The sequence below is a fragment of the Catharus ustulatus genome, chromosome 8 (assembly GCF_009819885.2).
Source record: "Catharus ustulatus isolate bCatUst1 chromosome 8, bCatUst1.pri.v2, whole genome shotgun sequence".
Classification (NCBI taxonomy): Eukaryota; Metazoa; Chordata; class Aves; order Passeriformes; family Turdidae; genus Catharus; species Catharus ustulatus.
Window position 1 is genome coordinate 24,579,241 of NC_046228.1, and position 69,868 is coordinate 24,649,108.

General features: G+C 43.8%; 4 protein-coding genes across 4 annotated transcripts in view; 3 read left to right on the plus strand and 1 right to left on the minus strand.

Moving 5' to 3' along the window:
• Positions 1–4,357, plus strand: part of LOC116999560 (L-threonine ammonia-lyase-like) — a 23,934-nt gene extending 19,577 nt beyond the window's left edge. Inside the window, exon 10 of the mRNA XM_033066382.1 lies at positions 3,128–4,357. Coding sequence (XP_032922273.1) covers positions 3,128–3,226 — 99 coding nt within the window. The 3' untranslated portion in view covers positions 3,227–4,357. The remainder of the gene's footprint in view (positions 1–3,127) is intronic.
• A 6,705-nt stretch (positions 4,358–11,062) lies between these two features.
• Positions 11,063–17,837, minus strand: TMEM254 (transmembrane protein 254). Its single transcript, XM_033066707.1, has 4 exons — positions 17,688–17,837; positions 15,905–16,008; positions 14,659–14,718; positions 11,063–12,610 (listed from the first exon to the last, which is right to left on the minus strand). The coding sequence occupies exons 1-4, from the start codon at positions 17,787–17,789 to the stop codon at positions 12,490–12,492; spliced, it is 387 nt and encodes a 128-aa protein (XP_032922598.1). The 5' UTR covers positions 17,790–17,837; the 3' UTR covers positions 11,063–12,489.
• A 12,921-nt stretch (positions 17,838–30,758) lies between these two features.
• Positions 30,759–33,511, plus strand: LOC116999410. Its single transcript, XM_033066109.1, has 3 exons — positions 30,759–31,102; positions 31,147–31,423; positions 31,512–33,511. The coding sequence occupies exons 1-3, from the start codon at positions 30,759–30,761 to the stop codon at positions 32,445–32,447; spliced, it is 1,557 nt and encodes a 518-aa protein (XP_032922000.1). The 3' UTR covers positions 32,448–33,511.
• Positions 33,512–35,017: 1,506 nt separating this feature from the next.
• BMS1 (BMS1 ribosome biogenesis factor) lies at positions 35,018–57,148 on the plus strand. Its single transcript, XM_033066479.1, has 23 exons — positions 35,018–35,094; positions 35,379–35,621; positions 36,004–36,194; positions 36,536–36,615; positions 38,043–38,231; positions 38,701–38,843; positions 40,057–40,178; positions 40,952–41,148; positions 41,843–41,979; positions 42,458–43,281; positions 44,087–44,188; positions 45,129–45,286; positions 45,799–45,880; positions 46,741–46,817; positions 47,862–48,047; positions 49,447–49,635; positions 50,202–50,382; positions 50,850–50,908; positions 52,961–53,083; positions 54,078–54,225; positions 55,082–55,257; positions 55,759–55,920; positions 56,632–57,148. The coding sequence occupies exons 2-23, from the start codon at positions 35,446–35,448 to the stop codon at positions 56,866–56,868; spliced, it is 3,939 nt and encodes a 1,312-aa protein (XP_032922370.1). The 5' UTR covers positions 35,018–35,094; positions 35,379–35,445; the 3' UTR covers positions 56,869–57,148.
• The last annotated feature ends 12,720 nt before the right edge of the window (positions 57,149–69,868 follow it).

Here is a 69,868-nt window from a genome sequence, read left to right on the forward strand (position 1 = left end):
ATCTAAAAGGCAAAGTGCCTTCATAATGAGAACTTGCAGTTAAAAAAGAGTAGAGGTGCTCATCCTGTTCAGCACATAACTTTGCAAATTTCTTCTTTTTGTGAAGTTATGGAATTTCCTCTCTTTGAAATCAGTGTAATTCCTAAGAGTATTTGGATTTATGCATCTGGATTTTGGTGTTGCACAGCAATAACTTGTAATTAATTTTTTTTTTAGCCTTTGTTCTGCTTCCTCAATTATTTCCAGTCATTAAATAAAACCCACAAGCCATCAATATTCAGTGAAATCTCTTCTGTCTTTAATTACTTGAAGGCCTGCTCTGAAAAAAATTTACTGACTAAACCCTTTGGTTGAAATGTATTTTTAGATTACCTGTCACGGGGAATGGAAGTTTAAATGCAGTAAAAGATCCATCTGACTGGTTATTTTAATGGTCTTTCTGGACCAGACAGCTATTTATTTATTTATTTATGTAATCCAGCAAAGATATGATATGTAGGAGAAAAATTAATACAAAGCACTTCTGTTGTTGATGGGTTTGTGGGTTTTTGATAGACAGAAAAGAAAGATGTGCTGTGCACAGCTGGCCCTGCAGACAATAAAATCTCTGCAAGTTCAAAAACCCCATGTGTAATTCTGAGGGCTTATCAGTATGAAATGTTTAAAGTAACTTTTTCTCTAGTCATCATAAGCTACCTTGTCTGGTGTACAAGAAAGATCAAGCAATAGGTTCTGTCATTTATTCTTAAATAAGACCATTTTGGGGCACTTACTCTTAGTTCATTGATAGCTGCAGCCTGCTGTAGTGAGTGGTACTGGGTGCTTCTGCATCCCAAACAAAATATAACCTCATAAACCTCCCCATGAATGTGAGGGCTACTTGTTGTAAATTATGTGTCCCAGGTGGATCAAGCAAGAGAGCCGTTTGTGAAAGCAAAACTGCAATGTAAATTGGCTTAATCTAAGCAAGAAAGCGAATTCTTGCCTTCCTTGGTGCTATCTGTAGCTGCCCTGAGGTGCTGTGTGATTCTCTCTTCACTCCTGCTGACCAAATGTTCTCTATTCCTCTCTTTGACAACTGTGAAAAATCAGGTGAATTTCTGGAGTTGTTTGTTATCACTGCTCTTGCTGCTACTGCTTTTATGATACATTGCAGCATATTATCTTCCATATCAGCTGCTGGCTGTGGTGCATGCTTAGAACAAAATGACAGTGTTTATCCAAACTGTTCACAAGCTCTCTCCAGTCTAGTGAGCTCTGCCTGGTTTCCATCATGAGCAGAAAGGAAAGGGCAGAGAGGATAAGTAGCCATAAATCAAAATGCCTCCCCATGCTTGCTCCCAGGGCAGAGCAGCAGCTTGCTGCCAGACATTCAGGGCTGAATCTGCCTCATCCAGACTGGTTCCAGGAGCAGCAAGTGATTTACTCAGGACAGAACAGGCAGGATTACTGTGGAAGAGGGAAAATCCTGCTTTTTTTAATTACAGACTCCATGTGAGACGTGTGTGTCCGCTTGAAGATACGACTGCAAAGCTGTAGGGATTTTATATGAACCAGGGAATGGATAATGTGTGTTTTGTACATTGGTACTCTCAGATACTTTTCCCAATCATTGTGTTCTCTCCCCTTTCCTCATTATTTCTTGTCCTCTATGAGTGTCCTTCTCTTGAGATTAAATCCCACTTTTTTGAAGAAGAAAGAAATTACCATCTAATTTGCATTCCAAAGAACTAAACAAATAGAACTATGTGCAGCACAAAAGGCAAAGAATTACAAGACCAGATCAGAACTGTGATTTATTTCATGATGGATATTTGAGAAGCTGTAGCCAGTTTTCTAATTAAGTGAGCTATGGCTACTTAGATTAACTTGGAGTGTTAGTGTTTTATATTTTCATTCAACAGTTTTGCTAAAGGGTTGTTGTTATTTTAGGTCAGTTCCAGAAAACATGAATTCAGAGTTCTTATGTAGAAATGTCCTTGTAAACAAATTAGAGCATTTTTTGCCTTGTTGCTTTCCAGAAGGGATGCAGCTCTGATAGGAGCATTTTGACAGGGCATGTCTGGAGCAGCCCACTATGGCTCGTGGTTTCTCTGCTCTCTGTAGATTTGCCTGTAACAATGAACTCTGTAGTTGCACTGTGACTCATGTTGGGTCCTTTCCTTGCTCAGTTCCCATGTTTCTGTGAGGTCTTTTTTCCATGTGGCACTTTCAAGACCACTGATTATTCCAGAGGGACTGGATCAGCAGTGATGGAAGTTAGGACTCTCAAATGGTGAAGTATAATTTTCCTTCTGTACCTTTACATTGGTGCCTCATCTTTGCTAGTGCCCAGGCTTTCAAGTGATGGGGCAGAGATGTGAATATGCCAAAAAGAGAGATTATTGAAAAAAATTTTAAATGCCATTGAAGTTATTATCTTTAATGACTACACGTCAGGATTTCAATGTACCTGTGGAGGCAAGTGAAGAATTCAAAAAAACTATCAGGATTAGTTTCACCCAAGCTGTTTTATTTAGCAGCAGAACAACCATAAAAGAAAACTAGAAGTGATGCAATAAGCAAACAAAAGCCAGAATGAAGCAAGAAGGTGTGTGAGAAGTGAAACCAGCGAATATACTGCAGAAATGATAAAGAACTGGGGGATAACTCCATGATAGACAAGAGAAGGAGAATATAAAAAGCTTGAAGGATGGAGGTACTGGAACAAACAGTTGCTAGGAATACAGAAATGCAGTGAGGTAAGAGTCAGAGGTGGGTGAGGTGGCAGCAATGCCACGTACATACCCCAGGGAACGGAAAAGAGAAGCTGCTAATATGTCTTCAGGGAGGCCAAGAGCAGAGAAGTTCCTTGCCCAGGAGCCAGCAGAGGATCAGCCTGACTTATTTAAACTTTGAAGGCAATAAAGCAGGGTTTTTGGAAGGTTTTATGGTCGTGCAGATGGGCTGGAAGAGCCCCAGATATCTGCAATGTCAGTTTTCTTACCTGCATAAAATGCAGATGTGAGGGCCAGAGTTTTTATTTTGAACTGATTGTTTTTATGAGTGTATTTTAGGTTTAAGCTGGAAATTACTTTGTCTGAGATTGCTGCCGTGCCATCAGGAATGGTCCTAATTTTTTTCCCAGGTCATCTGCACTGTGGAGACCAGAGACAAGATCCACACAGCCCAGCTGAGGAACGCGCTCCTGGAGCGCTACCCCACGACTGCGTGGACGGAGCGGTGACGGGCACAGAGCCTCTGACAAGGATTCTGCAGAGCCCCAGCCCCGAGGCTTTCACAACAAATGCTATCTTTCAAAGCTGAACAGCTAGCAAATAGTTTCAGGATATTTGTTTCCTGCTCAAAATGTAGCAAATGTCTTTGGGGGAAAAAAAGTTAAACTCAAAACTTTAGTTTAGCTAAGGGAAGCGCTTAGTCTCTGCTGTTATTGGAATTCCTCGATTCATTATCAGCTGGCTGCCTGGATTTTGGCTAGTTTGTAGAATCCAAACAGGGAGAAGGCATTTCTCTTTACAGCTGAATACAGAGCTCTCAAAGGTCTTTCGATTTTGATGCCCCTTGTTAAAGTAATGCAGCTCCTTCTGCTGGACTAAGCCACACTACAAGTACAGAAATTTTCTATTTCCAAGCCAGCAGCAGTTTTCTGTTTGCTAAATCTGCTTCAGGAGGTGTATACATGTGTGTAGGGTTGAACACACTTCTGTTCTGATCACGTGAGGAAAAATTATGCTAATAGAAGTGATTTAAACAGAAAAACCCTTGGAAGATAAAAGCCATTATAATATTAATTTTTTTCCCAAGGAAAAATTATCCTATTTGCAGAATAAAATTCCAAGATATTTTGCAGAAAAAAAGTATTAAGTATAATCAGAGCTCATGAACAGAAAACAAATGTATTTCTTCCCTCTGCTTTTGGAGACTCAGTACAAAAAGTAGCAACAGGCTTGTGTTTCTATACAAAAAGGGATCTTGGTACCCAGGTGAATTTTGTAATTAGCATTACACTGATTATCTTAGTCTGTCTAAAACAAACTCTATCCATCTCACCTGACAGATTCAGTACACTGTTAATAGTGACATATATTTAAAGACCACATGTTAAAAGGCAAAGGGAGTGCTGGGAGAAGAGGAAGCCTAAGTCTTAGGCACATGGCTAATGCAATTAACAAAGAACACATTGACCTAAATACCATTTTTAGCATACAGGCAGAGACCAACTAATAATATAGCAGAGTGGGATGGCAAGAAATGTAGGAGAAGTTCAGGCCCTCTTCTGAATGTGCACACAACACAGCTGTGCCTTTTCATTTGGGCAGAATTTAATTTAAGCTCTGGGAAGACCTTACAGCACCTTCCAGTACCTGAAGGGGGCCTACAGGAAAGCTGCGTGGGGCATGGGACAGTGGCTCTAAAAGTGAAAGAGGGCAGATTTATATTAGATATTTGGACGAAATGCTTTACTGTGAGGGTGGTTGAGGCACTGGCACAGGCTGCCCAGAAAAGTTATAGATGCCCCATCCCTGGAAGGATTCAAGGCCATGTTGGTTGGGGCTTTGGGCAGCGTGCTCTAGTGAACAGAGCTCCACGACAGGGAGGTTGGAACTAAATGGTCTTTGAGGTCCCTTCCAACCCAAACCATTCTGTGGTTCCATGATCCATCTCTCTCTGTAGCTTATACAGGCAGGATGGGAAGGGCAACATTGTGGCTGTCTTTGCAGTATTATTATTCTGGGAAATAATCTGTTTGCTCCTTCTTGTTGTGGTTCACAAAGGAGCAGGAGTACAGAGTCTGTCAAATGTTGGACAAAAAATAGAAGTTTACAGATTTGGTCTGTTTTTGAAGGACCATATTGGTTTGCACATGGAAATAAAAATTACTGATGCCCCAATGGTTAGTTTTGTTCCCTTCTTGCCATGCAGAATGATGGGTATAGGCCTTGGTCCTGTAAACCACAGCTGTGTCCTGTCAGACTCAACTCCTTTGTCCACTCTCAGGTAAGTTTAAGAAATCTGTATGGAAATAGATGCCAGAGTCCATATTACATACTTGCTACTTCCATTGGAACAAGAAATGAACCACACCACCAAAGAGCAGATTTGGGGATGAAAACCCACCATCAATAAGGGTATAATTACCCTCACAGGAAATTTTGAGGATGTGTCGGGTACCTACATGAGAAGAAAATGGAGCTTTATAACCAAAGCTCTCAGTAGTGGCCAACAAGGTATGGTTTAAAATTTTTTATTATCCTGGACTTTATTGTTTTAGAAGCTCAGAGTATTACCAACTTATTTCCTAATCAGTGGGAACTGCATTTAGCAAGTCTTCACAAACCTGGGGCAAGAAGATATAGCAGATAGAGCAACCAAGAACCTATGCACTTGAAATCACTGATTTTGGAAAGGTGTATGGGGTGTGGGGAAGGAAGGCAATGTCCAGAAGGTGCTTAAAATGTCAGCATCATACTTGCAGTTTGGTTTTATTTTTACTGTTTTAAGTATAAACAATCTTTAAAGTGTTAATCACTCATCAATAATAAACACTTTACATGTGAATATATTAATACCAGAGGTGTTTTTCATTCTATATTGCCTTTATTGAAGTCTCATTGGCTTAAAAAATAAAATGAAGAACTTCCAAGGGAAAAAAAACCCTCAAAATTAGACATTTGAATGAATGTATGCTTGGAAAGAATAATGAAATACCAGTGCTGTTAATTTTTTCCTTTTTGAATTATGAAATATAATAAGATCTGTGGCTTTCAAAGAACTAAAAATGTGGTTTTGAATGTTTTATTTAAAGAAGTATTTTTATACAGAGTGTTCTTATGTACCTTGAAAATAACTTTAATGATTATGTATAAATGCAAGTCTTCTCCTGTGCTGTTCATGTCTGAAAGCTCCTCTAAATGCAGGTACTCTGATTTACTTCTGATTTACTTGCCTGGTGTGAGGGGGTGCAGGGCAGATTGCAACTATGAAAATCCCTATCCTTCACACTTGAAATTTTGGAGAAGGATGTGGTTTTCCTTTTGATAAGAGGCCTAGAGGGTCTTTAGGAGGACATTTTAAATTGTGTAAACTGGTCACCCTGTAAATTCCCACAAGGGGTACCTAAGTGGCATTCCTTTGTGGAAACGGTCTCAAAGAATGTTGATAAATGATACAATAACGTTCCTTACACCTCTCTTTCCTCCTCTCCCCTCCTTCTTCCCCTCATGCACGTGCTGCAGGTATGTTTGGAGTTGCAGGGGCCAGGTAAGGTCTAGTACAGTACATGGATTGTGCCATGCTCTTACTGCTCTTCTGACAGCAGGAGTAAAGGAAATACTGAGGGATTTTGTTCCTTGTGCTTTCTACAAGCTATGGTAATTTCTTGAGCTGTTCATGTCGCTCTTGCATACAGAGACTGTACCAGAATGCCTCTGGGTCTTGCCCATAGTGGTGAAATTCACTGCAGACTCCATGGCAGTGACCATTCCCCCAGCTCCACCAGGGCTCTATTGCTCTGCAGGGAACCAGCTTCCCAGCCCCAGTGCAATTTAAATGTCCTTAATTAACCAACACTTGGGAATTTCCAAAGTCTGGCTCAGTTGATTCCTGTTGTGTTTAGAAAAATCTAGGTCAGCATAAAAAAGAGGCAAAGCAAGACAACATATTGAGATTCTGAGAAAAGTTTTTCATCACTCCCTCACAAAAATGTGCTACAGCCCTGAAGGCTTTAGAAGCAGTTCTTGAAAATGGGTGGGAGACCTCTCACTGCTTCTGTTCAGGCTCAGCAGTGTTTCTGAGCTGATGCTGTATGTCCTGATCTACACATCCAGATCTCCCCAACAGAGCTTGATTTGAGCAGTGATTTGCCAAGCATGCTGATCTGGATAACTTGCCTTTAAGGAGTAAATTGTACACTCATTTCCATATATTATGATTTAAGGGTGAAAATGGATCTGGGTGGTTTCTTTGTTTCCTTCCACAACAAAGCTACCAAGCAATCACAGCATAAAAGCACTGTTTTAAGTGATGTGATTGTGACTTGTATGAAATACAGTAATTTCACGACCATAAGGCGCACCGGACTATAAGGCGCACCCCCCGGGAGCCGGCACATTTTGCAACTTTGTAGATCAGATAAGGCGCACCGGTCTATAAGGCGCACCGGGTTTTTTTTTGCAGCGAGGCTCCGCCCCCAGCTCCTCCCGCACGCTTGCTGGCCGAGGCCCCGCCTCAATCCGGCAGCCATTGGCTCCCGGGCCTGACTGTACCCGGCAGGGCCGGGCTATGCCCACCGCCACTCCGTGCAGCATCCCCAGGGCCTCGCTGTTCTGGGAGTTCCCTGGCGCTCCGGGTGACCTAATGCCGGCAGGCTTGCCCCGTGCCACCGCTGCCCCGATTCCAGCTGCTTGCCCCCTCCCCGCGTGGCAGCCACTCCGATTCTGGCGGTTTTCCCCCTCTCCGCATGGCGGCCGCCGTGCTTCTGGGGGTTTTCGCCCCCCCCGCGCGGCGCCCGACGTGATTCCGGGGGCTTTCTCCCCCCCCGCGCGGCGGCCGCCGTGTTTCCGGGGGCTTTCGCCCCCCCCCGCGCAGCGGCCGCCGTGATTCCGGGGGCTTTCGCCCCGCCCGCGCGGCGACCGCCGTGATTCCGGGGGCTTTCGCCCCGCCCGCGCAGCGGCCGCCGTGATTCCGGGGGCTTTCGCCCCGCCCGCGCAGCGGCCGCCGTGATTCCGGGGGCTTTCGCCCCGCCCGCGCGGCGACCGCCGTGATTCCGGGGGCTTTCGCCCCCCCCGCGCGGCTGCCGCCGTGTTTCCGGGGGCTTTCGCCCCGCCCGCGCGGCGGCCGCCGTGATTCCGGGGGCTTTCGCCCCCCCCGCGCGGCGGCCGCCGTGTTTCCGGGGGCTTTCGCCCCACCCGTGCGGCGGCCGCCGTGTTTCTGGGGGCTTTCGCCCCCCCCGCGCAGCGGCCGCCGTGATTCCGGGGGCTTTCGCCCCGCCCGCGCGGCGACCGCCGTGATTCCGGGGGCTTTCGCCCCGCCCGCGCAGCGGCCGCCGTGATTCCGGGGGCTTTCTCCCCCCCCGCGCGGCGGCCGCCGTGCTTCTGGGGGTTTTCGCCCCACCCGTGCGGCGGCCGCCGTGTTTCCGGGGGCTTTCGCCCCGCCCGCGCGGCGGCCGCCGTGATTCCGGGGGCTTTCGCCCCCCCCGCGCGGCGGCCGCCGTGATTCCGGGGGCTTTCGCCCCGCCCGCGCAGCGGCCGATCCGATCCCTGCGGCTTTCGCCCCCCCCGCGCAGCAGCCGATCCGATTCCTGCGGCTTTCGCCCCCCGCAAGGGAGCCGTCCCAATGTCGGCGGGCCGGCCCCGCGCGGGGGCGGCCCCGATGCCGGCGGGGGCGGCCCCGATGCCGGCGGGTCCGCCCCGCGCGGGGGCGGCCCCGAAGCCGGCGGGGAGGCCCCGATACCGGCGGGTCCGCCCCGCGCGGGGGCGGCCCCGAAGCCGGCGGGGAGGCCCCGATACCGGCGGGTCCGCCCCGCGCGGGGGCGGCCCCGAAGCCGGCGGGGAGGCCCCGATACCGGCGGGTCTGCCCCGCGCGGGGGCGGCCCCGATGCCGGCGGGGGCGGCCCCGATACCGGCGGGTCCGCCCCGCGCGGGGGCGGCCCCGATGCCGGCGGGGGCGGCCCCGATACCGGCGGGTCCGCCCCGCGCGGGGGCGGCCCCGATGCCGGCGGGACGGCCCGCGCGGGGGCGGCCCCGAAGCCGGCGCGTCCGCCCCGCGCGGGGGCGGCCCCGAAGCCGGCGGGGAGGCCCCGATACCGGCGGGTCCGCCCCGCGCGGGGGCGGCCCCGATGCCGGCGGGGGCGGCCCCGATACCGGCGGGTCCGCCCCGCGCGGGGGCGGCCCCGATGCCGGCGGGACGGCCCGCGCGGGGGCGGCCCCGAAGCCGGCGCGTCCGCCCCGCGCGGGGGCGGCCCCGAAGCCGGCGGGGAGGCCCCGATACCGGCGGGTCCGCCCCGCGCGGGGGCGGCCCCGATGCCGGCGGGGGCGGCCCCGATACCGGCGGGTCCGCCCCGCGCGGGGGCGGCCCCGATGCCGGCGGGACGGCCCGCGCGGGGGCGGCCCCGAAGCCGGCGCGTCCGCCCCGCGCGGGGGCGGCCCCGAAGCCGGCGGGGAGGCCCCGATACCGGCGGGTCCGCCCCGCGCGGGGGCGGCCCCGATGCCGGCGGGGAGGCCCCGAAGCCGGCGGGTCCGCCCCACGCGGGGGCGGCCCCGAAGCCGGCGGACCCGCCCCTCACGGGGGAGGCCCCGATGCCGACGGGCTCTCACTTCCGGGGTGGCAAATGTTGCAACTTTGTAGATCAGATAAGGCGCACCGGACTATAAGGCGCACTTCCGGTTTTGGGGGGAGATTTTAGTCAAAAGGGTGCGCCTTATAGTCGTGAAATTACTGTAATTTCTTTTGATCACCAATGCAAGTCAAATAAATAATGAATGTCAGTGGCTTTCTAATATGTCTAGAAAAAACAGGCACAGTTGCTTTAAATTTTCTTGGCATCTTTGTTAATATAATGCATACCCTCATCTTGCACTTAGCTTTCATAGCAAGGTTGGGTTTTTTTCTTCCTTTCAATTTGAAATGAAAGTCTAAACAGCTTTTATTTTTCACTGCTGTCACCAGCCTAGTTGGCAGAAATATCCATCCTGAAAAACCTTTATTAAAGTCATCTTAGCTTTCTTGGTGATTCATCTTCCTATTTAGTGGTCTTTTTCAAAAGTCAAAGCACTTCTGAATGTTTCACTGGGGTTTCCTTTCAATGGGAAGTGATATTTTGAAATATTTTGTTATAATGAATTACTTTCAAGTATTTTCCTTTGGCAAGCAGGGTGGGTTGGGTGTTGATGGGGATGCTTTGACACCCAGCCCAGCCTCTGGGAACACAGGGTGCACTTCTGTTGCTGTGCCCTTCTGTTGTGGAAAGGGCATTTTGATTGCAGTGGAAAGAGTTGCTCTAAGTAATTAAGAGTAATCCTTTGTTGTAGATGATGAACTAGCCTAGAGAAATGCTTATGCCTGGTGTAACCAGCAGCGTTTCCAGAGAGCTTGTTGAAGTCAGAAATGTATGTCTTTGTGAACTGAGTGAGGTGCCAACTTGGATTTGTGCTCCTGCTGGCTTTTAAAAAAAAATTTTGTAGCATATTAAGGGTATGGTCACCTCACCATGATGTTAAGGACACTATAAACACTATAAACACTTATTCAGAAATGGTATCTCTGTCATGTTGAGGGTTTGTTCCTTTTCCTCAAGGCCAATCAGTATCGGTTAGCCCATGCTCCTCAGGTTTGCAGTCGGGAGCTCATTGTGAAGCCTCCAAAACTTTAGCAAACAGGGATTGTGCTGTTTACAGCTCTGGGACAGAGGCTGACAGCAAACACTGGCAGTCTTTTGTTCAGGTTTTTTATTTTTGTGGGCTCTTTGTGCTCTTTTTTAAACAAGTGTTAAAACTGAATTGTGATGCAAAGGTTGGGGAGAGAAAGTGGGTGAAGGTAGATAATAGCAGGGAGTTGCATTTCTTAAATCTTTGAGAAGCAATGCCCAGCAACCTCCATGGAGAAAGCTGCTGAAATCTGTCATGCTAAACAAAAATCCCAGAGGCTTCAGAAAATGGTGATGCTAGTGCCTGCCTAAAACTTGTTTTAACTTGATCATTTTTTTAAACTAAGGCTGGACATATTTTTTTTTACTCTAGTTTTCTATTGCAGCTTCCATGGGCTGCACTGCTGCCTAAAAGGAAGCCCATGTAATTAGGGGGAGTCTAACAGGATGTGGTTAACTTCTCAGAGCTGTGATTCACCTGCAGCCACTCCAGAGCCCAGTGGAAGGACTGAGGGTGAGCCTGACCAGTGCTTGGAGTGCAGCCTGGCCACAGGAGGGGAAGGCAGCACAGTATCAGTGATGGGACTTTGGAAAGCTGATCCTGCATGTTCCAAGTGTGATCACTGATACTGATGTCAAGAAGGGGTCTATGAATTTTGTATGGGCATTTTATTTCTAGGATGTATTAAAAACAATTTCTTCACTTTCAAAAAAAATCTTTATTCCAGGATCACAGACTAAGACAAAAGGTTACACAGTGAAACGTAGCTCAGGCTCTTGACATTCCCATTGGATTTCTAGCCATTAAATGAGTTTCTGCTTCTCTATAAAATGCTTAAGTTAACAATTTGCCATTAAACAACAAAACCCAAACCACAAACCACCATATCAAATCCTTCAGCTCTCCATGCTTTCAGTACCCACTGAAAGCAAAAACTTTATGTACCTGTGCTTGAGTAAGGCTTCCCACATCAAAGTGTTGCAGTCTGCAGGTACTGCACAAGGCACAAAGTCACCTGTTACAGCCTTGTGGAGCTCTTAGAGGTTGGAGAAAGAACAACCTTTTCTTACCCTTTCTTCCAGAACAGGATCATGCCAAGTGGCATGGTAAAACTTCTCCCCACACCAGAGTTAGTACTTTAAATAGTTATTCCTTTTAAAAGTGCTAAAACTACACAGGTTAAATTCTTGTTCAAATATTCAGAAGTTAAAGACAATCTGATGGAAGACTCACTACACATACAGGAAATACTCTTGAGGGGTGCTTATGATGGTCTCTCAACCTTAGGTTTCAGAAGACCTGGGAAACAGTGCTATATGTTTATTCACTACATCTAATTTCATTCCCAAATGTCAACTTTTCAGCTAGATTTTTGAATGATAATTTTTTTTTTCTTTGGATCATAAACTACTTCTTAAAAAAGCTGTCCTCAAAGCTACTTTATACTATAATAACTCATAACTTAAAATCTTCATTAAAAAGGTGAGGTCATGCTGCATGACTTTTAAGGCACTTGTATTGAACCAAGTTAAAGTGCTTTATGTATCCAAGCTCACTGCGTCTCAGCCTGAGCTGAGACCTGGTCTTTTCAATGTGCCTGCAGCAGTACAGTGGTCTGTCCTTTGTGGAATAAAATAAGCAGACAAAACAAAGTAAAAAGAGCAGGGTTTAACAACAACGTTAGTCCTGTAGAGAAAAGATAGGTAAATTTAAAGCCTGTTACAAAACAGGTGCAAGCTGCCTTCTGGCTCTCAATAACACTCCCTGTTGGAGAAGAAAAATTGTTCTCATGGAAAGGTAATTTATTAGCCACTGCTACCAGCTGTCAGTGACACAGTATACATGTCAAAATCTGCAGAGGATCAACTTTTGGCTTCTTGCATAATAAATAGGATTAAACTTTGGCAGTGCCAAGACTGAAGGGCTGATTTTCTACTGAACTATCCACAGGGCCCTGTGAATTTTAATTGTGTTGCTTAGTAAGAGGAGAGTTGCTTGGGTAGAAGGGCACTGCATCATGCAGCAGGAATGTAATTTAGTTAATTATAGCACCTAGACATGTATGTGGGGGTCTTTTCAGAAAAAAGAGATGAAGTAGGTGAGAAGTGACTTCTTTCATTGTCTTCTAGTACTGCTTCTTGGCTGCAGGCTTGTAAGACACCAGGAGACCAAAGGAAGCATATCCAAATAAAAGGGTCTGAACAAACCACTGGAACTGAACAGCCGGGTCAGTGATTCCTTTAGCTCTGTAACATTAACAAAAACACAAATGTGTCAAAAAACTGGTAAGTAAGGTCAGCTATCTCTACCCAACCGTGAGATGCAGACTGGATTAGAACAATTCAGCTCAGCACATTAGTTTCCATCTCCTGAGACATTTACTGTGCTAACTAAACATACCAGTTCTTGTGGCTTTAGGATTGTAAGCTATTGATTGAACAAAAGTTGTTTCAGACAATCTATGCATACAATTTCCTCAACAATATATAAATTTCAATCTCCATCTGTCCTATTTGAAATGACTTATCCCAGAAGTCTGTGTGCAAAGAACCAAGAAACTAGACTAGCTTAATACTGATCTTAATACACAAGTCTGAATATAATTTCTTGTTGACTGTGTTAGTCAGGGGAAACTTCATGCTGGCAGGGCAGATTCCTGGCAATGACTGTGTGATGAGGGATGGAGAAAACTGGTACATGAATTTGTGGCTAAGACAGGTAACAGGGCTGAAGGCACTTCACTTGATTAATGAAGAAGAGACCTCCCTATGTTAGTTAGTTTTAATGTAACATATGTGACTTTTTCTGTATGTTACAGAAAAAGTAATTTTCTCCTCCACTGTTCTTGAGAAGTACTCCTACTGAAAGGAACAAGTATAAACACAACAGCAAACCCAAGGGATTTCACATTTCCAGTAAACAATTCTATCAGGCATAGCTGTGTTTTTTCGTTTATAATCCCGCCTGCCATCTTTTCAAATTAGTGCAGAACCTGGAGAGCAAGGGCTTAAGAAATTTACCTGTTGGTACAAAGCAAACTTAATGAATAGAGCACATACAGCAATACAGGCCAAGAGCCAAGGACAATGCTACTGCTGATTAACAAATTTGTGCCTGAGTCCTCACAGTTTTCCCTTGTGCCTCCTTTGTGATGTTGCCAAATAGACATAACTTTTACATAAGTAAAAATAAATGGTGTTTGGCTCTCACAGAAGTACAGCTGTTAGGTAATCTAAACAGATGATGAAGAGCAGGCCATCTTTGCTATTTTTTGGTGGGTTTCAATACTACTCTGTAAAACTTCATTAGTAAAATTAAATACAATATACTCTCCTGGTATGTTCACCGGTAGTCAAGTTTCCTCATTCTTAAAAGAACCACCTTCGGCCCGGACACCCATTTATTTGCACACTCAGACTTAAAGTTTTAACTTTAAAGCTACATAACTTAAAATGAGAGCCTGATAAACACAAAATTTTTAGTAACTCTCATTCTGAAGGCAGAAATTATTCATCCATATTCTACTGTCTTAAAAAAAACTCCCTTATGCAGTGTTCTGTGAAACAAAATCCTGTTGCTTCCAAGAGCTGTTACCTGAGAAGCTTGGGACAGACAGCAGTGAATGAAGTGGAAACCTATCATTTGTATCATGGCAAACAGACTGGCCACCTACTCTGCAGAGCATGAGAACCTAATGAGTATCTACATTCTTCTGAATTACTGCAACCACAAGTCAAATGAGCAGAAGGACGATGTGTTTGGACAGTGCTCCTTTCCAGGTAAGTTGTTATCCTAATCCAAGACTTAGATGGCCTTGCTTGTACAGTCCAGCTCAAGTATTTTATCCCACTGACCTGCAGATCCCCAGATGAAAGTGTCCAGTTGTATTCTCACAGTACAGACCCAACTGTTTAAGTGTGTAATTAGCAGTATCACAATCCTGATGAGGAAAGATCTGATAAAATTGTAACACCTGAAGTTATCAGATTATTTCTACACTATCTGTGGCTCCCTCTGCCTCCTGAGCAGCAGTGTTACCCAGTGAACAGGGAGTTCAGAGGCTGCCAGACAAGCCCTGGCAAACATTGCTGCTGCCAGTTCTGCAAGTTGCCAGCCCTTGGTTTTGCTGCCCGACTGTGGAGGACAGCAAACTATCACTGCAGCAAGAATTTTACCAGCACCCTCTGAATTCACTGCTGCTGAGAGCCACCACAGTCACTCTTAGCTTGTGTTACTTGATTCAGAAATCCTTTGCAGAGAGCCTGTGTTGGAGTGAGAGGAGGGAATAACTTACTGGCACATCTTGATACCATAGAGAGCTTCCACTATGTGAATCAACCAGGATACCCAGAACCTGATGGAAAGAAAACATAGTTTATTGTGTTGAAAACTAGGGAAGAGACTGTTGTATCCAAGATGCACTATGGAGAGAATATAAATGTGGAAGCACTGAAGCGACAACTTATTTTAACCTAGCAAGGAAGGAGTGTTTTTCATCTTGAAAAAACCCCACAAGTGTATACTTAAAAGAAACTGAAGCCCATGAGAAAATCAGAGCAACTGTAACTTGTGCAATAAGCCTTGACCTGCTATTTGAAGGATCCACTAGGCTTCCAAAACTTTCAGCACTTAGATTAAGCCAAAAAGCCAAACGCTTAGTGAAAGCAGTACAAGCTAATCTTAGCTAAGCGTACAAAATCTAGCCTTTTACTTACACAAGTATTTTTAGTGGTCCTAAGGAGCTACTTAAGTTTTTACAGATTTAGTTCTACAAAAACAACTGTGTGCATAGATTCAGAATATATGATGTGACTTGATAAGCCACACTTGGCCAATTTTCACACAGAAGCTTCTGTAGAAAGAAAAAAAAAGGATATTCAGTTAGGATCAATTCAATACCTTGCTAAAGCACAAGATGCTCTGAGAAAAGACGGAGGTTCTATATGATGCATGTAAAATAAACATGAAAGCCCTACTGACTTCTGTCTTTACAGGAAGTCAGCAACTCAAAGAAGTATTTTCCAGCTCTTTTGTTAATTAAAGCAACAAAAACTAAATTTTGTAAGCCACTAAAACTTAGCACTATGCAGTTTGTTCAGCAGGTTTTTTCTCATGTAGATCAGGATAAGTTGAGTACCAGGGTAGAAAATGTTCTTTAATTGAAGCTGGATCAAAAAGACTCCATAAGAAAGAACTGGACTGCTCAAGTAACAGCCAGAGAAAACAAAGACTTTCTGTAGGTAGCACAAGTATAACTTTGGACTAATAACTGTCATCAAAAGTAGTATCTTAATATTTTTCCTTTTTGTTAAGCCATCAGTGATGCCAAATTCGAAGTTGAATTTTTAAACTATCAAACTGGTCTTATAGCCTGTCTAGTCCTCTACATACTTATTACCCCACACCCTTAATTATAATGAGCTTGAAAGGAGAGCTCTTTAAATCTAATTAACAACTGGGTTACAGGAAAGCTTGTTAACACAGACTAAGTCCAAGAGTCAGAAAGAGGCAAAATAATTACACAGTCAAATATAACTTACATGTAGCAAACCCACTTGTGGTGGTGTTCCACTAAATAATTAAGGAAGGTACCAAATATTCCCAAGTAACTATAAGGTATAGTTGAAGGCCAAAGCGTTACCCACTAAAACAAAAACAAAAAAAAAATTAGTTGTCTTATTTCAAGGTAGAAATAGTATCAATTTAACCTTATTTTTGAGCCCCATGAGTTTAGGGCCCATTTATTCATCATACTTAAATTCTTTCATTGCATTAACCTTGTCCAAGGACCATATTCTTCCAGCAGCCCTTGAAAGATTCCAACTAGGAAATGTCTATTCCTTGACATACCAGATGCCAAGGGGATAAGTTTAAGGTTGCTGTCTGGGTACCAAGAGTGCATCTGCACACTAAGTGCATTTAAGTTATAAGCTCATTACTGATTAGACATGGAAGCTGCAAAACCTACATGGTTTATGTCCTGAAGGAGCAAATCTGAGCCAAGTGACCTGAAGAAGCCAAACAATGAACACACTGTTTAGCAAAAATAACTATTTATCTATAACTAGGGGGGCAGTCCTTCTTTTGTCCCCTAAAAAAGGAAAAGGTCAGATTTCTATTTTTTAACAGGGCACAGAAACAGAGCGCAAATCCCAAGACCAGAGACGCAGTGTTTCTTTCCAGGACTCTTTCCTGTCTGCAGTGTTTACCACTGTGCACCCTGACTCTCACAAGCCGGGGAGGAGAAGCGGGCAGGGAGTGATGAGCTGTGCACTTCAGAGTCCATTGGGGACAGAAGGTGAGCGCCAGGCCAGGCCAAAGTTCACACTGCCTTATCTTGCTTCTGGCATCAATGCTGCAGCTTCTCACTGGATGTAAACTTAGCTATGCCAAAGATGTGGGGAGGTGATGGGTTTGAACAGGGAATCTGCTTAAAGCTCATCCTGTTCCTTGAAACAGTCCAAAAACTGCTTTGTGAGTGGCTTGACGTGCCTTGACCATCATTTTTACAGTGGTGGCTCTAAAGTTTAGAAAATCTGTGCAAACAGAAATCGTAACATGCAGAAGTCAAGGCACGACTTTGATAAACTCGTCAGACACATCACAACAGTCATTAATATCCCTGCTCCAGTAATCCAACCTAACTTAGCTTAAGTCTGTTTTTGGAAGTTAAGACAACGTAAGTGACTGAACTCGTGTTTTCTACCACCACCAGTTCGTACAGCCTGTGCCTACAGCCCTCATCTGTAAAATCGCCTTGCGGACGGACAAGCCCCACTGACCCCCGCTGTCCCGGAGCGAGCCGTGCTGATGCTCAGCGCCTCAGCCCGCAGTTCTGGGAATGCTGCAGCCCCTCCAGGGCACTGCCCCGCGCCCATGGGAATGCTGCAGCCCCTCCAGGGCACTGCCCCCTGCCCCTGGGAATGCTGCAGCCCCTCCAGGGCACTGCCCCCCGCCCATGGGAATGCTGCAGCCCCTCCAGGGCACTGCCCCGCGCCCATGGGAATGCTGCAGCCCCTCCAGGGCACTGCCCCCCGCCCATGGGAATGCCGCAGCCCCTCCAGGGCACTGTCCCCGGGATGCTCTGGCCGGGCCCGGGATGCGCCTCCAGCGCCACGGCCTCGCTTCCCTTCGCAGCCAAGTGGTTTCTGCCTCACTCTGACCCTCCCGCATGGCTCTGCCCAGCACCTCTAGTTTCCTTTTTCTCCCCGTTTATTCAAGGGAGGGGCGTTTCCGCGGAAACGGGGACAGCGCAGGGAACGTGTTCCACGCAAGGTTCTGAATGATCTCCCTCCCTCCCTCTCTCCCCACGCCGCTCCTTACACCAAGGACGACCATGCCGAAGATGATGGCGATCATAAAGATGAGCCGGGAACGCTGGAAGTGGCAGCTGCCATCGCGGCTCCGCTCCGCTGCCGCCGCCATCCCGCCGGGCCGCGCTGTGAGGGAGCGCCGCGCCGCCGCTAAGGCCGGGCTCGGGGGGGCGGGGCCGGGCTGGGGGGGGCGGGGCCGGGCTCGGGGGGGCGGGGCCGGGCTCGGGGTGGGCGGGGCCGGGCTCGGGGTGGGCGGGGCCGGGCTCGGAGGGGCGGGACCGGGCTCGGGGGGCGGGGCCGGGCTTGGGGGCCGGGGCCGGGCTCAGGATGGGCGGGGCCGAGGCGGGGGCGGGGCCGAGCTCGCGGGGCGGGGCCTGACTCAGGGTTGGGGGCCGGGCGGTGCCACTGCTCCCGGCGGGCGGGGGGAGGCGGCCTCGCGCGCCCCTGGGCGGGCAGCGCTGCCCGCGGCTGGAAGGAGCCCGGGGTTACCGAGGGCCGGCTCCTGCGCCGCGCCCCTACAAGCCCAGGCCGGGAGCAGAGTGGCTGGCAAGTGGCCCAGCGGAGAAAGACCGGGGGTGCTGTTCGACACTGGCTGAACGTGAGCCAGCAGTGTGCCCGCTTGCCCACTGCCCAGTGGCGTCCTGGCCTGGATCAGCAGTAGTGTGGCCAGCAGGGCCAGACCGGGGATCATCCCCCTGTGCCTGGCACTGGTGAGGCCACACCTCGAGTGCTGTGTCCAGTTCGGGGCCCCTCAGTTTGGGAAGGATGTTGGGCTGCTGGGATGTGTCCAGAGGAGGGCAGCAAGGCTGGTGAAGGGTCTAGACTAACACAAGCACTGTGAGGAGCAGCTGAGGGAGCTGGGGTTGTTTAACCTAGAGACGAGGAGATTCAGAGAAAACCTTTATCAGTCTCCACACTGACCTGAAAGGAGGTTGCAGCCGCTGGGAATTGGTCCCTTCTCCCAGGCAACCGTGGCAGGACAAGAGGACACAGTCCGCAACCACACTAGGGGAAGTTTGGGATGACTACACATCGAAACGGGCTGCCCGGGGAGTGGTGGAGTCACCGTCCCTGGAGGTGTTTAGGAAAGGACTGAATGTGGCACTCAGAGCCGTGGTCTGGTTGACAAGGTGGTGTTCGGTCATAGATTGGACTCGATGGTCTCGGAGGTCTTTTCCAGCCTGATCGATTCCGCGGTTCTGTACCGAACGCAGCGTGGAACAGCACAGAAGCTGGAGGGAGTTTCCAATGGGACCCCTTGTTACCGTGCCGCGGCGGTGTGCTCAGGGCGGATACAATGCAGGAACGGGCAGGGGCCGCAGGTGTGGCTGAGGGCAGCCCCGGCTCCGCCCTGCCCAGCCGGTGCCGGTGCCGGTACCGGAGCGCCCTCCCGTGGCGCCGAGCGGAGGCGGCTCCCGGCCTGTCCCCGGGGCTGTCCCGGCACACCCGGGGGCACGGGCCGCAGGGCCGCGGGGTAAAACAAACTGCTGCTCACCTTCCTGCCACTGAGCAGCCGGTGTCTAGAACGGTACAGAGTACCTTCCCTCCTCGAAACTAGCCTTCCAACCGTATGAAATCCAGCATTTCCTATTCGGTGCCCTTTGGGGAATGTGATTAATGTGATGTCCCAGGGCCTTGGGACAGATGCTCAGGGGCAACATGTTGGGGCATGCTTATGCTTTCCTTTGAGCTTTGCTGCCTATTTGTTTGGCATGACTGGCAGTGTAGACACACTGTAAAGAGTTCAATGTGCTCTTTCTCCTTGCCTGAAGTATTCTGTTAATCACTTGTTAAGAGCCTGTGCTCTTCACCCCCACACCCCTTTTTCTTTTTTTCATCCTTTTCTCTGGGGTGCTCTTTGGAGATTACAGGAGAGTTTGGTAAAAAAATTCCTGCTGTGGTAAAATTGTTGCTGGGAATCCCATGTACAAAACCCAGTGAGGTTGGCTATGTGGAATTACATCCGATTATTAAATTTCCCTGTGTCGCTTTGCTGATGCAGGAGAGGAGTGTGTGGCTTCGCTTACATCTTAGTAATATGGGAGAAATTTCCAAAATTAAACTGTTCGTGATTTTTTTCCCCCTCGGGTTTGTTTGCTTTGCTTTAGTTTGGCTTTTTGTAGCACATTAGCTAATTCCTTCCTCTTTAGAATATTCTACACAATTGCTTCTGCCTGTCATGCCATGCCCAAAGGTGGTGCTGAGATCCTGAGATGGGCTGAGCTTTGTGGTAGGAGAGCCTGGGATGGAAGGGCTGAAGGGATGGACAGGCTGAGGACAGGCTGAGGGGATGGAAGGGCTGAAGGGATGGACAGGCTGAGGACAGGCTGAGGGGATGGAAGGGCTGAAGGGATGGACAGGCTGAGGACAGGCTGAGGGGATGGAAGGGCTGAAGGGATGGACAGGCTGAGGACAGGCTGAAGGGATGGAAGGGCTGAAGGGATGGACAGGCTGAGGACAGGCTGAGGGGATGGAAGGGCTGAAGGGATGGACAGGCTGAGGACAGGCTGAGGGGATGGAAGGGCTGAAGGGATGGACAGGCTGAGGACAGGCTGAAGGGATGGCCGGGCTGCTGCACGGCGGAGGCTGCAGAGGGCAGTGGATGCACAGCAGAGCCGCGGGCTGGCAGCACCGGGAGCTGCTGCTGCATTTGCCTTGTTACACTGGCCTTGGTGGCCAGGAGTGGCCAGCTGGGGTCAGAGACGGTGCCGTGTCACCCGCAGCCCGCACTGTGACATCGTGGGCAGAGGACAGGGACCTGCTTACTTTTCTTTCTCTGTTGCCAAAAATAATTGATGCATCTTTTTATTAAGTGATATTCTTCAGCTTGGTGTGTGGCAGCAGCCCCCACTCGCTGCCAGCCCTGTTGACTGTCATAGGTGGCTCTACCAGCCCTGGGCATCTCAACAGCCTTGGACTTGAATGTGGAATAGTTAATGAAAACAAATTTCTGCTCAGACGTTTTCGTGGGGCTGGACATTCAGTTTCCATTTCTAATCCAGGACAGCATATTTGGCCTGACTTTTTAAAACAGGCTATTTCTTTTGAAAAAGATAGGAGTCTTTAGAGTATTTAAGAAGCTGGATATAGTTCCAGTTTTAATAATTTAAAGCCAGAAGACATGTAGGATCATCCAGTCTGGCCAGCACATGCTATTAAATATCACCTTGTTTCTCTGAATAGAGATCAGTGACTTGCACTTGTTTACAGGATACTTTTCATGGAGTATTTTATGTTACTTTGAAGGTATCATAAAACAGAAGGTCCACAGCTTTCAGTGATTAATCTTTCTTGTGTTTCTAAGGTGTTGTTGGAGGCACCTGATGACTAATTTTGAGGCAGTCACTTCCCAGGGTAGCTGAAAAGCTTGCTCTATCATATTTTGCGAAGGTTTGCAATTCTGCCCTCATATTTTTGACAGATTAATTATCTTTGTGGCTTCAGCACTGGAAATGTTATTTGTCAGTAATTGCATTTATTGACAAGTATCATCTAAACAAGAAATCTCAAACACTGTTACGTGAATTATCAAAAAAAAATGTAGAACACATTCACTTTGCTGGGTTTACAGGAAATAAACTATTCACCATAACTTCTGAGATTTCTGCTTTGATTTCCTTTCCTTTTCTCCTAATCAGTGCCAAAAAGTGAGTGAATGGTGTGCTGTTAAGAACTGGCAGCTCTCAGCAGCATGCCACAGCCCAGAACACCACCAAGGCTGAGCGCAAACAGCAGGCAGCTCTGGCCATGCTCACCAGAGCCAGATTTGGAGTTGTAGTTTGGAACACACATGTCAGTTGTGACAGCTCCCTGTCCTTTCTCAGGCCATTTCTGTGCTGGAGAACATGCAGATATTGGTAAGAAGCAATCAACACAACTGCCAGGCCCATGATGGGGCTCTGTAAGCCCTGGAGAAGATGAGCTAACCCAACTTCACCAGGCTGCACAGATTGCTAAACTGAGTCTGTTTTGATAGTAGTCGAGGCTATAGAAAAGAGGGAAAGCCTAATCTTTAAAAAAAAAGAGCTGGAAAGGGGAAAAAAAAGCATTAAAAGCATATTCCCTCATAATTGCACACAAACTTTTTTTTCTTGCATTTGTATTACTTGGTTTAGATTTGAACTAGGATGGTATTAAACACTCAAGTACTTTTAAAGAATCTAAACCTGAAAGAGATGTTCATGAGATCATCAGGTAAAGTAACCGCAGTACCTTGAAGATGGGACTTACCATCTCTGAGATAAGTTTACCAGACTTTGAGGTTTCAAAGACAACTACATTCATTTTGAAAATTTGCTTTTTTTCACCGAGCTGTGTGCAGGGGGTCCCGAGGTCTCCACAGTGACTGGGTGTGTTCACTGAGGTGGGTTAATTCTACTGAAACAACCAGTGCATTCTTTCTGCTTAATCCCTGAGACACATCTCACATACCGTTTACATCAATAGATCACTCTCTTCAATTTTCAAATACTAAAGTTCCTGTTGCACCTACCTAGTGGAGAAAAATTCTTCCCTCTTCAGTTTAGAAGCGTTTGCTATCTCTAACTTAGAGATATTGACTATCTCACTTCCATCGGGAAGTACAAAGGGTATTTGCCAGGTAGTCGGCCTCTTTTGTTTGGTGTTCCCGGTGGATGCCAGAGAATAGATAGAGACACGTTAGCTCTTCTCTGTCTTTTAAAATTCCTTTAAAAAAAAGGAGGAGGGGGAGGGAGGATTAGTCAAATTCAGAACAAATTTTATGGCATGAGTCATCATGCTAGAGTTAATGATGTGACTTGTTTAAAAAGCAACTTTCTGTATAAGTAAGAATTTTGGGACAGGGCTTTTCTTAGGAAGTTACTTGGAAATAAACTGGAGTCAATTTTAAAGTGGATTTGAAGCTGGTTTAAAAGAGATGGGATGCATTCAGGGAAAGTTACCAAAGGAAAAAGAATTATCAACAGGACTTTTTTCTAATCAGAGCTAAATGGCACAATGCTATAATGAAGCCATTGCAAGCAATGTCTGGTTCCTAATGTAGCTGGTTACCCTGACTATTCCCCTGCCACTTTTAATTTTCAATGGGGACTCAGAGCTAAAAGATTAGGGTGATACGATTCTAAGACTAGAGAAGCTAAAGAAAAGTCTGGTCTTTTAAAATATTTTGTGCTGCAGTTTGACAAGCATCACACTTTGAGGTTAATGGACAAGGTTTTCAGCAGATTCACATACTTACAGGAAATGTTGAGGGTAATGAGATGTGCATAAGGAACAATGTGCTACAGTAATTTTGTTTGTTGCTGTGGTGAATAGCCTTTGCTACTTGAAGTGACTAAACCTTTGCATATGTCCCCTTCTCATTTATCTTGGTGTGTTTGATAAAACTACTTCTATCACATTTGAAATACAATTATGAGCATAATTCAAGTCTTGGAGATTGTCACCTATAAAGGTCCCAGCCAAATACTTTATTCTTTGTAAAGATTAAGAACTAGGTAACACCTTTAAGTTATAAAGATTTGGAATTCTCGTTGATTTTACTACACATGCAGTTTGTGCACTTTAGAGGTTAATTTATGTCAGAGTTCCATATGCTTATCCTAACAATATCACCATGGGTTTTTTCTCTTATTAAAAAGGAAAAGGAAGGTGAAATAGCCATTATTATAATGATGTGCGTCAACCAACACTTTGTAAAGAGACAGCCAAGGCTCAGCAGGTTGAAGTCCAGGTTGCACAGAGAGCTTCAGTTTTGACCACAGTTGTACAGTTTACAGTTCTCTGTTTGTTTTTCTGCTGAAAGTCAGTAACCTGAGTCCTACTAAAAATATTTTGTGGACATCTCTGATGTCTTTCTTTATCACATGAGGTAGATTTAGAAAATTAAATATTAACAAGTAACATCCATTGGAAACAATAAATGTTGGATTTATGCTACATGGATTTGGTGGAATTTTAGAAACTAGATATGAACTACAAATATTTGACAAGACCTTTTGAAGGTATGGAAGCAAAAAAAGATTTTATGTCATATTTAATAAAACTGGATGCACTTTGCAAGGATAAATCGTGACCAGACAGCCTTATACATGTTGGTCATGTTGGAAAAACCTGAGTAGTTTAGACTATTCAAAAGCATATTTTGTACACATCCAGGGCTGTGAGTCTGCACACCAATGTCCAACTGCACATACAGTGGTTATAACAGCAAACCCTCAGCATTTTGATGCCTTGTTCTGTCTTTTAACCACTTAATGACAGTGCATGTTTATTTTAATACACAGTGTTTGGTATCTGACACAATTTCTTCTTTCTCTCTGAAGGAATTCTTAACTCTTTATTACTGCTTCCTATTTAGAAAGATACTGCCTTATGTTGCCAAGTGGTATGGCAGTAAACACAGAGTGCAGTGTTGAGAAAAAGTAAAGGCTTCAATTTCGTTTACTGATCTTGAGGGTCCGTTGGGACCAACTAATGGATCTCTTTTGTGCTTCTCTTTAATGAACAAGACATGTCAATTGATACAGTTTTTTAGTCCTGAGTATTTTTCTTATGTATCTGGAATAGGAATATTGTGATGGAAAAACTAAGTGCAGTAGAAAAAAGCCAGCACAGATCTAGCAAAGAAATGGGGTCACTGACTAGCAGATGGGTGAGATAGGTGGGAAGTATTTTTCACTACAGCCGCATGGGTGGGGATGTTATTTGGGAGATGAAGAGGAATAGGATTGACAAGGGAGGTTAGAGCAATAGTTCTTTAAACAGGGAGGAGAAGACTCCAGACAACTTGTCTCCAGTCCCAGCAGACTAGCCTTAAGGCCAAATTCACTGGTCTTTAGGTGACTAGTTATCATACTCAAGTTCAGGAGACTACGATGTTGAGATCTGTTGAACTTCTATAGTAGCATGTGGGTGTGCTTGTGTTCTGTCTGCACAAGAAGAAGATAGTCCTTTTCCTAAAAGGTCTGCCGTTCAGAGGTCTGATCCTCTCGGGTGCTAAGAGTCCAGCAGTGTATCAGTCACAGGATGTATCTGCAGTTACACAAACAGCACAAACAGTGAGGACAATGCCAGACACTTTCTCACCAAGGAAAGGAGACAGGGAAGGAGACAGCACGGAGTACAGGGAAAAGCATTACCATAAAATAATGTGGTCTGTGAGCCTGACTGTTCTGGCCATGAACTACTCCTACATTTAAAGGAAATCATATTTGTCTCAGTGATGCTGCAGCAAGCAAGGGCTCACTAGATTGAACTGTGCTCAGTAACCCTCTGGAGGCCCAGGCTGGATTTCTGGAGGATATTTTATCCACATTTTTTTTATGTTTCCTGAGGGAGGATTTTAGTGAACACAGGTTTGCTACTGCAAGGCTGTGTGGCTTTTCTACATTGTGTTCAAAGGGGTCAAGAGTACTGATACCTATTCATTAGCCTTATAAAACAGGGAAATCCTGCTCCAGCCCAATCCTGCACTGATGTGGACTCTGCTCGGCTAATTTGTCCTTCCCTGTGGTCATCCTAACCCTTTACAGGTCTCAGCCCATCCAAACTGCAGATCAGCATTCTGTGTGGCTGTGGGAGGCAGATCTATCCCACAGAACACAGATTTCTCCTTCACCAGAGCAGGAGACCTTGTGTTGCATGGGACTGGGGGCACTGATCACCACTTTCCCAGCTATCCTACATCCATCTTTTAAGACTTTTTTACTACTGCCCAGAAAAAAAATGAACAATGTGGGATACTGCTGGGCTACCACTTCATAAAAGACCCAGTTTTTACAAATATTTTGGCTTCAGTTTTATCTGTGGTCTTACTTCCTTTAACTTTTAAGGCAGCCTTCTCTTTGACAAGAATGACAATTTCTTTCAAGATTGCCACAGGACTCAAAAACTCACCAATAGGCAGCACAGTGACAGTACAAATAAGGAATTGTTTTCAGGTTTCACAGCAGAGTGCCATTACAATGCAGAAATGAGATCTTGGAGTTTGATAGATAATTGTATGAGAATGCAAGCTCAGGGAGGGTTAAAAAGACAAAGTGAATGTTAGCTGTTAGGAAGGCACTGGAAAAAAACCTGCACATTACCTTCATAATAGTTAAAACACCATGATTACTCTACATCTTAAATTCTGAGAGTAATTCTATCTTCTTTTTTCACAAAGGATACAACATAACCAGAAAAAGCCCTGGAAAAGACCATGTGAATGATGAAGGCATGGAGCAGTTGCCATAGGGGGCACAATCATGGGCCAGCTAGCATGAATAAGGTGGGATAAAAAATGGTGTGAACTGCTGAAATCAGTGAAGGTCACTCCACATTCTTGGGTGGGCAGTACCAAGCACCAAATGATTTTAGCAGGTTATATGTTCAGAACACAGAAAACTAAGTGTTGTTTCATGTAATATGTTCTAGTGAGAGGATGCTCTGGAAGCAAAAATTTTACATGCATTCAGAGAAAGACTGTATAAATTCACTGAATAGAAACCCTGGGCTGAAAATTATTGAGGTCTTCATAATTTCCAAGTAAAAGCACCAGTACATCATTTACTGGGCTGGTTATAGATTCCTACCTTCTCATGGCAGTTATCTAGTTTTTGTCATTGGTGAACAGTTAAAAATCAGGTGAGGCAAACATTCAGTCCTGTAGGTAGAACCTTTTTTATCATTACCCTGGATTATTTAAAGAGTTAAATATAAGAAATACTAAAGTGTGACATTACTCCAGGCTAGCTGAAACTGGCCTAATGCTTTTTCACCTTGAAACCTGTGTATTTCAGTGTCAACTAAGAGCAAGACTGGTATGTCCCAAAAGTGCATGGTGTTTTCAGCAGTATTTTTTGCCTCCACCTTCACGCACTAGAAGCAACATTTATTTATGGTAGGAAAAAAGACAAGAGCAATGCTTTAGTATAACAAAGGTGTAAGCTTTTACTGTAAGGGAAAGCTCAGTGCAGGTGATAGCTCTCTCAAGAGCCAGTTCTGGACTGGGGAATGAATACTTTTGAAAAGCAAGGAATGTCATAAATTTTGCCTTCTTTTTTTGCTCAAGTGCAAAATGTGCCTCCATCCTGCTTATCCTGCTGGCACCATGGAAGTGGACATGTCCGGACATTGAGCTACTTTTCAAAGCAAGTTGTGCTGCTGGAAGTGCTCCTTTCCCTGAGGAACAGGTGAGACCACAACCATCACTTGTCTGTTCATGTTCTCTGGGGGTTCCTGGGTGCCCCTGGCCATGGGAGTGCTGCTCGTGGTATGAAATCCTTGTGAATGACAATCCATGTCGCCATGCTGAATTCCACCGTTTTCCATTTGAACATGAAATCTCTTTGCAATTCTCCAGGGTTGCTTTCTGGCATTTTTATTTCAATGATGTAAGAGCTGCCTGTTACTGCCAAGCCCATAATTAAAGCAGTGTTGACTGGTAAGTAATGGGCTGCAAAAGGTGTACCAAAAGATAATTAGAGAAGCATTCCAGATAAGCAGGGCATGAGCATCCTTTTTATGAGGTGTTAATGTCTGAAGGCCAGCTAGTGAAATTGATCTTGCCTCCTTCAGGATGAAAGTTCTGCTCAAACATCAATAGCATTGTACTGCCCTAGAAAATGTTTGATGTAGGGATTTCTGAAGGCTGGTTGTCCTAAGACTCCCCAGGCAGGCGCCTGGTGACAGAGCCCTGCTGCACTGGGTGATTCAGCATACCAGCCATGACTTTGGGACCACCTTTGCAACTCCTGACATGACGGCTGCTCTGGAGGGAAAGAACAGAGCTGCTTCCAGTGCCTACTGCATAGGATAAGTGCAAACCTTTTTTCAAGAGCCATTTTAAAGAGCATTGTGGCTCGTCCTTGTCTAATAATTTACGTTGTCACTCCTAAATGCACTTAACTTATGTATCCTTCATTTCTGTTCTATTCTCAGCATATCCCACCTGTGATTTTTATTCCTTTGTAGATGCACTTGTATCACAACTGCCATAAAGGAACCTTGGCAGAGTGGGTTTCCACATTTGGACTCAAATCTATAGCACAATTCTGTGGATTTTTGTGGAAATCCTGCTGAAGACAACCATGAAGCAAAGAGATGCTGGTTTTGTTAAGCATGCTGCTTTGGGTATTCCTGCTCCTTTTCCCACACTCTTCCCATTTCTCTTTTTGTGAAATGAATCAAAAGTAGGGGGCAGAATACTGTTTTCCTGCTAGAATTCAGAGAGGAGATGCAGGAGCTCACAAACAGTTGTTTTGATTATCACTGACATGCAACAGCATGAGGATGCCAAAGGACCATGGACAGCAAGGGCTGGTCAGTGTTCTTGATGGATTAGTGTATGGTCAAATTGTAGCTGTGGCAGAAATTAGTTCTTATGTTAGCCCAAGTCCATATGTCTCAGCAGAAAAGGAGGAAAAGGAGGCAACGATTGTCATCTTCATTCCTGGAATCTGACTTAAAAACAAAACTCGCAATCTCTACCAATTAGCATTGCAAAGAAAATATCTGAAAATGAAGGGTGTAAAGAGGCTGCCCGGCAGAGTTCCTCAAACAATAACTCCGGGAAGTGTGAACTGCTCTCTCTATACTGGGGGATGTTAACAAAAGCGTGTTCTATTTGAGCCGAGCTAGTAGTGATGGACAGTCACTGTTAGCAAGCAGTGCAAGTCTGTGCAAGCCTCTGCTGGCTCCTTCTTATCTCTTCTGCAGTGGCTGTGTCTATAAGGTGTGTATGTGTGTGTGGGAGGATGCGGTTTCCCTGCTCTTTTGAGCTCGACATTGCAGGCTGCCCACAGGGACAGCGTAATGTTGTAGTTAGTCCCATGAGATGATCTTTTCTGCCATGAAAACTGGAAATCCAGAAAGAAAAATTTAAGCATTTGTTCTAGCATTCCCTCTGTCCAGACTGAATGAATAATCTCTCTTTGTAACCTGCAAACATCCTTGGTATCCTTCATCCAGTGTAGCATGTACCCCATGGACAGTTGGACTGGAATTGCAGAGAAATGAAAAGGTCATATGCAATTCCATACTTTATTGTGCCAGTTCAAATTGAGGCTCCCTGATTCTCTCTTACCCTTTGCCCCTCTGCATCCCTATCCCATGCTGATGCTTGAATAAAACTTGCCAAAAATTAAACTGGGGGAAAAAAAAGGGGGGGAAAACAGGGAAAAAAAATCAGCTTTTTTTGAAGGTGCAGCTGCATGAGCTTTGCTAGCCAAGAGTGCACTGGAGGTGGGACTTCAAGGCAGCTAGAGGTGAACCCTGAATGCTTACAACAAGAATCAATAGCTGAAGCTGAATTTGCTGCAGTGAACATTGCCAATAAAACTATGCCCCAGGCTTTATAAGTCTGCTTATTGTATCTGAGCCTTCATCAACCCCTACTTTCATATATATCTGAATAACAGAAGTTAAATAAACCTGAACTGTTAGAAACCCTTTGACTATCTAGAAGTGCTGAACCATTTTCCACCCGCCATGTTTTTTCCTTTCTCCCGTGTGGCAATTCTTGCTTAAAAACAAATTTTATTGTTTACATGGACAAGAAAAACTCCCAACTATCCTGGAGCTGAAGGGGAGAAAAGAAATCATGTGGGACGGTTTTGTGCTATGACAGTTCAGGCTTATGAGGATGCTAAGGTAGAATAAAGGGGAGAAGTACTGAGAAATTGGTTCAAGCTGTTGTTTCCAGATGTTTTGAACTGCTTGCTGCTGTCATCCCTCTGAAATTCTCAAGGTCTTCATATACACTTCTGCTTGAAAATAATATTTAGGTGTAGTGGTTTCTGAGGGCATGTACCTTGCCTTATGGACAGAGCTTCTAAAGGAATCCAGTCTCCAGAATACTAGACTCACAGGAGCTGGCTGTCATCCCTGTGTGGAAGGACATGAATTTTTTTGTTGCGAAGCACTACGATGGTGTGTGTGATGTTAAAACCCTTGTGCAGTTCAGCCCAGAAGTGGCAGCATGGATGATGGGTGCACTGGTCCCTACAGAACGCAAACAGTGTGTCCCAGCTCACACACACTTTGTCCCTGTACCCTTCAGCTTCACAGCAAGCTGGAGTGGGTCCCAAATTTGAAAAATGAATGGGGACATGTTGAGATGAAAAACACATGATGTAATGATGCTGTTGTTCTTGAACACCTTCAGTGATAGCCATTAATGGTCTCATTTGACAAATGATTACACTGACAAATTGATTTGCTTCTCTTCTAACATCTAATCATTTTCAGTGTTGTAACTGTTGCTCCCTCTAAGTCCCTTATGTCACTCTTGGCTCTCTTAAATGATATTTCTGGCCACTCTTTTGAATTAATATGTTGTTCATGATTTCACCTTGGGCTGATAGCACAGACCTTGCTTGTTCTGTACCTGACTTGGATGAGCAGAGCTGTCTGGAAGGAAAAAAAGCTGCCCCAGGAAAGGAAGACGTTTTGCTGAGCTCTTCAGCATGCACTCCAGAGGGAGACTGCTCTGTCTGACCTGGGTGACCTCACAGTGTGCTGGGGGAAGCTTTGTCCTTTACTGTGAACAGTGTTGATGCAATGTCTAGTTATGCCACCAGCATTTTACTTCCTGAAGTAAAGCTGGTGAGAAATGTCCCATGGATGGGAATAGGAGCAGGGTAACCAAATGGGGGGCACAAAGGACTTGTCACCTGGGTGCAGTAAGAGCTGGGATGGTTGGCCTTTAGGACAAGGGTGGCATGGAGGCCTCCTTGCATTGGGTGAGCACCGGGTTTCCAGCACAGCTCCAGGCCTGCAGTGCAGACAGAAGGGGCGCTCCCTCACAGGGCTGAACCAAAGGTGGGAGATTTCTTCATTAAATTTTTCGCTCTCTATTTGAATTAAAGAAAAGTGAATGGGTTGGTGGCAGCAGTTGGGGATTCTCTGGGAGACACTTTGGCTCCTTGGATGGGGCGAGCCCTCATTATGTTTATTTTGGTGATGGGATGACAATGGAGGTGTGGGAGACAGCTCTGAGTCACGCTCGGAGCCCTGGCGGGGCCGGGCCGGTGGGTGGGGGTCGCTGAGGGTCGGGGTGGAGGGTTTTTAAGGCACGGAGCTGCCAGGGCCGTCCCACCGCCCGCAGACCTCGGTCCGCATGGAGCTCGCCAGTGTGCCCCCGGCCAGCCTGGTCCCCGGCAGCCTCCCCTCCGCCGGCCTGGCCGCCAGCCCCGGAGCCGCCGGTGAGCCGCGCCCGCCGCGCTGGCCGCGGGGTCTTGGGCCGGGCTTGGTGGTGGCCGTGTTGGAGCGGTATTGGTGGCGGTGTTGGGGCGGTGTTGGTGGCGATGTTAGTGGCAGTATTGGTGGCGGTGTTGGTGGCGGAGTTAGTGGCGGAGTTAGTGGCAGTATTGGTGGCGGTGTTGGGGCGGTGTTGGTGGCGGTGCTGGTGGCGGTGCTGGTGGTAGTGTTGGTGTCGGTGCTGGTGGCGGTTTTAGTGGCAGTGTTGGTGGCAATGTTGGTAGAAGTGTTGGTGGCGGTGTTGGCAGCTTTGGGGCAGGAGGACGCTGCCCGGCCCCGCTGCCCGGCGCTCCCCTGCCCGGCGCTCCGCTGACCGCCGCTCCCCGCTCTCTCCCCGCAGGCGAGCCCCGGGCGCGCCCCGCCGGCCCCAGCTCGGGCCGGGAGGGCGGCCGGCGCAAGCGAACCACCTTCAGCAAAGCGCAGCTGGAGCTGCTGGTCCGCGCCTTCGAGAAGGAGCCGTACCCCGGCATCGCCCTGCGGGAACAGCTCTCCGGCCTCACCGACATCCCCGAGTCCCGGATCCAGGTGAGAGGGGCGGTCCGGGAGGGAGCACGGGAGGTGGCGGAGGGGCTTCCCCGGCGGCCCGGGTGCTCAGTGTCTGCCGGTCCCGCAGGTGTGGTTCCAGAACAGGAGAGCCCGGCAGCTAAACCACAAGAAGAGCGAGGCCGCCGCCTACGCCAGGCCGGGCAAGCCGAAGCCGTCCCGGTGCGCCGGCCCGGAGCGGCCCCGGGCGCAGCAGGGCCCGGGCACAGAGCGGAGCCTTCTCTGCCCTCCAGGCCTGCCGGTAGGGAGCCAGAGCTTCTGCGGTCAGCCGCCGTCCTACTCGGGGCAGCTGTACTCAAGGCTCGACATGCATTTCAGGAGCTTGGATAACGCTTTTGGAGCGCTGGGTCAGAGCCCGGCCGAGTTGGGTTTGGACTGTTCGGGAAGAGGGGTCCCGCTGGGTGCGGGGAGCGTGGGGAGCGCCCCTCCGTTCTCGCTCCCTGTGCAGCAGGCACAGGAGTACCCGCACCTGAAGAAATCCTTCCCTGAAAGCTTCTACTCAGATGCAGATGTTTTCCAGCCCTGTACAGATCACCAGTACCCAGCAGCTAAAGAGAACATGTACAGGAAGCCTGTCTTAAACTACTTCAATGCTAACCAGGGCCTGGGTGTTGAGAACTGTTTGTATGCCAAGTCAAGCACTTCTCCCTTTGGGAAGGGCTCCACTTTCAGTTATGATGGGGGAGAACCTAAGCTTGAGCCCGAGCAGATGAGGCACAGTTCACCTCTGCTTGCAGATAGTAATGCTAGTCCTCCTTTGGTACATCCAAAGCATGAAGGGGGGTATCAAGGGACACTTGCCACTCCAGCCCCATTGTATGGGCAGCAGCTGCTGGAGACAGTAAATGACTATGACCCTCATTGGCTGGGCATGAGAAATGAAATTTTGGGATCAGGGTTAGATTTGCTGTTTGAGAATGAGCTAACTGCAGAGCAAGGTCAGACCAAAAGTTACTTTTCTGCTTTTGGTGGCCAGAATTCAGTCTGTCATTTGGGTCAGACATGAAACTGGCAGTGGGTCCACTTGCCTGACAGAAAATGAATGTGAATTTTTTTTTCTCAATTGGCAGTATTGTGTAAAGAGGCTAGAGGTTTTGCAGGTCTAAGTGCAGAGTGCTTGCCCTGAATTTTGTGCCCTGTCTGGAAGGGAAAGAAAGATAAGTCACTTTAGCAAGGGTTACCTGCTGAATCTGAGCTGCCTCCCCACTCCAAGAGATCTTTCACCAGCTGCTTGCAGTATTCCTGCACATGTTTGGTTATGGGCAGCTAACATTAACCTGCATGCACAGACTGACCTTCACAAGTATCCAGTACTGGAGAGTTCTCTGTGTTCAGACTGTGCTGGTTTAATTCTGCCAGGAGGCTTAGCACTATGGTGTTGCTTTTGTGGTCTTACTGCACTGAGTTTTTTTTCTGTTCTGGTCATAATTCACTTATTTTAACTTAAGGAGTCCTAGATAACAGACTTATTTATAGCTTTTAGTTGAGAAAGCATTAACACAAGAAGGGTACAAGCACGGGAAAAGCAGCCTTGGTGGTGGCAGGGGACATCTCACTGGGTGTGTTTCAATTTTAGATGTGTTCCTGATAAAGAGCACTAATGGTCTTTTCCTGGGTACTTAGTATATAGTGTTTTCATTTAAAAATGACCACAGTCTTTTAAAAGGCAATATTTTTGTGATTTTCTTTTGTGTAATTTGTTTGCAAATTGTCTTTTTTTTATAAATTGTGATTGTCTAATTGCCAAATTAATGGTTTTTGCCTTCATGAAATTGTAGAATTGCACTCAGAGGAGAGAAAAATGTGTTTCATCTTTGCACGTGCATACTGAGCCTTTTTTAGAATTCTGAAGACCATGGTTGTGCAGAACACCACAGTAATCATGGAAAGGTTCTTTATGTGCACCGCTGGAAAACTGCCATGAATGTGTGTTAAAGCAGTATTAGGCCTAGGATGCTGAAAACTCTACATGCAGATCTTTTTTGTGTTTAAAATGTGGCTCTGGAATATTTTAAAGTGTGCTTAGATTGTAATACATTTGTTATTAACTCAATTATTTTGTTTATAGAACAAGAGAAACAATGATAATACAGCTTAATCACAGACCATTATTTTATTAATAAAATCGATATCCCTGAACAAACTGTCTGTGGAGGTGTGTACACAAGAAACCCAGAATATTAGTCCTGACTTTTGTCAGTAATTTTTAGCTGTGGCTGTAACTTTTCTGCCTTGACCTAAAGGGCTGGAACAACCTCATGTATTACAGAAGAACATAAGTTCTTTGAACAAAAGTTGTATTTGAGAGTGAAGGATGAAGAGATGATTGTATTTATGATTGTATATATGATGCTTACCGTAAATTTTTGGAAAAAAAACCGCATTAAGACTTATTTATTTACACATACCCTCTCCCTCATAGCACCTTCTTAATGAGAATATTTATTCAACACACAGGAGGTATTTCCACAGTGATGGTGTTGCAGCCTCCCCTGGACTTGCCTGCCAACAGCATCTGTACTGTCCTATAAGTAGGTGATGCTAAGAGCTGGGGCAGGAACCAAACGTGTTCAGTAGCTGAACTACTCTTCTACTGCCTGCAAAATGCTCCTGTTTGTAGAAGGAGGGAGGATTTTGCATGTTAAATATTGACAAATATTTTTTCTACGTAACTTATGAAAGAGATAGTGAGGACCCACATTCACCAACGCCACTTAGAGCCAGCCTAGACCTACTCCACGGCAGGGTGTCCCGAGCTCCTCATTATGCCAATCACATTCCTTCCTCCAGCAGCAGGCCCGCTGTGACAGCCACGGCCCCTGCAAGCCCCGCTGGATGGGGCCAGATCGCAGAGGAAGCAGTTCCCGCCCGGACACGTCTTTAGCAGCCCTGCCCTCGCTGGCTCATCCCTTTGAGACAGGAGGGCTTCATTGAGCAGGGTCTGCACCTCGGGGACTGGCCTTCAGGCGTGGGCACAGAGCTGAGATTAAACAATGCCTCACTTCTCACCTGGGCTGCCTTGCCCTGTGCATGCCTGGTCCTGTCCCTGTGGGTGCGGGGCTTGGGACCCGCAAAATGCCCCCACCTAAGGTGTGTTAGCGACAGGAGCAGGGGACATAGTGTTAAGCTGCCCCAGGGCAGGTTTAGATTGGAAATTAGGAAGAATTTCTTCACAGAAAGGGTGATTAGACACTGGACTGGGCTGCCCGGGAGGTGGAGTCCCCGTCCCCGGAGGCTGAAGCGAACGCGGCACTCGGTGCCGGGACCCGGCCGGCCCGAACCCGCGGGCAGCTGACGGTCCCCACGCCTCCTCCGCTCCGGGCGCTGCGGGGCCGGCCCCGCCGGGCAGCTACCGCGGGCCTTCCCAGGGTGTGCAGGACAGAAATTGATTCCTAAACACGCGCAGTTCCCGGCTCCCGTTCCCGGTGCAAGCTGCTCCGAGCCTCCGCCCTGCCGCTGCGTGACACGTGTGCGCCGCCAATAGCGCTCCGCCGCCCGGAACCCCGCGTGCAGCCGCTGTTTCCGAGAGGGAGGCTCCGCGGAGGAGCCGCCGGTGCGGGCACACGTGGGCCGGGCGGCTGGACCGGGCCGGGCCGGGCCGGGCCGGGGGACGGCGTCGGAGCGGGCAGGAGCGGGCCCACGGCACAGCACAGGTGTGTGGCGGCTGCTCGTGGGGAGCGGCCCCGCGGCAGGGCCCGTTCGCGAGCTGAGGGCCGCGGAATGGCCGGCAGATCCCCGCCGCGGGGCCGCCGGCGCTCGGCCGCACCGCCGGGGCACCGCCGGCCTGCCCGGTGCTCCCTGGGCCGGGAGTGCAGGCCCGGGGATGCCGTGCGCCGGGCAGGGCGTGGGCGAGCTCCGTGGGTTGGGTCTGGTAGTGCTTGCACGGTGCTCTCCAGCTGGTGTGCCCTGTGCTAACTCTGCTCTCTTGCTGTGCCAGCTGTGCCCGCTGACACACGGAGGAACCCGGAGTCTTACTGCTTGTGAACAGCTGTTGAACGAGTAAGATGGAGGAAAAAGAGAAAAAGAAGCATCGTGCGAAGCATAGCGGGCCAAAGGCGGAGAAGAAAAGGAAACGTTATCTCAATGACCTGGGAATAGGAGATGAGGAGAATGCACGGAAGAGAAACCCCAAGGCCTTTACAGTCCAGTCCGCTGTGCGGATGGCCAGGACTTTCCACCGGTGAGAAGTGGGAACCGGCTCTGGAGTGTGCAGAGGCGGCTGGAGGGCTGGGAGTCGCTGGGATTTCTCTGTTACTCTGTATAAAAATACACCGGCTGTAATTTTCACTGGTGTGTCTGCCTAGCGCTCACCATTCTCCCAGTCAGGTTGTGGTTTATGTGTGTGTCAGGAGTGGGATGCTTTGTGCATCTCTCTTACATTGATTACACCGCGTTAATCAATAGAAAAACTGAATAGCTCCTTAGACTCAGTGGGAACTCCTGGTATCTGTGCTTGTGCTCAATCTTTGTGTTCAAGCTTTTGCAAATACTGAAGGCTTTCGAATAGCAAATGTCACTATCTGTGATGTTCCCATATTTATTTATTACAAATTTCTTCTCAGAACTCAGGATCTGAAGACTAAAAAGCATCACATTCCCGTGGTAGACCGGACTCCTCTGGAGCCACCTCCCGTGGTGGTGGTTGTGGTTGGCCCTCCCAAGGTTGGGAAGAGCACTGTAATTAAGTGTCTCATTAAGAACTTCACTAGGCAAAAGCTGGTTGAAATCCGGGGTCCTGTGACAATTGTTTCAGGTGAGAACAAAGATAGGAGAAATGGAAATGCTTCTTTTGTGTTCCTTACTTGTCTTGCTTTGACAGCTGGGATGTGTTCATATTCTCATAATTTTTGGTTATTTTTGAAGAAATCATTTGGATGTGTGATCTGGCATACATGCAGAATTATATATATTTTAGCAGAATTATAAACAGGTAAAACCAGACACTTCTACAGTGGTGCATGTTGGATGATTCACATGTTAGACCAGCATCTGAGTTCCAGATACCCTGGAGGAACTTAAGGAATGTGATCTGAAAACTGTGCAAATTGGTTTGCTCCTTCTGTTTCAGTTTTTGATGCTTAATTCTGTTTTCAGGTAAAAAACGCCGGCTAACCATTATTGAATGTGGATGTGACATTAACACAATGATTGACCTGGCTAAAGTTGCTGATTTGGTAAGTTAACAATGGAATTTGATTCCTACTATATTTTATATTGAAAATACTACTTTTGATTGGACTGCACTGGTGTCTGATTTTTCTATACATTTTTGCAAGGCCTAACTGTCTTTGGTTTCAAAGAGAACAAGACCCTGAGCTCTTTGATACACCTTATGTTCTGGAGCAGCCCCAGGACTTTCCTCATCCTGAGGATGGGGGAATGTATAGTGTGTGCGTGTGTGTGTGTGTGTGTGTGTGTGTGGTGGTGGGGAGGATGTGAGAGCAGGGAAATGCTGCTGAACTTCATTGTTAATGCAACTGGTAAACTTTTAATGGAAGATGTTGTAACAAGCCAAGGTGACACAATGACTTCTCATAAAGGAGTTTGGTTAAGCCATATAGAATCTGAAAATGATTTTTAGTCAAGAAGTTTTCAACCAATGTTCAAAGTAGAAATATGTGTTAGTTTACTAGATGGGTTTTTTGTGCACTCTGAAGTCTCCATCTGTGAAAATGTCATACAGTAATACAACTGATTTCAGTGGAATGTGGTCACTGTTGTAATTAACTTGCAACTTTTGCATCAAGAGATGATATCAACTGATCCTGGGGATCCAGTGCATGATCCATTTGTTTAGACTTTTACTTTACATGTGGTTTTGGAGTATATTATTCACAGCTGATTAGGTTTTGGGATCATTGTCTAAGTATTAACTATATCAATATCTAAATACAGGTGTACACTGACCTGGATATTCTTTTATGTTTTCTAGTGAGTAAGGGAGATGTACTGAACAATACAAATTCTTCTGCTAGTATATTTGGTGGATGTTTCAGATTCTGTGTGCACATGGTGGTGCTGAGAATCTATTTGGATTTATTTTTAGGGGGCTGAGATCACATCAGCACTTGAAGATTTGTTGTCAGTTCCTGTGTGCTTTAAGTTCTTTATTGTTAAGACCCTAAACCAACTTTTCTTCCATTTTCATGTGACTGTTGGCTGCTGTTTCCCTGTGTCAGTGCGTTTTAGTGATTTTAGTGTAACAGCAGTTGCAACAAGGAAAAAAAGTTGGTCTCATTTTTCCAGAAGACTTGGCCTTAGCAGAATGAGTTTTATTAATTTCCTAAGATGTTCCTGAAAATCTTGGAAGATAATAAATTTTGCATGTTTTAAATTCACCAGGTAAACAATTGTTCACATCTTATTATAATACTGAATGCTATTGCATTCCTAGAGTGTCTAGAACATCTTTAGCAGCCAAGTTCCATACTTCAAATAAAAAGCCAAAGATGGTTTTTAGGGTATATGAGTTAAAGTACAGAACCTTTTTGCAAAATTTTGGTTCTTGAGAAGCTTAAGAATTTAAAGGTGTGGTCTTTGAAACTGGCTCATGTAGTCACTGTGGTATTGCTCTAGTGAAATGTGAATATTGTGTTTACAGGTTCTAATGCTCATTGATGCCAGCTTTGGATTTGAGATGGAGACATTTGAATTCCTGAACATTTGCCAGGTACATGGCTTTCCCAAAATTATGGGAGTTCTAACCCACTTGGACACATTCAAGAACAACAAACAATTAAAGAAGACTAAAAAGAAGTTAAAGCACAGATTCTGGACTGAAGTGTACCCGGTATGACATTTAGCATTAATTTTTTCATATATTTTGCTTTATGGGAGCTAAATTAAAAGTGGATCAACACTTAAGCGTTTATTATGTTCTTTCATCTTTTAAATAGGTAAGTGAACAATGTTGATACTATATCAAATTGTTTCATCTTTCTTCTATTTGCTAAAACGTGTTATTATTCTGATCCCAGCATGAGAAGTTGCTAAATTTGCTACTAGGTCTGTTATGCAGGTGCTGTGCAAGGAGGATCTGCTTGTAGGTCTGTATGAGATCTTGAGGATGTGAATAGTTTTCCATTAAAATTTAGGGGATGATTTTCCTGTTGAAGTAAACATAAGAAGAACCAACTGTAATGTGAAATTTTCAATTAAGATTTACAAATTACAATTGCATTACTGAGCTCTTTCTTGTTAGTTTTATGGATATTAAATTGATTTTTTTCCCTGTTTTTATGTCTTTTTAATGTGTTTAGGGTGCTAAATTGTTTTATTTGTCTGGAATGGTTCATGGAGAGTATCAAAAGCAGGAAATTCACAATTTGGGCCGTTTTATCTCAGTTATGAAATTCCGGCCTCTCACCTGGCAAACATCTCACCCGTATGTTCTTGCAGACAGGTGTGTGTTTTTCTCTCTGTTCTTCAATCTCAGCGTGGATAGCACCTTGTTTGAAAAAGCTGTGCTGTTAGCCCTCAGCTCTGTGTGGTTGGGTGTTTGGTGTTGCAGGAGTGGCTTAGGGAAGGGAGGGGAAGGGAAGGTGCCTCTGCAGGTTTGTGCTGTTCAGTTTTCACTTGTGTTGCATCATGTACATCCCTCTGGTATGTTGTAAATACTTTTGAAACACAGGATAGTTAAAATAATCTTGTGCTTGTTGATGGATTTTTGTGGAAAAGAAACAGCATTCAAGTGATTAAACAACAGCTGGTGAATTAGTCCTGAGTTCCTTGGAATATCCCTTCTGTAGCATTTGATTCGCAGTCTCTTTGGAACATGAAAGTAATCTTAATGGCAGCTCTGCCTGCTTGAGAAATTACCTCACCTTTCATATTTTATTGCCAGAATGCTTACAGTTATGACTAAACTCCCAGAATAATCCAAGGTACCTTGAATGAGCCTCTTCTTTAGCTTTAATTCTTGAGGAAAAATGGTCAGAGAAGCATTGTGCAAAGTCCTGCAAAATACAGAAAGCAAAGAGAGGGAAAATGCAACCCCCGCATTCTGTCATTTTTCAGTAACATTGTTTTAGGTTGCTGTAACTGTTGCAGTTCCCTGATTGTTGGGTCAGCTTTAAGCTGATCTGCAGCTGGGTTGTGTCCCCTGTTCTCTTCCTTGGCTCTGTGTGCTGCCTCCCATGTGCAGTGTAGGAAGGAGTTTCCCCCTTCTCTGCAAGCAGCCACTCTTTTTTCTGTGGTAGCTTTTGTGTTTGTCACCACCATTCTTAGGGAAAAGAAGGTGTTGGGTGGCTGCGGGGAATGTGACATTCAGCTGTTTGCCCTCTGATGGTGGAATTGATTAGAGGAGGGTTGTGTGTGCAAAGCTGATAAAGGGTAGTTAAAATGTGCTAAGAAAGCAGTACATGTTCAGTGAAGTGTCAGTAAACCTGGGAATTTGTTGAACATAATTATACAGCTTTTAAAATACAATTCTAAAATGTTTTTAGAAGATCTTTTTTCCTACCATTTTTTTCTTTCTTATGATAATTCTGTTCTGATTATTAGAGTCTGCAGATCATGCAGTGGCAGCAGTGATGTTCTCTTTTCTTAAATTACCTTTTCTCAAAAGTTTCCATTGGGAGTCTGGGTGTTTTAACTGTCATTTAAATGTTGAGTAGAATGGAAGAGCTGACAAACCCAGAGGATGTTCGAATCAACCCCAAATGTGACAGGAAGATATCACTGTATGGATACCTGAGAGGAGCACACCTGAAAAACAAAAGTCAGATTCATATGCCAGGTAATCCTAGAAATCTTTCTGTACTGGTTTGTGAAAAACAACATAGCTGAAATTATTTGTATCTTTAAAGTATGTTATACAATGGATTTCTCACCTTTCTAAATAGCTGTAATGTTTTTGAAATTTTTTTTCATATCTCACATTTTTGTGAAAATAAATCTTATAATTTGTTTTGCTTTTAATTGTGCAGTTTTGTTGCACGATAAACACATTATTCACAGTATTTAAAGTTTTTCAAAGGTGTATCACTTTAAAAGATGCTTAAAATATAAAATGTACCAGCCCTAATAATGAAAAATATTATGAAAAATAATTTTGAATAGTGTAAATTAGTAAATTATATATTTCTTATAGTCAGAATTGAATAATTTAATATTTTAAGTGAATGATTAAAAAGTTTAAATTAAGAAATACTGTAATAATAAATTTACAGACCTATTCAGAAGTGTGAATTGCTGGTTTTGTCATTTGTAAACAAGCAAAGAAACAAACAAAACTTTGCAGGACTCTGATGAATTTGTACATACTTGTCTAAGTTCAGTGGTAAGGCAGAGGAATTGGATGCTTGGCACAGAGCTTCCTGTTGATGAATCATTGAGTGCCACAATGTTTGGGTTTGTTTGTTTGTTTTTCCTTTTTTTTGAGGGGGGGTGGTGGTGGGTTTTGAATCTCTTCATGGTGAATTGCAATTTCAGAATCAAATTTCAGAATCAATTCCAAATTTCAGAATCAAAACATTGTGCAAACTTTGCTTCCTTTTGTTTGCCCCTCAGGTGTAGGAGACTTCACTGTAAGCGATGTGAGTTTCCTGCCAGACCCCTGTGCTCTCCCAGAGCAGCAGAAGAAGCGTTCCTTGAATGAGAAAGAGAAGCTTGTCTATGCCCCTCTGTCAGGAGTTGGGGGTATTGTGTATGATAAAGATGCTGTTTACATTGACCTTGGTGGGAGCCATGCTCATGAAAAAGAAGAGGTAAAAGAATGTTACTGGTGATTTGAATTCTCTTGGAAATTGTAGGTTTTATCCTTAAAGCAAAAATAAGTGTTTAAAATTAAGCTTCTTTAAAATAATCAATCCTTATCTATCCATAGTGGGTAATTAGTTCTTTTCTCCTTCAGGGATTTCAGAGAAGGGATATTTCTATTATCTGGTGTTGTACAAAACATTGGAAGATCAATTAATATTAAGTACCTAAAGTTTGTGTAATAACTTTCTAAATATGGATATAAGATTTATGAAATCTTCTGGTGCTGGACTATTATCACTCTTATTTTGCAGTGCATGGTGATTGTTGGGAAAAGACTTTAAGAATTTGACTGGTCAAAGAGAGAAAAAGAAATTATTTGCCTACAAACAAATTTATTTCAGTTTTTTTCCCCTGTATTGTGCTAAATGTTAGATACCTTTGGATCTATGATAATGTGTTTGTTGGTATTTACTGTAGTGGTTGCATACTTGAATTTTTCTTGGGTTGCTATTATAGATATTCTTGAAATGTGAAGAGGGGAAGGGAGACCTTGCTATTCTATTCTGAGAAAATGTTTCTTTAAAATGCTCTGCAATTTTTTCTTGCATGTGCTTATTTCTGCTTATATTTAGACTGATAGCTGTCATTAGACATTTGTTTATTCAGTTTAATGAAAAGTAAAAAACCTTGTCTTTCCAGGAGGAAGTGAGGCCAAATCATGAACTTGTTCAGAGCCTCATCTCCACCCACTCAGCCATTGATGTTAAGATGGCATCAAGCAAGGTCTCTCTGTTCATGGACTCTGCACCCTTGGGTTCAGAAGATGTAGGACAAGAGTAAGTTTTGAATGCTGGACAGTGTTTGAGCATGAATGAATCTCTATTTTCAGGCTGTAATTTAGGAAAAATTCTCAATAGAGCACAGCTAGTAAAATGACATGTTCTCTGATTCTTCCTCCTTTGAGATTACTCATATGTCACACTGTATTTCGAGATAAAAATAATTGGTACTAGAAAGTTTTGCCAGCAGTGTAGTTCTGTCTTCCAGGAATTTCTTGCTGATACAAATAACATTTCTGTCTTAATTCATTCCATGGAAAATGAAGAAATTTCTCAGAATTATTTTTGGCTATAACAATCAATATTCTCTAATAATTAAAGAATACTAGTGCCTTTCTAATGGTCTACATAATTTCACTCTATTTGGAAGAAGATTCATAGAACTGTTTAAAAGTATTAACACGAAGCTTCATTCTTTTATAAAAATTTTCTTGTACTTTACATCTTACCCCAAATGTGGTCTTTGGGAAAACAGGTTTGTGATGCCAAAAGAAGAGAGGCAGGTGGATGAAAAGACTGGAAGAGTTCGTCGGAAGGCCGTGTTTGAAGACGACGAGAAAGAAAATGATGATGTGGCAAGTGATGAGGAAGATGACCAAGAAGAAGAAGATGAGGAAGAAGCAGTATCTGAAGATGGAAGTGATGGTGATGATGAAAACGATGCTGAGGAAGAAAGTGAGAGAGCGCTCTTACGGGAAGGGATGGCTGTTAGGAGAGCCAAGCGTCTGAAAACAGAGGTGGCTCAGGAAGAAGCTGTGAATGAGCTACCAGCATTTGCAGACAGTGATGATGATCTGGAGATGAGCTCTCAAGAAGAAGGAGAAACTGCCCCTGAAGACAGTGAGATGGAGGAGGATGAGGAGGAGAGGGATTTACAAAGGACTTATGAATATGAAAGCTCAGATAGTGAATTCGAGGCTGCAAATAAAAGAGCTGAATCTAAGCAGTATGGTATAAATAGTGAAAGTACAGAAACGAAATCACAAATCTCAGAGCACAGTCCCAAAAGGAAAGCAGTGCTCACTACAGATTCAGGAAACTGCACTGCAGAAGAGGCATCAGAATCTGAGGATGAGAACTCTTCCTTTGAAGAGGGTGATGATGAAGGAGGATCACATGAGGAAATAGAAACTGAAGAGTCAGATAGGAATGGGTTTCGGCACAGTCAAGCAAAGAAAGCTGATAGTGTTAGACAGACTAAAGTTAAAACTGTAGATACTGAGGATGATGATGTGGAGAATCTTCTGAGAGAGGAAGAGGAGTATGAAGAAAAAGTAGATCTTTCTGCTGACACAACAGGTAGACTATAACCTTAATTTTTACTGTTCACTTTAATTGTATTAATTGTTAAAAGGATATAGTTAGTAAATACTTCATAATGTTACCAGTCATATGTGTGTGTATATATATATAATATATATTTTTATATATTTCTTAAGTAGGAATAGGAAAGCTTGAAATACTTGCTATTAAGCATTTCATTTGCATTATAATATGCAATGTCAAGTTTCCTTCCTCTAAAACAGAGGTGATCCATTTTATAAACAAAACTTCATTGATTTTGTATATACTTCTCTTTAATCTTTATGGCTATGTATCTAAAACAAATTGTGATGCCCTATTACATCTAAAAAGACTAGAACCTGTTTGGGGGAATGTTACTAAGGTGTGTTAGCAACTCACTGAGCACTGGAACAGGTATCTCCATCTTTGGAGATGTTCAAAAGCCACCTGACATGATGCTGAGCAACCTGCCTTAGGTGTTGCTTCTTGAGAAATGGGGCTGGACACAGAGACTTCCAGAAGTCCCTCCCAACCTCATCCATTCTGTGAGTCTGTGAAGAAGATCTGTATCATTGAGAACGTGATCAAATTTGCTACTGTTATTATTAAGTTTTTAAAATTCTGTCCTTAAAAAAAATCAGAGGTATAATTTGTTATCCACAGTTTATGCTTCTGTGTATATGTGAAGTGTGAGAAAAATAAACTGTGGGCTGTGTCTACATTTCTTAAGCATCTTGTCATGTCCTTGTTTAAATTATTTTTGTAATTTCTGATTCTTGTTCTTTTTTGGAGATAGAATGCAATTTTTTTCCCTTTTCAGGTGCACTTAAATGGAAGGAGGACCTCACACAGAAGGCAGCTGAGGCCTTTCTAAGACAGCAGCGATCAACCCCCAATCTTCGTAAACTTGTGTATGGAACAGGTACAGATCTGTTTGGAAACTTGTCTCAATATATGGTGGCTTTTAGCTGTTGCCAGTTTTCAAGTCTGAATATTTAAGCACTGTCTTTTGGTGAGAGGCTTGAGGAGAGTTAATTGACTTTTTAATTGCTGATCCTCATTTTTCACTAGTAATTGTAATAAGAAGACAGTTTTTGCTTTTCCCATAAGAAGCATTTTGAGTTCATTTTCCAGACTACTCACTTGTTACTCATGTTTTCTGGTACAGTTATTTCTTCCAGACATTTAAGGTTTGGTCATTTGTGTAATCATCTGATAGATATTATGCAAACCTATTGTGGTAATTGTGTTTCATAAATGGGATGTCGTCTCTTGGCTGGTTTCAGGAATTTCTGTCTCACAGTGACTGTGGAAGAGTCTCTTGGACATGACTTAGTATCAGGTGTTTGTCAAGGAAAAATTGACTGGCTTAAAAGGAAAATTGCTATTTATGTAATTTGTCATGTTCATTCACAGCTTTTCCAGTGGTTTTCTGAGTGTACAAATCTCATTGTGCAGAACCTTTGCAGAACATGATGAGAATTTGGCTTTTGTAAACCTTCCACAGTGCAGGTGTGACTTCCTGACAGATTCTCCATTCTGGTATTCTTGATTCACAGGCAAGCTTAATGTCCTTCCTGTTCACAGATAATTTTGGTATTGCTCCAATTTGTGATATTGAACAAGCATCCTCTGTTTACTTATTGGGGAATGTTTCCTTAATATAATTCCAGTTAGGAAAACTACTGGATCAGTCTACCTTTTTCTTCAGGCTTTTACATTTAAAACTTTTCCAGTTTGGTTCTTTTATTTCCTTGAACTGCTGCAGCTGTTGGGAAACATAAGGATAGAGGTGGTTAATGAATTTCACTCATATACTGTGTGGGGGAAATAAATCTTCACAGCCTCTGTGTTTGGTTCAGCTGTGGAAGATGAGGACCAGGAGAGCGAGGATGCAGATGATGAGCTTGGAGGTTTGTTCCGTGTCAGCCGTCCAGACAAAGCATCCAGACAGAAGGCTAACGCTCTCGACTGCTCCAAGTTCCTGGTAGAAAAGCCACAAGATTGGGATTTGGAAGAGGTGATGCCATTGGATAATTGCTTCTGTGCATCCTGTCTGGTTCTGTCCTGGCTGTGTCTCATAGAGTATGCCCTGGGTTGTTATTGAAACAGACCTGTGGGAGCTATGGCCACAGTGTCTGAGATTCTGCCACTTGCTGTCACTATAAGTAACAGATTCCAAGGTTTGTTCTCATAAGAGTGGCAAGTTAGAGTAAATCAACTTAATGCTTGGCTCACTTGAATATTTGGTGGATAATAGTTTGTTCTTTATTAAAAAGTAAAGAGCAGGGGAGACCCAAGCAAAGATAAAATGTAGGTTAGAGACTTTGGTAGTGCAAAGACCTTTGGGCAAGAATTAAACTGGGTCCACAATCCTGCTTTTGGGGAGGCATTGTGTAGTATTGGTAATGGTGTCTTGCTGTGGAGCTGCATGTGAGAATTGTCTCTGAGGTGGTACCTCTGAGGGGGAGTGGGGAATGTCTTGGGGAACACAAACTGCAGCTGTGCAAGGCAATGACACTTATTTTGCAGGTTATGAGCAGTATTCGGGACTGCTTTGTTACTGGAAAGTGGGAGGATGACAAAGATGCAGCAAAGCTCTTGGAGGAAGATGGTATGTGTAACACTTCTGAAAATGATTCATATATACAGGATTTTTAAGAAAAGTATGACTTTTTAGTTATGTATATAGAATATTTTGCCTTAGTGCTATACTCAGTTTTTTTCAAACTATGATGTAAATTATTATATAGATACTAACATAATTACACATTGCTGTAAATCTCTGTAGAAACAGTAGGCACCTACCACATTCTGGAAATTTGCTTAACAAAAAATAGAGTTTGTAATTTAAATTACAAAATGGAGTCTTTAGCCTCAACACTTGGACGTGCCAGCTTTGAATTATGTATCTGAGTTCATCTATTCAGCATATGTGGTTTATTCTTTTGGGTAGTCATGGTAGAAAGAAACTATTCTTTGTTGGGAAGACAAACTTGCCATTCACATTTGGCTGAAAAGTGAGATCTATCTTCAGATGTTTTGGAGGTGTTGTTTTTGTTTTGTTTGTTTTCTTAAAAATTAGGAAATACTTGAAAAAATTTAATAATGTGGCTGTATCTTATGTGCATCATGATTGTGGTTTAGCAGGCTTCTATAAGCACATGTTTTTAAGCTAAAAACTGTCATCTATACCTAATTTTTTTTAAAATTAAACTTAGGAGCTCAATTGCTCTGCTGGTGTCTAGTGTCATTAGAGTGCAAACTAATGTATTGAGATTCCTTTGGGATGATCTAAACTTTCTATACATTTTATAAATCATAAGACTGTTGAAAGGGTAAAGGAGGAGCCACGTTGAGTTTAGTTTGGAATTTTCAGCTGAAGCTGTAGAAAGGGCAGAACAAATGTATAAAACTTGGTGGGAATAAATAATGGTTAACTAGTGCTCATATCTTGGGTGCTTATTGTTGCAGAGGAGCTGTATGGAGATTTTGAAGATCTGGAAACTGGGGTTGTGCACAAAGGAAAGGCTGCTGTTGGAGGAGAGCAGGTCTGATCTACATTTTTATGTTCTTTAGCAACATAAATGTGGATTTCTTATCAAGTGATAAGAAATGTAATAAATTGAGTGTTCATAGAATCAATAGGAAGGAAATCAGGGGAACAGGAAAGAAAAGGTATGTGTGTTACAGACTTTGTCTAGAGTGGCATGTTTTTAGCCTGAGCCTGAATTTTTGTTTATAGTTAATTATGTAGAAGTCACCTCACTTATTTAACAGTAGGTGTCAGGCTTAATCAAGAGCTGGAGGATCTGGAGGCCTGACAGAAGTATTTTAAAACCAAATGTAATCATAACTGTTTGTACTATGCCATCTCATCTGATGCAGAAGATTATAGCACTCTGTTTAAACACAACAAATTGTGGAAACTTGACAGAGTTTCCTAGTTCGTTCCTCTGATCTGCATAAAGGAGGTTGGTGGAAGCAATTTTATGTTGTGGCTTGGATATCTTCCAGTGATAGAACTGTAGTTGTCTGTGACAGTACAAACTGAAAAATCAATTTCTTTTTGGATTGAGCAACTTGATGGCTTTGCATTTCGTTATAAAATTGCAGAGACATTGTAATGGTATAATTTTGGCAGTTTTCAAATGGTCTGTAAACAAACTTCCTCCTTCCTGGTCTCTGGAATGCTGCCTTCCAGCATGGTACTGCTCAATGCTGTCAACAATTACTTTTGTTACCTCCTGTATTATATATGCTAATATTAGCTGTAGAATCACTGGTAGGTCAGTTCTAGGGTCTGTTCCCTCACGTTAAAATGACTTTTAGTCAAGAAAGTTTTGTCAGTGAAAAGGAATATGATTAGATCATGAGATATTTTGGTCCTTGCTGAAGTTATGTCTCCTTGTATGAGTAGCTTACTAATCTCTGTCTAAATTTGAAATGTTTTTCAAATGTCTAATAATTGACACCATAAGAAAGTATTGTTTAATAATATCTAGAGAAGTATTGTTTAGTAATATCTATGAATCTGTTGATCAGACTGTTTTCAGTGAACCATTTTACATGTTTGACAACTTATTGTTGATTAGTCTGGAAGTGAAGAAGAGGAGGAGGAAGATGAAAAAATGTCCAAACCAGAACCTGAGGAGGAGGAAAAGAAAAAGGAGCGAATGGACAAGAAAAGAAAACTTAAAGAAATGTTTGATGCAGAATATGATGAAGGGGATGCCACATACTTTGATGACCTTAAAGAAGAAATGCATAAACAAGCACAGGTACAGTCTGCTAATTTAGCAATTTATCTGGCTATATGTCTTCAAAAATGCTCCACAGTTTGTCCCCCAAAGATTTTTTTTCCTCAGGTGATGCTCAGGAGGTATTTCAGAAAGTAAACACTAAGAAATACATGCTTGTGATTTTTTTTTTATGCTTGAACTTTTTGATTCTGTTATCTGGAACAGGAAACAAGCAAACAGTCCAAACGAATGAAAGCTGAATTTAAACTGAGTGCAGTTTTTAACTATACTTTAAATCATTGAATAAGCCAGGATGTATCATCCAAACTTCAACTACTTATAAAGTTTTAAATGAAAAAGTCATCCTTTTATATGTAGGAAGGTAAAAATCTTCCTCATATTAATTTCTGCCATATATTTTCCTGGTATTATTTTTAGTATGATTTTTTGCAGTGTTATTAATGGGTAAGTAAATTCTCTGTGACAGTTCTTTTCATCCAACTGTGAAGTTATTTTGAGGGAAAAATAATGAATGACTATTGCTCTGTACATGTGGTAGAAGTCTTCAGCATAAATGTATCCAGAATGTGAGGTGTTGATTTGGTTCCAGACCTTTGTTTTTTTACATAAGAACTTGTAAGCCTAAAGTAAAGGAAGTAGCTTCCTTCTTTGGCTTACTTGGGAGAATACCGCCTTACATTGTTAATAACTTGTTTGTCTTGTCTTCTGACAAAATTTTGCCCTAAATAGTAGTTAAATTAATCTTTACTTGCTTGTATTAGCCCCTGTCACAAAGAGTAATATGAGCTCTGGCATGCTGGTGTACTGAGAGCATTTAAAGGGTAAACAAGGACATTTCAGTGAAAGAATCAGTGTCTTATGGGTAGCTAAACATCAGCATCTAGAACAGGAGGGTCAGGCTCCTGTTATTCATGAGGATATCTTCTTAAATATTTGCACAATATCTACTTTATTATCAAATGGTCCAGAAGAGCTTTTGATGTGAGGATGCACAAAAATATTTTTAAGTTTCTAGTAAAATAGGAGCACAGCATCCTCACAAAGTGACACCTTAAAGATCAGGACATTAACTTTAAAAGGTACTTGGGCTCCTGAATCAAAGAATGTACTTCTGACAGTTGTGTCTTTAAAATCCAAAGTCACCATTGTGAAAGGTGTATCAGAAATCACTCAGTCATTTGCTTCTTTTGGTACCACCTTTCAAGCATGCTAACAGGCCCACTTGGGATCTCAAATTGGACGTGCTTTGTGGTGCTAGAGATCTTCCTCTGAATAGAAAGTCACAGAACCTATTAGATCTTTCTCAAAAAGACTTATATAAACGTTAGCATGTTTTAAATAGAACCAGCCCTTCATGAAAAAGTTGTTAATACTTGAATTTTGTGAAACACATGGTGGCTTTCTCTTTGTCTCATAGCTTAATCGAGAGGAATTTGAAGATCAAGATGATGAGACCAGAGTGCAGTATGAGGGATTCAGGCCTGGGATGTATGTTCGAATAGAGATTGAGAATGTGCCCTGTGAATTTGTCCTGAATTTTGATCCTCATTATCCCATCATCCTGGGCGGCCTGGGCAACAGCGAAGGAAATGTCGGCTATGTACAGGTATGTAGCCAAAGGGCTGAGGGCATTTTAAATGTTGTATCTCAGTACAGGTGTGCTTCAGGGTGTCTGGAGTTACTGCTTTCTGTGTACTGAAAATACAGTAAACACAGAGGGAAACTTCCATCCTTGTCTCCGGAGTAGGGGATTTGCTTTTGACACAAGGTGTAATTCTGTAGTAGCAGATTCTGGATCTTTACAGGCTTAACTGGATAACCAGAAAAGGTTACTGTTGTTTAATGTTCAGCTGCAGAGGTGTCTCAGGGCTAATATCTGTCTGATACTGTGATTGCTAAATTGCAAACATTAATTGTACTCTGACCTTCATGATCCATATATGAGTGACTATGGAAAAGTTAAACACATGACTTCAGAGTGAGTGAAATGCTGATTGATATTTCCAGTCAACCTAATGTTAGTAAGAATGAAGATAAACAAAGGTAAAACTTAGTATAAAAAATCCTAGTGTAGCTAGAATTTGCTTTCAATCCTTCCTGAAAAATTAAGGCTTGAATTTCAGAATCACTGTTACCACTCTAACAGCACAGTTCACCTTGTGTTCCAACCAGCTGCGCCTGAAGAAGCACCGGTGGTACAAGAAGATCCTCAAGACCCGGGACCCCTTAATCCTGTCTCTGGGCTGGAGGCGCTTCCAGACCATGCCCATGTTCTACATGGAGGACCACAACGGGCGGCATCGGCTGCTCAAGTACACCCCGCAGCACATGCACTGCGGGGCCGCCTTCTGGGGTGAGCCACGCTGCAGCTGCTGCCACCTCCCCTGCCAAAGCCTCAGCCTTCGCAGGGTGCAGCAGCAAATGCAGCTTTTGAAGTCTTGAAATTTCCCCATGGAACAAAAAATAACGGGAGTAGGGCGGGAAAATAGGCAGCTGTCTAATATTTGTGGATTGTTTAAATGATTTGTGGATTGCTTGGCTTTTAAGTAAATTCTGAGCATTCTAAGTTTAGCATATCAAGGAGGAGCCTGGTTTGTGTGCACATACACTTTGCACACATTATGGGCCTAGCCTTGCTTAAGTAACTTCTTGTTAACCATTCCTTTATGGGGCTTTAAATGTAGGCAATAGTTTGGGAGCTTTAAACTTTTCTTCATTGAGTATATTTGTCATGTATTTTTAAGCTTTTGGAGTTTAAATAGAGGATAGATAACTTCTGAAAAGTTTTATTACAGATTTTTAAATTTAATTTTCTTCTAGGGCCCATCACTCCTCAGGGGACAGGATTTTTGGCCGTTCAGTCTGTCAGTGGCACAACGGTAGGTTTGTTACCACAGAATGTTGATGAATGCTTTCTGTGGATATTTGGGAAAAAATACATATTTTGGGAAGAAGGTTTACATTATGATAAAGCAGTGTAGTTGTAAGAACTGAGAAAGCAGCTGGACTCAAGCTTTTGAAAGATGTATTATGTTGAGGTGGGAAACTGTATGGAGAGGATTTTGGTTTATTTAAACAAATTTCAAGAAGAGATTGCTTACTGTGAGGGTGATGAGGCTCTGGCACAGGTTGTCCAGAGAAGTTGTGGATGCCCTATCCAGGGAAGGATTCAAGGCCAGGTTACATGAGGCTGTGAGCAGCTTGGTCTAGTGGGAGGGGCCCATGGCAGAGGTGTTGGTTAGAATGAGATGATCTTTGAGGTCCCTTTGAAACCAAACCATTCCATAATTCCCATTTAAGTAGTGTTAAAGTAGTATTTATCAGATATGATCTTTATTAGATATATATTAATCAAATGTAGGTTCATGTTTGCACACAATTGGTAACAAAAGCTTTGCATGGCAGTAATGAGCTTGACAGCAATCAGAGTGGTGATTATCTCCTTCCTAAAATATTGCACAGTTGTCTTTTTGCAAGTTTCAAAAGGCTATTTTCATCATGTGTCCTTCACATAATGAAGTGTCTAAGAGCAGTGCACAAAGCTCTTCTCCTTTGAGACTTTCTGTCTGAGTAAGATTCTGTTTCATAAAGAGAACATAGTGAGGTAGATCACAAGGACTTTTAGATTGTTTCCAAGGTAATTAGGATGGCAGTTCTGGAAATCTCATTAGTGAATGGTAGGATTGTTATGTCAGCAGCACCTCAACTAGTCTGTGCTAGTCAATCTGCATTTTTCATGCTGTGGTAATTCTGTAAAGGTTAGAAATTCTGAATCTTAAAAGTGAAATGTGGAGTGCAGGTGCCCCACAGCATCCTTCTCTCTAAGTTGGAAGGAGATTCGTTCAATGGGTGGGCTGTTTAGTGGATGAGGAGTTGGCTGAATGGCCACATCTGGAGGGTAGTGGTCAACAGCTCAGTGTCCTGATGTGCAGTGGTGACAAGTGGTGTCCTTCAGGGTCTGGGACCAGCCTTGTTTGATCAGCACTGACCATCAGTGACACAGGCAGTTTGCAGGCACCACCAGGCTGAGTGGTGTGGTTGATGTGCCTGGGCAATGGAATGCTGTCTAGGGGAACCTGGGGAAGTGGTCCTGGGGGAACCCCATAAGGTTCAACGAGGCCAAGTGCAAGGTTCCACACCAGAGCTGGGGCAACCTTAGTGTCAATACAGATTGTGCAATGAAGGGATTGAGAGCAGCCCCTGCTGAGAAGGATTTGGGGATTGTGCTGGACATGCTGTGCTCATGTGAACTTGCAGCCCAGAGAGCAAATCACATCCTGGGCTGCAGCAAGAACAGGGAAGGGGATTCTGCTCCTCTGCTTTGCTCTGGTGAGATCCCAGTTGGAATACCATGGCCAGCCTTGGGGCCCTCAGCACAGGAAGGACAGGGACCTGTTGGAGCAGGTCCAGAGGAGAGTGACAAAGGTGATTAGAGGGATGGAGCACCTCTGCCAGGAGGAAAGGCTGAGAGAGTTGGGGTTGTTCATCGTGGGGAAGAGAAAGCTCTCGGGAGACCTCATTGCCGCCTTCCAGTACATAAAGGGGGCTTAAAAGAAATGTGGGGATAAACTTAGCAGGGCCTGCTGTGATAGGACAAGGGGGAATGGTTTTAAATTAAAAGGGCTGATTTAGATTAGATATGAGGAAGAAGTTTTTTACAACAAGGGTGGTAAAACACAAACAGGTTGATGAGAGAGGTTGTGCATGCCCCATCCTTGGAAATATTCAGTCAGACTGGATAGGACTCTGAGCAACCTTGATCTGTTGGAAGATGTCCTTACTCACTTCAGGGGGATGGGACTAGATGACCTTTAGAAGTCATCTAGATGACCTTCCAATCCAAACTATTTTGTGAGACTGTGATTCTAAATGGTGTCTTCACTGTTTAAGAAATACACATTCAACAGTGTCTTTCATCTCTGATGTTTCAGCCTGACTTCAGGATTGCTGCAACAGGAGTTGTGCTGGATTTAGATAAATCCATAACTATTGTAAAGAAATTAAAGCTAACCGGTTTTCCATTCAAAATTTTTAAGAACACTTGTTTTATTAAGGTAAGTTCATAGGTATGTGTACTGTAAAACCAGATGTACTGATGTTAGGAAGGAATGCAATGTGGGATTGTCTGTCCTGAGGCAGAAGTTCTCAGTTATTGATGAATGCTGTTCTGGATCTCAGGAGCTGCTTGTGGTTTTTTGAGCTCCCTTCCATGTGATCTACTACCCAAGGAATATGAATTATTGTTAACTGGACAAAAATCCTGGAACAGTCTCCTGGTTCACGTTCAGTGTGATTTTTTTCCTTCCTACCCCCTACTTCCTTTCTAAAACCCACTGATTAGCAGTAGCAGACCCCTTTGGAGGATGTAAACCTGTGCCTGGTAAGTGTCAGTATGATCCCACTAAGTTTCAGCTCTGGAGTCCAAGGAGACTTTTAGCAGTGCTTAAGACTTCTCAGTTACAGTTACAAAAGTGTTTGGGGTAGGAAGTGTTGCAGAAGCGAATGTTCACTGACCTTCCTGCTTTGCTGGGCTGTCAGGCTTAGGGAGAGCTTAGCTTATTCTGCATTTGAGGCAGCAAACAGCTAACAGTGATCCCACCAATGAAGCACTCAAGTATTTGCACTGGCCATAGACAGATTTTTTCCTTGCTTTTCTTGTGATGTATGAAAGAAGCACAAACCTTCAAGAATATTGCATTAGAATCTCAGAACTAGCAACTTAAGGCAGCTTGCTTGCTTTTAAAGTACCCTATTTCCAGCAAATTACTTTAAAGGAGAATTGTAAAGGTTCTATAGGTATGTTCTGTTTTGAAATTTTAAATATATGTGTTAAATACTTGCCTGTGATATATGACTAAGTAGATTGCTTTCAGCAGCTCACCTTTCGGTGGGCTTTTGGTGTGATCAGCACTCATAGTCTAAAGACAATGCTATGCTCCTGCTGTTTCTTTGTAAGACATGCTTGTGGGCATTCTGTTTTTGTGGCCTACATGGGTCCCAGAGAAAGACTTGGCCTTTTGAATGATGGTGGGTAATTGACATTTTCAGGGAATGTTTAACTCTCAGTTGGAAGTGGCAAAATTTGAAGGTGCAGCGATCCGCAGCGTGAGCGGGATCCGAGGGCAGATCAAAAAGGCGCTCCGCACTCCCGTGGGGGCTTTCAGAGCAACTTTTGAAGACAAGTTGCTGATGAGTGGTAAGTTGCACGTTGCATGTAAGTTATCACACAACTTTCATCCTTCTTCACAGATTACAAAGCCGTGCCTCGGAATTCTGGGGTCTGATAATTGAGATGTGAACTCATGGATTAAGAAATACCTTGTGAGATGCAGAGAAATTAAAAAGAAGTGTATTTTATGTTGGATTTTTTTCACTTCTACTCAGAAGTCTCGTATTATGCAGATGAAAAGGCTTGAAGACATGTATCTTCAAGTGTTTAAATCTTTTACACAGCATGGTTTTAATGTTTTACACAGCGTTTCTCCTTGAACACGATGAATTGAATTTGGTACTAATGCTAGAAGTACACTTTTCTGAGAAATCCAAGGACTGGAATTATAACTCCAGTTAACTTTTTTCTGTAGTCTTTTGGGGAAATTTTGCAAAGGATAGTTATCTCCTGTGTTTGCTGAGTGTCACTGTGATGTTGAGAATATGAGTTACTTGGGTTTATACGACCTGTTTTCCTAAACACACCAAAATCATGGATAGTGCAAAATAAAATCAAGTTAGTTCTTTTATAAAAATAGACAAAGGAAAAGAAAATTGGTTTTATAAAGGCACATCTACATATATGAATTCTGTAGTGTGTTCTTGAATATGAATGATGAACAGGATGGTACTCAGTTGCCTGTTCTTCAGTAATGTGTGCTGTTTGTGCCTTTATGGGGTTTTGCATTGCTTTTACCACAAGCTGAAGGCATTTTTGTCTATATCCCAAACACAGTGCTAGCATGTGGTGTAGTATCTGTTCTGTTCAGGCAATCTTTGCTTAGAGTGTGGATGTGATGAACTCTTGTTTTAGAGCCAAATAATATTCCCTTTTCTTTCAGATATTGTTTTCGTGAGGACCTGGTATCCTGTTTCTATCCCAATGTTTTATAACCCCGTAACATCCTTGCTGAAACCAGCAGGTGAGAAAGATAGTTGGAGTGGGATGAAGACAACAGGCCAGCTGAGGTATGAGAGAGGCATCAAACTGAAACAAAACAAGGATTCTCTCTATAAGGTATATTTCTGTTTCGTTTTGTTTTGTTTTTTAAAAGCAGTCAAATTTGCAGTGTGTCTCAGACCTGTGCAAACTGAGAGCAGTATAAATATACATGTTCATACACATGCATGTATGACTTCAAATATTTATCCACAGGCACAATCCTGGCATGAGATGGAAATAAAACAGTTGAGAGCAGATTGTTGTGGGTCAGTTAAAGTTTATAAAGTAATCTGCAGGGTAGAAGTCTTTTCCAGAAGCTTACTGAGACTTCTGCTGTAGTAATTGGGGTGAACATACCATTTACAGTTCAGTCCAAGGATGTCAGAGGATGTTATTTTTTCACTTTTGGTTTGTGTTTTTTGTGGTTTGTTTGGTTTGGGATTTTTTTTAGTGGGTGTGTATTTCTTTTTTGTGGGGTTTTCTTTGGGTTTTTTTTCCTGCTGAAAGATGAAAAATTAAATAAAAGCTTTTTAAGATTATGAGTCTTACATATATGTTCTGTATTCATTCTTTTAGCCTATTGTGAGGGAGAAGAGGCATTTCAATAAGCTCCACATTCCTAAAGCACTGCAGAAGGCACTGCCTTTTAAGAACAAGCCTAAGAATCTTGAGAAGAAAGGCAAGACTCCAAAAGACCAGTGGAGACCAGCTGTTATCAGGGAGCCTCATGAAAAGAAGGTAATTATCACTTACTCTGAAACAAGGACTCCTGAAGGGTAAATGTGTTGTTTAAAACTTTTCTAACTATTGTTTTGGCACTTGAATGTACTGCTAATGCTAAAGATATATATGTTCCTAGTGAAAAATGATCACTTGCAATTTGTTTTGTTCCTCTTTGGCACACAGTATGTATATGGAACTGTCACTGAGTAGATGGTGTCTATTTTTTAGACTCGTAGGTCACCTGAAGCCTAAATACGACTTTTGTCCTTGTCACAGCACTTGCAAAGTATTTCACTTGAATTTAGTGCTCTCATATTATGGGTGACTTAAATTGGCAGCTGCAGTTTTTTATTTGACTTGTCATTGCCATGCATTATTAACACAGACAGGATTTGAAGCAAATACTCTGCTTCCAAAATTGAGAATTAGAGTGCTTGCAGAGGCAAGAAGATCCAAACTGCAGTTGGAGTGTTCTATAGTAGCAATTAGGCAAAGCCTTTTAAAAGCTATCTAACCAAAATCAGAGTTCACAAAAATTAAAGCTTTGATTAACTTCCTAACAGGATAAATAATTAAACCATTTTAGAAATTAGGTAACAGGTGTAGAGATAATTAGGACTTGCTTTGAATCTCTGATTCATTATGTGTGTTTCTGCTGAGGTTACACTGTTTCTTGCTCACCAAAACTGAGCTGCATGTATATTGACTGTCTATTTTCTGTTCTAGATATCAGCTCTGCTCACTGCTTTGAGTACAGTGAATAATTACAAGATAAAGAAAGCCAAAGTAAAGCATCGGGAGCAGCTTAAAGAATATCTCAAAGTTAAGCAGAAGGAGGATGAACAGAAATTCAAGAGGCAAAAGGAGGCTAAGAAAAAAGTCTATCGTATACTGGGACAAAGGGAGAAAAAGAGGCAGAAGTCAAGCTTGAAAGGATCTAGTAAAGGAGAGAAGAGTATGTAAAATTTCATCAGATTTCAGGCCAAATGAGGAAATAGGGTAGCTATGCAATTTTCTCTTGAAGAAACAAAAAGGCCTTGGACTACACCAGATGTGCTTCCAAGAGAAGAAGGAAATGCAAATATGACCTTAGACTCTTGAATACATTTGGTAATGTATATAAATAAGATGTAGAATTATGAATTGTGGTTTTTATACAGGAGTATTCTGGAGGACTTTGTATTTCAGTATATTTCTATGCATACTGCATATTCTATCTAGCCAATAAAGTATTTTAATGTCAGCTGCAGAATATTGTTTCTTTGTGTTTTATCTTAGTAGACTTCAGTGGAAGAAAACTCCCCTGAATGTCTCCAAATACGTTCCTTGAGCTATGACCTAAATACTTAAAACTATTACCTAAATTTTGCTCTTGGCAAATCTTTTAATTAAAAGGTGTGAAGATCAACTGTTACTGGGTAGAAGTTTTGGAAATTCTTTATCTTTGAGCAGAGTAGCTCACTCCTGTGCTTAGATCATTTGCCCCTGCATGAAAGCATCTCAGTTTTTTCCACTTCTCACTAGGTTATTAAGCAGATCTTCAAAATAGTGTTGCATCCAGATCCTGTGTTTCTTGGCCAGTTTAGGCACCTTGAGGCTGTCAGCAGATCCCTCACTGACTGCAACTTTCTGGGCAAACAGTATCAGACATGCCCCAAAGGTGTGTAGCTACTCTGATTTTCTGTGGGATAAGCACTGGCAGGGTAACTTGCTTCTTATGGGAAAATCTTCCTGTGTCCAGCCAGCTTGGTTTCATGGTACATTGTTAGGCTTGAGATAAATGGAGAGATGAGGTGTTAGATGGTTTCAATCCTGTTAAATTAACTGACAGTTGAAGTCTTTCTCTGCATGACAGAAGGCTTTGAGCGATCATTTTGTTGGAAGAGCAGCAGAATTTATTTTTTGTACCGTATATGTCATCAAGTAGTTACTATGATATACCTATTTTTAATACTTCATCCTCAAACAGGCAGTGGAGCAGATAATATCAGTAATTTCTTGGGCTCCTTCCTGAATAAGTTTACTCTTTGTCATCAAGTTGAAATTCATTATTATTACACTGTAGTAATATTTGCTATCTCAGATGTGAGATCCCATGTGGGATCAGGCTGCCTCACACAAAAGCCTTTGGTTGAATGGGTCTGTAGATTTTTTTTAAACGTTTAGTATTTTGGGATTTTCTTAATTAATCTCATAATGTTCTGTTTACTGATATTGAAATTCTAATGCATCCATCTTTGTCTATATGATACTAGGCTGACGCCTGACTCAAATTAATTTGTCAGTAATTTTTTTTTTCCCTTGTGAGATTCAGATGAGGTCACGTGAATATGGAAACGTGATTTATGTTTGAATAATTGAAGAGTCTCTGCTGAATAGACAACTGCTGCCTTCAGAGATTTACAAGGAAATTGTTGGCATTTTGCCCCACAAAATAGTACAGGATGGTTTGCCATGATTTTGTTTCTGCAGGGTTCTTTTCTTCTTTTTTTTCTGCTTCTGTCCAGCTATTCTAGGCTAGGTCTAACCTAAGCCATCAAGGAAGTGTTTCCTGTTCACTCTTTTTATGCTGTTCTGAGCACACTTCCATCTTAGGTGCTGCTGTTTACATCTTCCACGCGTTCACATGTGACAAGCAGTTGGTTTTTTGATGCCTGGGAAGTCACCACTCCAACATTTGACTTTAGGTTTTCACATTTGCTATTTGCATGTAATTAAAAGTACAGTAATTTCACGATTATAAGCTGCACCATTTTGACTAAAATTTTGGTCCGAACCCAAAGTGCGGCTTATAATCAGGTGCAGCTTATATATGGACAAAGAACAAAAAGTTGCTGTTTTAGCTTGGAGGACAGGTGTCTGCTAAGAAAGGCAGGAGCTTCTCTTTGAAATGGAGAATGTAAACCCCCTCCCTCCAAATTATTATAATTTTGAAATCAAGGGGCTTTCAGGCAAAGATATGGGAATTAGGAATAACAGTTCTTTACTAGGGAAATTAAAATAGAAATACAGTACTACAAAGAAACAAACTGCAAACCCTGACAGAGTCAGAGTACAACCTGACACCCCGTCAGGCAGGGTGTTGGTAGCAGTCCCATTCCATGGTGGCTGCATCCTCCTGCAGTGACAGATGTGGCTCAGTTGGAGCAGTGCTCCTGTAGAAGGTGCAGTTTCCCTCTAAAGGTCCAGTGGTGATGCGGAGAAATCCGGTTTTCCTCTGGAGTCCAGTGGAGAAAGGGGCTCCCTTAGTGTCCCAAAACCTCTGTTTTTATCTTGGTAAGAAATGTTGGGCTCTTCCCCCTGGCTGGAGCAACTTCCAATGGGATGCAGTAATTTTATCAGTCCCACAGTGGGACTCAATGGGCCATTAGCAGAAAATGACTGGCTGGAGGAAGGATGGGTTGTGAAAAGATAAAGAACAATGCCCTGCCTGGTTTCAATGGATGGCCCATTAGCAGAATATCCCCCACAGAGATAAGGATCACTGCCCCCACCCTCAACAGATGGTGATAGAACAGATACCTTTTATCACACCCTGTATTGTAACCCAAGACAGTTGCTGACACCCAGACGTTCGGCTTATAATCAGGAGTGGCTTATAATCGTGAAATTAACTGTAACTTAGATCTGGTTTATCCATAACAGCTCTGCCAGGGAAAAAAATGGTGGACTTCAGTCTTTTCACTGTGGAGAGAAGCACTCGGAGACCCAAGATGTTACACCTGGGAGGATGGTACAAGATACTTGTTTTGGATTATACTTTTTGTTTTCTTTAGGTAGCCTTCTTCAGTGGGAGAGAAAAATGTAAATTTAACAGGCTTGTTTCAAATGAAGACAAGTTTAATAAGCAGTGGTGTTGGGTGGGAGCTGTGTGTGCTGTGAGCCCTGCTGAGACAAAAGCAGTGGCATGGGGAGCCAGGTCGGAGCCTTCGTCTGCCAGCTGCTCCCTGGGTTTACAGCTCTGCAGGGAAGGCTCCAGTGCCAGGGAGCCCTGCACCATGAGCTGGAAATTTGTGTCAGCCTGAAAATAGCTAAAAAAAACCCTGCATGGCTGGGAGAGATGTTGGTGTCGCTTTTGAGGAGAACGGCCACACGCCAGCTAACAAAGGTACTTGGGTTTTGTCCCCAAACACGAAATAATCTTGGTTTTAGCAGTAACAGCAATCTCTCACAGTGCTTTTGGCCTGGTTTTAGCATGGAATGTTTCAGCTGTGCCCCCGCCCAGCCCCACATCCCGCAGCACAGCCTGCAAGTAAAACTGCCCTAGGAAAACAAACAATATTTACTGCTCCTCCTGGCTGCTGAAGCAGCCTGGGTTATCAGAGGGAATCGCTGGCAGCACTCCTGGGCTGGCAGGTGGTGGAACGAGGGGCTGAGCTGTTCTTATCTTGGATAAGCCCAGTCAGCGCTGTGGGAGGTGCAAATAATTAGCAGTTGCATTCATGATTAAGCCTGAGGCAAATACAGAAAACGGTAACAAAAGCAAAGTCATTTGTACACTGATTTCCGTGCTAAAAAAAGTAATGTGCTGGTAGAAGGTGCCATACAGGTCATCCAGGCAGGGTAATACAAAATGAACTGTATGCCAAAGTATTTCACGTGGAAGTGTATACTGACTAATTGCCTGTGAGCAGGGGGATTTCAACAGCGGTTCACCCTGTGAGGCTGCTGAAATGTGTCATTTGGAAGAGAAACTGAAATTGCAAGGAAACAGGCATTGGAATTAAAAATAAACAGGGGTGTGAGGGGTCGATTGGCAGCCAGGAGGGCAGCTGTGTTGCTGATGTTACTCATGAAACTATTTGTGGAAGTGCTTAGCAAAGGCTAATGCCAGGTGAAGGGCAGCTGGGAGCTCACTTTTAAATAAAACCTTTCCCAGGAAGCGTAACGCTAGATGAAGATGATAATCTCCCATTTTGGGCTATCTACCCAGATTCCTTACCAGGCCTCGTTCCTCCTAACTCCCAGTGTTGTTTCAGCTGGAGTTGGTGCTACACCTGCTGGAGCAGATGTGATCTCTGTCCCAGAGGCCGGGTTGTGGTGCAGCTATCTGGCAGATACCCACTCCAGCAGTTTGCGGTGTGTCTCTCAGGCATCCCCCTCTGCTCCAGCTGCTCAGTGTGTCTCAGGTGTTCACCCTCCACGTTGTCAGGTCACCTTGTTCTTCAGCTGTGGCAGAAAACCCCTCTGACTGACTTAAGAAGTGATATAAAATGCATGTGAAGGTAACAGTATAGCTACTGGTGGAGGTAGAAATCATACCAGGGCTAACCAGCCTTGAGAAAATTATTTTATACTGCTTGCTATTTTTAAATGGCATTACATCTTTGTAATGGTTTGCAAATAAAAACTCTATTCACATTGTATTTCAAACTAAGTTAGTGTGGTATTGTGGCATAGCTATTGAATCCAATTGATATAATTAAAATAAATATGTTAGACTGTCAAAATACTTCTGCACTGTGTGTAATGCTCAACACTGCTTGCATATACAAACCTAAGACCAGACTCCATCACTCAAACCAGGCTGTGTCTGTGCTGGGTGAGGCAGAGGTCCTGTTTATTCCACTAAAGTGTGGCCCCACAGCTCTAAGTGAATTCATTGACATCTGCACATGTGTGCATTGCTGCTTCACATCAGAACTGTAATTTGTTCCTGGCCATCAAAAGAGTCTCAGGGTGTTTAGCATTGGCACAAACTAATGCAATTACACATATCAGATACTGGTTTCTCTGCAACCAATTCTAAACAGCGTCCTTGCAGTAACTTTAAAGGTCACCGTTGATGGGGTCTCACATTCCAAACACCAAGCTTAATTTGTTGTCTATTTTAATGTATTGTCCTGAAGTTATTGGGTTTTGAGAACATAGAATCTATTAAGAAGCTTAATAGAGCAGCTCATTCCAATTATAAGAAATGTATTGGTGGAGAAAATGGAAATGCAACAAAGATCAATGTATTAAGTAGTTGCCTGAATGGAGGAAATAGAGGAAACAGATGAAAATTAACTCTCTTCAGTACAAAAAAGATATGTACTTCTATACATTACTAAAAATATTGGATTGCTTATACTGTAGGCAATGATAAAGCATTTCTATACTGACTGTATAAAATCAGATGAAGAGCTATCCACAACTTTTTCCTTCATTCATTTCTTTTTCCCAAGACGTTGCTGGGTATAGTTAAATTGTTTTTATCTTCATTTTATTTTATTTTTTATTTTCCTTCTGGGTTGTATTTCCCTCTTTTGGAGGTTCTTAAATTCCTATGCTGGAAGACTGTTGTGTTGAAAAGTTATTTGGCTCCAGTGAACCCAAGATGGGTCATCTGTGACAATGCAGTCTGGAGCAACTGGCTCTTTGGCTTTGAATTTCTGTTGCTAAATGCCAGGTTTCCTGAGTGAAAAATCAGGGTTTCAGATTATGGCCTAAGGATGTGGGCATTTGGATAGTGATCCTAAGTGAATGTTGCCAATTTCCTTTATCAGAGGTGTCTAAAGAAAGAAAACAGGGGAGGTACTTCTGACTTGGATCAATCTCTGCTCCAGTTTGCCATGTAGAACAGTTTGGTGTGTCATCTGCTTTGGCAAAACTCATGGGGAGGCAGAGAAGGGGGAAAAGTCTTGAGCCAGTTTTTCTTTTCCTACCTTTTCTGCTGTAACCTCACTTGCACTGGCAGTCACAACTAAAACATGCTTGAAACATGATTGAAAAATGCTATTGTAATTATTTGTCATTTACTCTTAAGGGCAGGTTTCATAGGAGCTATGAAACAAACCTGTGATCCATAGAAATTCAATATTAAAAGCCAGTTGAATTTTTACAGTATCATCCATTTATTAATTTCACCTTTTGTGGTATAAACAGGTTGCCATTTAAGCCTCATTTTAAGTTATCTGTGGATAATATCTGTGAAGGAGTTCTCAAGGTTTTTTTAAAAGTAGCAGACCATAGCCTGGGCAAAACTAGGTAAAGTCTGTCTTACTCAAAAGTTCACTCAAACATAAGTTGTATATTTGCAGTAGGATTTTATTTTGAATTGCCTGAACAAATATTTGTCTTGTTTTCCCATGAGAAGAACAGTCAGTAGGACCTGGAGACAGAAGTCCCACCAGCATTTGTGGGAAAGAGATTAAGTGTGACCAGGAACCCTTCACTCTGCATGGCTCCTTCTGTAGGGATGGGGAAAGGAGTAAAACCACTCTGTTGGGGATGAAGCAGGCAAGGAAGGGGATGTATTGTAGCTGGGACTCAGCTGAAATGTGCTCATAATTTCCCTCTGGGATTTGCACCAAACCTGGCATTTCAGTGCCTGAGTAAGAACAAGTTTTGGACCACAACAGGGTTAAATGATGCAAGCAAAGATAGGTTAAAATAACATTAGCTGTAGCTGAAAATCACTTGAGTCTCATGAAGCCTGCTAAGAATGTCTCGGGTCTCTTTCTCAGTTTTGGCTTTAGGTCATAAGTTCCTTGTTTTGGTTCTGCTTTTTTGTGTTTGTTAGTTTTTCTGAGCAATATTTACCTGATGCTAAACACCACTCTGTTGTAGGAATTCTCTTTTATGCTCAAATTTTCAGCCTGTGTTTGTATTGTTTTATGCCCTTCCAAGAGTTATCAGGAGAGGCTGCAAATCTTACAAGACTGCATCCTGTTAAAGATTCAGAGGTTTTCAGATCATGGGATAGTTTCTAGGGCACATTGTTCATTACTTGTAACAACACAGGGAACAAGATGGATTATTGAGGATCTTGATAGATGATTCTGTGATCTGACTGGTCTGAGCTTGAAAAGAAAGATAGAGATCTTTATTCCTGAAAATAATAAACTCCTGACTTTTGATGGGATTGCTCGTATGATTTAAATGAGCAACTCTTTTTTGGAAGAGGTTTAATTTCCAGCATACTGACAGGTGTGCATTTTTAAATTATTTTATCCAATTTTTCCTGCTTCTTCTTCTCTTTCCAAGATTCATTGCTTAAGCAATTTTTAAAAATCTGATTGTCAATAAGTTATTTATCCCAGCTATATAAAGCAATTTAATTCACTTGGATTAACAAGAAGTCTTCTTACAAAGTTCATTACAAAAGGCTCTTCAGGAAACAAACAGATCATGAGTTCAGTCCTCCTCCCCCCATGATGCTCCATCTGTCTGGACTGGATCTATTTTAGACACATAATAACCTTTGCTCACATCCAGGAAGGAACAGACTTTCAAAAATTATTCCCAGAGTTGAACTGCATATGTTTTTGGCAGGTTTTCTATTCTATAAGGTGTCCTTTCTGGCAAAAGTGTGGTGAAAGCATGTGTAAATGGAGTAATTGGAATGCTCCAATAAAAATGTTGCTTTGCAGAATTCCATTTACAAATGTTGGACATGGTGTTACTATTGACCTTACTTGTGTTGTAACTTTTGGTTAATGGGGCTGGTCCCTCAGGAGAGGGTACCTTGTCTGCTCTGAGACCAATAACATCTGCTAGGTCTGTTCTGCCTCTTGAGAGGTGGTCTCTGCAAACCCCACAATACTCAGAGCTTGCTTTAAAGGCATCTTTCCAGAATGCAAAGCTGTTTGCTACAGCTTCAACACCAGTGTTAACAAAGGAACAGCAAACAATTGGGAATTTCACCACTGAGGTGTGCCTTGCCTTGACTGGGAGCGCACAGAGCTGTTCCCACCTGTGGCTGCCCAGCAGATGAGAGCCCTCTTCCCACCTCTGCTGCAGAGGGGTGGCTGTAGGGACAAGGTCTGGTGAGGCCAAGGCTGTCCTGTCACCCTGCACATCCCTGCTCTGGCTGTGCCCTCTTGTTTCCTGCTTTGATAGTTTTGGCTCAGTGGTGACCTGAGGGTTGCTGCAATAGCTCTGAGTGTGCCAGAACCTTCACCACGCACTGCCAGTTCAGGCTGTCAGTCTGATAGTGCTGGGACTCAGACTGAAAAAGTACAGACAGACTTGTGGAGGTGGGTTGAATTGTTTTTTTAATCTTTCTGGTGGAGAACTTGCTGTTTATACTATCAGTGTAACTTTTCAGTTCTAACTGTCCCCAAAATATGGGAAAACACTTTGTGAAGAGTTCAGCAGCATTGCAATTGCTTCCCTGCCCATAGAAGTGAAGTCTGCAGCTGCCTGTCTCTGCCCATCATTCCTGATTCTTGTTATTAATTCTGCCTGAGATACTAATGAGTCCTGCAGGGTCTTTATACTGAACAAGGGAATGCCCATGTTTTTGGGGGGAGAAAAAGAGAGGAGGGCTGATGGCCAGACCTCAGAGAATCATTGCTGTTTTGGAAGAGAAAGCCAAAGTACCTATTTTTCTCTCAGGAATCAGGTTTTAAATCAGTCACTGGCACCTTTGCTGATGGTTGATATTCCTGTCTGCAGGCATGATGTGGGTGTGTATCTAAACCTGCACTGTCACTGCTTTGCCTCACTTCATGGGCTGCAGGGAGGGCAGGAGGGGCTGCTCAGCCCTCCACTGCAGGCAGAAAGGAATGAGGACAAGGCACAGAGATGCACTGTGCTATGGGCCTGCTGCCACATCTCTTGGGAAGCTTTGTGCAGGCTTGCAAAATGCTTTAGGAGCTGTGGATGGGAGCTGGTTGCTGTTGTAGGGACAGCATGAAGGCCATCAGTGACCCACAAGTGGCATTGCCAAACTGTAACAGCAGGTGTAGAAAAACATAAATCTTCAGGCAGCCAGGCATGCCTTGTGCTAAGGTGAAGCAATTCTAAATTCAGATATCTGGAAGGTCCCATGATACTTTATAAATCCTGTAGAGCACTCTCCAAAATCTGGAAGCTCTGTCTCCTCTTGCTTTGAAGCCAAGAACACTTAGAGCTAATTCTCTCTTCTTTGCCCTTGCCATTGACCTCATTTATGGAGATGAAAGAAGGAAAAACAATTAGCTCTGTGGGAAATTCTATTATGTGGAAGGGAGGTGGACGTTTGATCAATACTCTTGGGTTATGGTCTCAGCTGGAAGGGCAGATTTTTGTCTCCCAGATGGAGTGATGCCTGTTAGTCCCTGAGGCTTGCAAGCGGGAAAGATAGCGACCCAGCCTTTCACTTCTGGAAAACTAAAAGATGCCACTTTCATCTTCTCAAGAAATGAGCTGTAATATATATTGCACATAATTCATCCTGTTGTTGTTGGGGTAAAAGGGCTCAGTAGAGAAATGTGCCTTTCATTCAACTGTGCCTAATGGTGTAAAGCAGGACCCATCCCAGCCTCTTGCTCTCCCAGCCTGGAAGAGATTTCTCTTTGGCTTTCACAGCACCAGTGACTTCCTGTATTCCAACCTGTGGACATCCTCTGAGGTCCTCCCTTGCTCCCTCAGCTTGCTGGCAGGAATGGGGCCCTGGGCATGGACCTGTGCTGGGGCTGGGGTGTGCACACAGCGTGTGTCCCTGAGGGCAGCTGTGCCACCAGGCTCTCAGCTGTCCCTCCAAAGCCCTGCCTGCTGCACTGGAGCAGGTGAGGCAGACCTGTCTGCTCTTAAATGTTAATGTCCTCACTGGAACTAATTAGCATGTATTAGGGGAGGAAAGGATAAATAGACTTTTGCCTTTGAGGCTGCTCTTGCACGATTTGAATCGGTGGGGTTTTTTTCTAATCACTGCAGAAAAGTATTAATTTATCTAATTTAAGGTTTGTTATTATGAAAAGACAGACACGTCAGTATTTCTGAGCTCATGGTCTAATTTCTACTGAGAGAGCTGTTGAGAAGCTTTTGTAATGTATGGCTAATTTGTTGTAAAGTTAAAAACATAAACTAGCACTGTTAATGGTAGGGAAATCTTACCCCTCTGCTAATGTCCCCTAACATAGACATATTATTTTCATGCCACTAGTTGCCTTTTTGAATGGATAATTTGCCATAATGAGTAAAGCAATTAATCTGCTGAGCCTCCTATTTCCCTTCCAGCTATAGCTAAAATGGAGAGTTATATAGTAGATATATTTTGCATTTTTATTCTACTCCCGCTCTAATAGTTGCAGTGGTTTTTACTCATGTAAGTGTAAGAAGCCTCTAAGCTACTCTGATAACAGAGAGATCATAAATTATCTGCTTTTGCCAAGGTGGGAAACAGAGCAATGGCGTGGCAAATGTCCTTCACTGTTCCTGGTGCTGTATTTAGAACACTGTAGCTGTGAGTCACAAAGCAGTAGTTCCATATCTCTATGCTGGAAGTGAAAATGTGGAATATTAGGAAAAAAAAAAAAACAAAAAAAGAAAAAAAACCCCTTCATTTTGGCAGGTTTTATTCCAGATCATGTATCTCCCCAGTATGCAAGCAGATCTTCCATCAATCTTTTATTGGCTCGTTGGTCAGAGCATGATGCAAACAGTGCCAAGGTCACAGGCTCCCTCCCTGTGTGGGCCATTCACTTGAGAGAATTGGATTTGGTGATCCTTCTGAGACCTAGCAGATAAGACACAGGCTTTTCTGATTAAGGTGAGCCATAACTGATCTGCTACACCTTGCTTTGCAGGTGTTTCAGCATCCAATCTTCAGTGCCAGGTGGCTGAAGTGGGTCCATGTAAGGGTTGAACACAGGTGTGAAAGCTGCTGGCTTGAAAGAAGGTGCTAGAACCAGCTAAGAAGGGAGGATCTGCTGCACTACTGATTCCTTGGCAGTGCTGGAAATCTCATTAGAAGCCACTAACTAAGGTAAGACAATGTCTTTCTAAGCCAAGTTCGCTGTTGTTTTTATGGATTTTCTATCAGTCCTGTTACTTGCTATGTGTAGTGCAAGGGGCTGTCTGGGCTGATGTTTTTTAGATTGTTCTGGCATGGGCTCCAGCTGCTGTGTCCCTGGGGGTGGCAAGGTCTGGAGCCCCAGGTACTGTGTGCTGTGTCCTTGTGAGCGCTCCCAGAGAGGCCCTGGCCAAAGCTTGTCATCTCTGCCAATTTTTCTTCAGGTCTCACCCCTGGAGTTCTTTGCTGTTGGTTTTAAAGAAGACAAATAGCAATGTAGAGCTGCCTGTGTGCAACAGTAGGGGTGACTTACTCCTGTCAGAAGTGAGGTTTCAGTGGGCAATCTGGATGCCTTCTCTCTGCTCAACAATGTAGATTAGGCATGAGACCTCTCCTGCTCCACTGCTGATTGTTTCATTATTGTTTGGACTTAAAAAGTTATCTGCTAAATATAACAACAGATCCTTCCCTGTATAGTTTCTGGAATAGGGAATTTGTCTGCTTAGATTTGGGAAGTTCTGCCTCGTGGCCAGATGATGCAGCACAAGATGCCCTCTACCCAGAAACAGCAGGGCTTTCTGAGGGTGCTCTGGGCGCTCCTGGGCATGCTTCACCTCATGGTCTGGCCCCAGGAGATGGGCATGAGCTGTTCCCAAAGTGGCTCAACAGGAGAGAAAGAGAGCTGGTCTGTAAAGTTCTGGCAGCAAGGAGAAGCTGATTTGGGCAGAAGCACACACACCCTTTTGGACTGGGGGACGCCACTGTGGATTGTATCAAGGAGGAGCACAGCTGCCTTCAGTGAGCGAAATGGGCATGAGAAAGCAGTGCTGGTCACGAGGAGGAGTGCAGTGATAGGCTGACTGGTCAGTCAGCAGGCTGGAGTGGTGTATGGCTCTTACAGTGCTGAGATGCAAATAAAGGCCTGATGGAGCTGAGCAGCCTTTCTGCAAGGCTGTTTCTTGGAAGTGTGGGTGACCTTGGAAACAGAAGGGCCCTCCCTCCAAGAGGGCTGCTCAGAAAGCCTTGCAGTACTGCAGAAGAGGCATTTTGCAATGCACCAGGTGGTGGGGACCAGCACAGGCTGGGATCAGTGCAATCTGGAATACCAGGTGGCAAGCTGATGCCTGGTGCCAGCACAGGCTTGCTATCATTCTCGTCATATAATTCATTGGTGATCTTGCTAATTTGAAATCCGATCTGTGTTTTGTATTGACTTAAATATCTTCTGCCAAATGAGTGGTAGTGTGAAAATCTAGCATTAATTGTTTGTCAAGACACAGCTGAAGAAACAGTCAAAGTGAGTATGACTCACTTCAAAGAAGTGTTTTTCACCTCTATTTCCCCTCTTCTTTCCACCACGTTCACCCCCATCTCCCTTGCCTTTGCAGTGATGCTTTCTCTAGGGAAAAACACTGGGCTTTGGCATTGGGAGCTCTGCAAAGGTACTGCTCAGGCTGCTGGAGCTACTGAAATACTCCGAGTAGCAGATGACAGGTTTTCTGTCACTGCTGCATTTCTGGTGCTCTGGATCTTTTTCTGGATGTCTTTAGTGCCGTTTCACAGCAGAGTGTGATTCAGTGACCTTTTGCTGGGTCGTCAGCATGGGGTTTATTCTCGCTTTTCTCTCAGTTGTGAAGCAAATGCTGCTGGCACAGTTGGCAGGTAAGGCTGCACTGCAGATGAATCTGATGTGATGGGACTGCTGCAGTCTGGAGGGATGAATGTGTGGCAGTCTCTAAAGCCAGGTAACTTCTCAAGTCTTGCTTGTGATATGGCAAAACGAGGTGAAATATTTTTGAGTGCTTAGTTTAAATAGGTGGAGTATCGTGCCTTCTCCTTGCCTACCACATTTTGTGTCTATTTCAAGGGAAAATAAATAGCTTTAAAAATGTGTGTCTGTCTGAGGTAGCACTGAATTGAAACAGTGTGAAGAAAACAATCATGTTTGCAAGCTGTCGGAGAAGCTTGCCTCCGATTGATCTTCCGGGTTAGCAGAATGTGACAACCTATAGCAACAAAAGTGAACAAGCATGGGATAAAATAAGAGGTCTGCTTAAAAATGTATGAACTTGAACTCCAAAACCTCAGAAGGGTATTTGTGTTGGGATTTTTCTTTTTTCTTAGCAGTGTTTCTAAACAATCTGGAGTGAATTAGACCCCTACAATTGGAAATTTAATTTGGGGTCATCTTTAAATGAACTCTAAAAGCATTAGACTCTGCTTGGCCAGGATCTCTGCTTTGGGCCTAAGCCCAGCATGTCA

Excerpts from the sequence above, each read along its gene's own strand:
- LOC116999410 (XM_033066109.1), top strand. The coding sequence starts at position 30,759 with ATGGAGCTCGCCAGTGTGCCCCCGGCCAGCCTGGTCCCCGGCAGCCTC. Across the intron at positions 31,103-31,146 it reads GTGGCGGTTTTAGTGGCAGT|CTTTGGGGCAGGAGGACGCT; the intron begins GTTGGTGGCAAT and ends CGGTGTTGGCAG. Across the intron at positions 31,424-31,511 it reads TCCCCGAGTCCCGGATCCAG|GTGTGGTTCCAGAACAGGAG; the intron begins GTGAGAGGGGCG and ends CCGGTCCCGCAG.
- BMS1 (XM_033066479.1), top strand. The coding sequence starts at position 35,446 with ATGGAGGAAAAAGAGAAAAAGAAGCATCGTGCGAAGCATAGCGGGCCA. Across the intron at positions 36,195-36,535 it reads TCCTGTGACAATTGTTTCAG|GTAAAAAACGCCGGCTAACC; the intron begins GTGAGAACAAAG and ends TTCTGTTTTCAG. Across the intron at positions 45,881-46,740 it reads AAAGCTCTTGGAGGAAGATG|AGGAGCTGTATGGAGATTTT; the intron begins GTATGTGTAACA and ends TTATTGTTGCAG.
- TMEM254 (XM_033066707.1), bottom strand. The coding sequence starts at position 17,789 with ATGGCGGCGGCAGCGGAGCGGAGCCGCGATGGCAGCTGCCACTTCCAG. Across the intron at positions 16,009-17,687 it reads TCGGCATGGTCGTCCTTGGT|TGGGTAACGCTTTGGCCTTC; the intron begins GTAAGGAGCGGC and ends TTTTTGTTTTAG. Across the intron at positions 14,719-15,904 it reads CACAAGTGGGTTTGCTACAT|GTTCTGGGTATCCTGGTTGA; the intron begins GTAAGTTATATT and ends TCTTTCCATCAG.